Genomic DNA, 72,089 nt, shown 5'->3' with positions numbered 1-72,089 from the left:
TACATTATTTGTTTGATTATCTTTCAAGTCATTTTAGTTTGTAAAATTTGTAACGTTATTCACCCTCCTCTAGTGTCGAGTCGATCCCATAATTTAGTATCAGAGTGGGATTAGCTGACACTAACTAGGAAAATTTAGTTAGGTACATATCTAGGTTAGGTAAGGAGTACCCTACCTGGTGCATCTAGTTAAGTGGAACTAGCAGAAGATAACTCACCTCACTCTAAATTAGTTAGACTAAGGTATTGTATTAAAGTTGATTTAGTAATAGATTCTTAAATTAGCTTTATCTTAGGAAGTGATCGTTATTCCGATCAAGAATCCCCTTGTGCCTCATAATTACCAAGAAGCTAATTTAGGAAACTCCTGCTCAATTAGCCTAAAGCAAAACCTGAATCTAACATAGGGCAAAACTTGTACTTTAAGTTGGATCAAACAATTAAAATTGATTAACAAAATCCGAGCCTAGCTTGAATCCAATCTAAACCCTAATTATAGTCATACCAAACTCAAACCAAATCCAATATTCTATCCTAGACCTTAATTACAAATTAAATAAATTTGTATGATATATTATTGTACAACTAACTCAAGATGTGCAAGAATCTTAGAAAAATATCTTTGTAGGAAGGTCCAGCTCAATCCGTCCTCTTCTGTTTGATGGAAAAAATTTTGCAAAGTGGAGAAGAAGGTTAGAAGAGATGCTTAAGACTAACTCAAAATGCTAGAAAAGTATCCAAAATGGAACCAACTTGCCAAGAGACACAAAAGGTGGACTGTGTCAACTGAACTCATGGACAAACAACATGAAGCAAACAACTAATGCAAATGCAAAGGAAACAACTATAATTCTTGGTGGTCTCAACCTCAAGTTGAGAAAGTTAGACCATTTAAAGATGCGAAAGAGCTCTGGGAAAAGCTAGTTGTCAAAAATGAAGAAGTTGAGTCAGAGCAAATATGTTACACCACACTTATCACCAAGTCATACTCAGAGAACTTGACAAGTCAAATCCAACACGAATGGATGCTGGACAGCGGATGCTTTAAACATATGATCAGGAACCAAAAAATGTTTACTTCACTCAAGCTCAAAGAAATGAGAACAGTGTGCTTTGGAAACAATGGAAAGCTAAAGGTACTCGAGTAAGGTAATATAGTATTAAATTCAAAGTTATTCATTAAGAAAGTTTTATTTGTGGAAAACCTAAGTTTTAGTTTACTTATCATAAGTCAGCTTTGTGACACTGGATATAAAGTAAAATTCTTATCTAACAGATGTATTGTTAAATCTACTAAAGAACCTAAATTGACTTTGTTAAGAACCAGGAAACATAACATTCATACCATAAGTTTACCCTCTTCCTTGAATATATATTTTATTTCACAATAAGAGGAAACTAGACTATGACATATGAGACTAGCACATACTAATGCTAGACATTTATTGAAAATAAGCATAAATGAGTTAGTTAGAGGTTTACCAACTTTAATCAAATTAGATGACTTAAATTGTGATGCATATAAAAAGAGCAAACAAACTAACCCATAAGTTAGCTAGCTCAAATCAAACAACCCGTATTCTAGAAAGAATTCACATGGATTTATTTGAGAATAACAAAATTAAATCATTAAATGAAAGTCAATATTGTCTAATAATTATTAATAATTTTTCAAAATTTACTTAGACTCACTTTTTGAAGCATAAAGATGAAATCTTAAATAACTAACCCGGTTTATTAAGAAAATAGAAAATGAAATGAATACTAAAATTAAAAAAAATAGAAGTGATCGTGGAGGGAAATTCTATAATTAACTATTTAAAAAAATTCTATCTAGATAATGGTTACAAACATGAATTCTCATGTCCTAGGACCCAGCAACAAAATAATTTAGTTAAAATAAAAAATCAAACCCTAATAGAAGCAACTAGAACAATGTTAAATTAATTTAATTTACCAAGCTATTTCTAGGCAGAAGTAGTTGACACATGTTGCTATATTTAAAATCGATTCAAATTAATAAAACTCAACAAAAAAACACTCTATGAAGTATTCTTTAATAAAACACCCTCAATTAAATACTTTAAAAATTTTGGATTCAAGGCTTATATCTTAAACACTAGAAGATAACCTACCAAAATTTACAAGTAAAATTGATGAAGAAATCTTTATAGGCTATACAAAAACTAATAGATGATATAAAATTTATAATAAGAATATTCTTGAAATTGAATAAACCTCAAATGTAACCTTTAATGAAACAACTCAACTAAAATAGACCAATCTATTTAATTAGAAATTGATAAAGCAATTAATAATAACTTAAGAAAAATTAGGCATGAGTCAAATGAAAATCAACCTTGAAATCAAGTTGAAGATCATACTATAAGGACATCTAGAACCAACACTAATCATCCAGTTGAACAAATTATAGAAGATCCAAACTTAGGAGTCTGAATCAAATCTATCCACTAAAATTTAAGTTAGATAACTTTAATATCCAAAATAGAACCAAAGAATATAGATGAAGCTCTACTTGACCTAGATTGAATCATAGCTACGCAAAAAGAATTAATCCAGTTTGATCAAAACCAAGTTTGGGACTTAGTATAGAAACCAAGTGATAAAACTATTGTAGGAACACGATGGATATTTAGAAATAAACTAAAAGAGAAAGGAGAAATTACCAGGAATAAAACTTGTTTTGTAGCTCAAGGTTTTAGTAAAGTAGAAGGATTAAACTACAACGAGATCTATGCTCCAGCAGCCAAACTTGAGTTAATTAGGATGTTGTTAGCATTCACCACTAAAAAAAATACTTTATGGAATAAAAAAAGCTTCTAGAGTCTGATATGAAAGATTATCTACTTACTCATCTCTAAGGGATTTTAGCAAGGTAATGTTGATCCAATTCTGTTTATTAAAACTCATGCTAAGGATATTTTTATTGCTCAGATATTATTTTTGGATCTATGAACAGTTCATTTATAAAGGATTTTAAGCTCACTATAGAAAGTTGTAGGCCCCTTGGCAGCCGGCTAGAGGAGGTGAATAGCCTTGCAAAGAAAAGCGAACCTTCCTCGAACTTTATAGCTTTATTAAACTAGCACTTGCATAAAATAAGTTTAAGAAGTAAACTAAGAGTAGAGGCACGAAGGGGTTACTTGGTTACAACCGGAGAGGTTGTTAATCCAAGGAAGTTGAAAGCTCAGTAAACAATCTCCTTCAGGCGGAGAAGCCTTTTACAACGTTGATGGCTCACAAATAATTAATAGAACAAACTAGTGTAGGATCGAAAATAATTTAGATATCTCTACAATAGTATGATATTGTTCACTTTGAGCCTAAGTCCTCATGGTTTTGCTCTTGGGCTCTACCCAAAAGGGCTCATGCCAATGGAGATATCTTTTTCTTATAAACCTATGATATTTCCCATGTATATTCAATGTGAGACTATGTTTGTAACCTTACAACCCCAACAATCCCCTCTCAAGTATCGGGTCACTCTTGACTTGCTCAAGGCCTCCCCTTGAGCATCGGGTCACCTTGACCTACTTAGGGCCTCCCCTACTTTGTTCAAGATTTTCACCCACATGGTTCGATCTTGGATCATGGCTCTAGCTCGTGCTTCTTCCGGCGGTTAGTTCGGTGAAGAATGACCTCTCTCTGATATCAATTATAGGATCGAAAAGAATTTAGATATCTCTATAATGGTATGATATTGTCCACTTTGGACCTAAGCCCCTATGATTTTGCTCTTGAACTCTACCCAAAATGTCTCATGCCAATGGAGATATCTTTTTCTTATAAATCTTTCTCATGTGTATTCAATGTGGGACTATGTTTGCAACCTTGCAACCTCAACAACTAGAAGCGTTTACAAGTGTTGCTTTGAACCATTGGGACCAGGGCTGTATTTATAGCCCTGGTCGGGGCGCCTGAAAGGATTCTAGGCGCCTCTTGTAACTGTTGGTTGCTACTCGGAAAACCTAGAGGTTCCACTGTACAAAAATTTTGTACAAAGGTCTGAACCTTTTCCTAGCTACCATGTGTTCTTTTAAATTAAATTTTGGATCGCCTGCGGAACTTAACACGTTTGATCCAAAACTTAATCTATTTGTTCTTTAAGGTTTAGACTTGGATCTCCTGCGGAACTTAACACGTTTGATCCAAATCACCTAAGTTATTAATTCCATTAAATATTAATTTCCATAATTGGTTCCCAGTACTGACGTGGCGAGGCACATGGCCTTCTTGGATATGGGAACAACCACCACCGACTAGACAAAACCTTTTATGGAAAGCTAATATTTAATTTCCTAAAATAACTTTAGGTCAACCAAAAAAAACAATCAAATCACAAGGAAAAGAAAAATAAAAGAACACAACTTCGAAAAACATATTCGAAATACTAGAATCGTAAGCCTCTTGTATTTGGTATTATTTCCATAAATAACTAGCATGATGCGGAAAGGAAAAATTACTAGTTATACCTTCTAAAAAGACCTCTTGATCTTCTACCGTATTCCTCTTCTAACCTCGGACGTTGTGTGGGCAACGATCGTCCGAGATGAGAACCACCAAGCACCTTCTTCTTCCTTGCAAGTTTCGGCCACCACAATTCTCCAAGAGAAGTAGAGGTCCGGCCACCACCACCAAGCTCCAAGGGATGCAAGAAACAAAACCACCTTTCTCTCCTTCTTCTCCTAGCTAGAACCGGCCACCATCAAGAGCTCCAAGAGAGGTTGCCGCCGGCCATAAGAAGAAGAGAAGAGGAAGAAGCTAGGGCCGGCCGCCAAGGAGGAAAAGAGAGGAGAAGAATAATAGAGTTGATCACCCGTGAAGGCACCTCTACCCCCTCTTTTATAATCCTTGGTCTTGACAAATAAGGAAATTTTAATAAAAAATTCCTTAATTCTTTTGTCATAAAAAATAAAAATTATTTTAATTAAAAAACAATTTTCTTCTTTTAATAATAATGGCCGGCCACTTCTAATTACCCAAAACAAGGAAAATTTAATTCACACAAGAATTAAAACTTCCTAATTTGTTTCTATAAATTTATAAAAATTTCTCCAATAATTTGTAATCCCTTCATGATTGGTTAATAAAAAGAAATTTTATAAATTAAAATCTTTCTTTTAAACATGTGGATAATTTCCAAAAAGGAAAGTTATCTCTAAAAATTAAAATCTCCTTTCAATCTACAAATAAGGAAAGATATTAAATCTTTTCTTAATCTTTTGTAGAAACTAATAAAAGAGAATTTTTAATTTTTAAACTTTCTTTTAAATCATGAATATAATTAAAAGGAAAGTTTTTACCAAAATTAAAATCAACCTTTTAATCTACAAATAAGGAAAGAGATTTTAACTCTTCTCTTAAATCTTAAAAAGGAAGGATTTAAATTTTTAAACTCTCTTTTAAATTATATTATCCACATAAGAAAAATTTTAAAATTAAAATTCCTTTTTATTTAATAGGGCCGGCCACATGAATTCACCCATGAACATACCCATGGCCGGCCCTAGCTTGGTCTCCAAGCTAGCTTGGCCGGCCCCTATAGGATGGGTAAGAAGGTGGGTATACGGTGGGTATAAATCTCTATATACTAGAGGCTACGATAGGGACCGAGAGGAGGAATTGGTTTTGGTCTCCTGATAAAATTAAGCATCCCGTGTTCGCCCCGAACACACAACTTAATTTTATCAATAATAATTCATTCCACTAAAGAACTATTATTGAACTACCGCACCAATCCCAAATTACATTTTGGGCTCCTTCTTATTATGAGTGTGTTAGTCTCCCTATGTTTAAGATAACAAATGTCCACTAATTAAGTAAGTTACTGACAACTCGCTTAATTAATATCTAGCTCCAAGAGTAGTACCACTCAACTTCATCGTCATGTCGGACTAAGTCCACCTGCAGGGTTTAACATGACAATCCTTTTGAGCTCCTCTTGGGGACATTCTCAACCTAGTATCTCTAGGACACAGTTTCCTTCTATAATCAACAACACACACTATAAGTGATATCATTTCCCAACTTATCGGGCTTATTGATTCATCGAACTAAATCTCACCCATTGATAAATTAAAGAAATAAATATCAAATATATGTGCTTGTTATTATATTAGGATTAAGAGCACACACTTCCATAATAATCGAGGTCTTTGTTTCTTTATAAAGTCAGTATAAAAGAAACGACCTCTAATGGTCCTACTCAATACACTCTAAGTGTACTAGTGTAATTATATAGTTAAGATAAACTAATACCTAATTACACTACGACCTTCAAATGGTTTGTTCCTTTCCATCTTGGTCGTGAGCTACTGTTTATAATTTATAAGGTACTGATAACATGATCCTCTGTGTGTGACACCACACACCATGTTATCTACAATATAAATTAATTGAACAACTGCATTTATCACAAATGTAGACATTTGACCAATGTGATTCTTATTTCTAGATAAATGTTTATACCAAAAGCTAGGCTTTTAGTATACACTCTAACAATCTCCCACTTATACTAAAAGACTAAGCTGCCATATCTGCTGCCATACATCTGATTCCCAACCCTTCAACATGTCCATCAAAAGCTTTCGCCTTAAGGACCTTAGTGAAAAGATCTGTAGGTCATCATCTGATGCAATCTAGACAGCAACAACTTCTCCTCGTTTATACGATTTCTCGTATTGGGTGGTACTTGCGCTCTATTGTGTTTACTTGCCTTTATAGACTTATGGTTTCTTCGAGTTTGCTACTGCACCAATATTATTACAATAAATTGTAATAATATTTGGACAAATCAGAAATCATATCTAAGTCTATCTTGAGATTATTGAGTCATTCAGCTTTTATAGCTACCTCTTAGGCTTGCCATATACTAAGCTTCTATGGTGGAGTCCAGAAAAACACCTATGCTTATCAATCTTCCATAGTTATGACTTTACCTCCTAAAGTAAATACAAAACCCCGAGGTTGACTTATTATTGTCCCTATCTGATTGGAAGTCAAAATCCATGCAGCTCACAAGGACCAAATTAACTGCCTTGTAAGCTAGCATATAATCTCTAGTGCCTCTAAGGTACTTAAATATATGATTTACTGCAGTCCACTGTCCTTGTCCAGAGTTATTTTGATATCTGCCAACTATGCCCTTGGCAAAACAGATTTCTTATCTCGTGTATAGCATTCATTAGGCTTCCGACAGCCGAAGCATAAAGAACCGCCTTTATTTCCTTTATCTCCTTTGATGTCTACAGAGACATATCTTTAGATAAAGTTACTCCATCCTGAAAAGGTAAGAAACCTTTCTTGGAGTTTTGCATGCTTTAAAACGAGCAAGGATTTTTCCGATGTATGAAGCTTGGGATAAGTAAAATATTCTTTTCTTGCGATCCCTTATTACTTTGATCTCAAGAATATATTCATTCTCCCAAGTCCTTTATATCAAATTGTTTGGACAACCATACCCTTACTTCTGACAATATTTTGATATTGTTTCCAACTACCAAAAATGTTATCTACGTATAGTACAAGAAATACCACCACGCTTCCATCACACCTTTTGTATACACAAGACTTACCCGGTTACTAAATAAATCCATAGGTCTGAATTACTTTGATAAACCGGATGTTCCAAGACCTTGAAGCTTTTCCTCAGTCCATAGACTGATTGATCTTTACACAAGATGCTCTTAGCCCTTTGCAATGAACCCTTCTGGTTGCTTTATATGGATGCTTTCTTCAAGACTTGCATTAAGAATGCTGTCTTGACATCCACTTGCCAAATAGATAAAAGAATCCGGATAGACTTAAGCATGGATACCAGTGAAAAAAGTTTCTTTTTCATCAAGCCTTGCTTTGAAGGTTTCTACCTTCCTGTCTATCCCTCTTTTCCTATTATAGACCTTTTTATACCCAAAGGCTTTTACACCTTTTGGTGGTTCTACAAGCTTCCAGATTTTATTAGAATACATATATTCTAATTCTGTTATTCATTACTCTTTGCCAAGATATTGCATCTTTATCTTGAAGTGCTTCGTTATATGTCCGGAGATCAGGTTCATGTCCTCCAGGGATCGAGTCCAAAAACTCTCCCAAAACATGAATCTTTTTAGGTTGCCAAACAACCCTCCCACTATGACAAGGCACTTTCTGCAATTGTGTATCATTTGTGATACGTGTTGCAGTTTTCTTGTGGTATCTCATCTTGTACAGTTGGTACTAGGTTAGACATGTCTTTTATTATTTCCTTAAGAACAAATTTACTTATGAGCACGTGGTTCATAGTCCTTTTCTAAAAATCAGTCATTGATGCTAACAATGACCTTCTGATTTTTAAGACTATAAACCTACTTTTGTTTATCTAGGATAACTTACAAACAAGTGAACTCCTATCCAACTTATCATTGTCTCTATAAAACATGATTTCCTGAATCCGAATATGCTTCAAAATAGGTTTTCACCTATTCAGCAATTCTATATGAGTAGAGAGTTCTAACTTGGAAGGCTTAGTGTTCACTTTCGTTTTCAGAGTTTATCCTTAAAACAAATTTGGTAATTTTCTGAATAACTCATCATCTATCTAATTATTCCATAAGAGTCCTTTACCTTCTTTCTACTACACCATTCTGTTGGGGTGTACCAGATGCAGTTAGTTGGGATTGAAATCCAACTACTGATAAGTGACTCCTAAAATCTCTCAAGAGGTACCTGCCACTACGATCTTCCATAGTGACTTTTTACTTTAACATTTCTCCGCATCAACCTTGTACTCTTTGAAGTAATCAAAGTACTTAGTCTTGCGGTACATTAAGTAAATTTATTTGTATCTTGAATAGTTGTCTATAAAATAGACAAAATATTCAATACTACCTCTTGTCTGGATAGTCATAGGATCACACAAATCAGAATGAACCGTTTTCAACATATCTTTGACTCCATACCCCTTGGACTTAAAAGCTTCTTGGTTATTTTCCTTCCAAGTAAGACTCGCAGGTTGGAAAGATTTCCACTACTAATGAACCCAAAAGTTCATCAGCTACCAATGAATCCTACTCAAGTATAACCTAGCTTTAGATGCCAAAGATATAATTGGTTCATTTCCAAAAGGTTGCTTTCTCTTAAAATTAGAAGATGTGTTACTAATTTCCATTTGTTGCATCGTGAGAGTTATTGGATTATAAATTGTCAACCATCATACCAGAATAGATAACTTCCCTATTTTTCTTGATAACAACTTTGTTATCAAAATAGACACAATATCTATAATAGTTTAGAAACTGAAACGAGTTCTTTCTAAACTTGGTACATAAAGACAATTACTTAAAATCCATATTTTATTCTTATCAAAAGATAAACATCTCCCACGCAATAGCTACCACTTTTACAATATTGCCCATGTGGACGGTGATTCACCTTTCATTTAGTTGTCGGGTTTCTGGAACCCTGCAAGAATTGCAGACATGATTAATGGCATCTTGTATCTACACTCCAGTTCCGTAGATAACACCACTAGACATGTTTCAACTAATGAATTAAATACACCTAAATTATTCTTAGTTCTAAGAAGACAGTCTACCTTAATGTCCAAGTCCTATTTCCAATCATTACAATTGGGACTACTAAGTCTTTTTCTATAGTATGACTACTAGGGATTGACAAACATCCTAAGAATCACAAAAATATTTGGTCAAGATCAACTCCTTAAAATCTCCATGAATTTTGTGTATACAAAATCGAAGAGGAGATTTTATTAATTAATTTTATTATCTTGTCATCTTTACTTTATGACGAATAAAATTAATAGTTGATCGGTCTTTAATCAAATATTTGGTCAAAACTCTTTGAATTTAAAATAACATTGATTCCTCAAACAATATTATTTAAATTCACCAACACCTCAAACATCGTGAATTTTGCATGCCACGTTAGTGTGGACGTATACAAATTCATTATTTGTAAGAGGAGGGTTTTACCCATTGACTATCTTGTCAATATAACTTTTTGACAAATAAAATTACCTCAAACACCATGAATCTTGTATGCCACGTTAGTGTGGACGTATACAAATTCAAACATTTGTAAGAGGGGTTTATTAATTTTATTATATTGCCAATCTAGTTTTATGACAAATCAATAGTTGGTTTCCCTTTGGTCACACAAGTGATAGTAGTGACTCCGTTGGGGAGGATACTATTAAATGTGTCTAAGTGTATACCATTACTTGACACTAAGTCCATTAATAAGATTATGCCCCTTCCGTTGGGGAAGATCACACGCTCTTAATTAACTTCCTATAGTCATCCAAAAATGGAAGTCTGTTCTAGTGATCCACAAACAAGCTCATCCGTTATGGAGGAAGGCACTCAGAGCCAACGCGCAAGCTTGTTTGCATCACTTACAAACCAGTAATGGAGACCATGGGATTTACTTAAAATCCCTCTCCCACTTAGTTATTTATAAATGAGGAATTTTAACTATGCTAGCCTACTAAACTTGTAAACTAACATGCACACACAGCACAACATAAAAGCAATAAATAGAAAATCTAATTTTCAACTATTATGGCTTTTATCTCTAGTTGTCCTCCGTGTGTTGTCATCCCAAGCTGCTGCCATATTTGGCCACCGCCACCGGGTCTAGCTGTCGCATCCATCTTGCTCCTAGTTCCGCTGTGCCTCTGGTCCTTAGAAGGTTCCACGTTTTGCAAGATTCGATCCGCGACATAAATAGAATTTTACATTTTTGATCCTATATTCCTCGAAGGAATGTACATGTATCTAGATAAAAAAATAATAAAATCCTAATAAAACTAAATACAGCTCCTGCTGTATTTTATAATACAATCATGCACACACAATAAAATGCCCTTGACATGTCCAAGGGTCCAATCACACACATAATAACTATAAGTCATAATAGTTGGATCCTGCATCCACAAAGTTAGCACATCCTACTATTATCCTGCCTAAATTATGTATGACATGTGCATAATTAAACTAATACCAAATACACAGAGGCAAAACCCTAGCTCTGATACCAATTGTTGTTTGCTACTCGGAAAACCTAGAGGTTCCACTGTACAAAAATTTTGTACAAAGGTCTGAACCTTTTCCTAGCTACCATGTGTTCTTTTAAATTAAATTTTGGATCGCTTCTGAACTTAACACGTTTGATCCAAAACTTAATCTATTTGTTCTTTAAGGTTTAGACTTGGATCTCCTGCGGAACTTAACACGTTTGATCCAAATCACCTAAGTTATTAATTCTATTAAATATTAATTTCCATAATTGGTTCCCAGTACTGACGTGGCGAGGCACATGGCCTTCTTGGATATGGGAACAACCACCACCGACTAGACAAAACCTTTTATGGAAAGCTAATATTTAATTTCCTAAAATAACTTTAGGTCAACCAAAAAGAACAATCAAATCACAAGGAAAAGAAAAATAAAAGAACACAACTTCGAAAAACATATTCGAAATACTAGAATCGTAAGCCTCTTGTATTTGGTATTATTTCCATAAATAACTAGCATGATGCGGAAAGGAAAAATTACTAGTTATACCTTCTAAAAAGACCTCTTGATCTTCTACCGTATTCCTCTTCTAACCTCAGACGTTGTGTGGGCAACGATCGTCCGAGATGAGAACCACCAAGCACCTTCTTCTTCCTTGCAAGTTTCGGCCACCATAATTCTCCAAGAGAAGTAGAGGTCCGGCCACCACCACCAAGCTCCAAGGGATGCAAGAAACAAAACCACCTTTCTCTCCTTCTTCTCCTAGCTAGAACCGGCCACCATCAAGAGCTCCAAGAGAGGTTGCCGCCGGCCATAAGAAGAAGAGAAGAGGAAGAAGCTAGGGCCGGCTACCAAGGAGGAAAAGAGAGGAGAAGAATAATAGAGTTGATCACCCGTGAAGGCACCTCTACCCCCTCTTTTATAATCCTTGGTCTTGACAAATAAGGAAATTTTAATAAAAAATTTCTTAATTCTTTTGTCATAAAAAAGAAAAATTATTTTAATTAAAAAACAATTTTCTTCTTTTAATAATAATGGCCGGCCACTTCTAATTCCCCAAAACAAGGAAAATTTAATTCACACAAGAATTAAAACTTCCTAATTTGTTTCTATAAATTTATAAAAATTTCTCCAATAATTTTTAATCCCTTCATGATTGGTTAATAAAAAGAAATTTTATAAATTAAAATCTTTCTTTTAAACATGTGGATAATTTCCAAAAAGGAAAGTTATCTCTAAAAATTAAAATCTCCTTTCAATCTACAAATAAGGAAAGATATTAAATCTTTTCTTAATCTTTTGTAGAAACTAATAAAAGAGAATTTTTAATTTTTAAACTTTCTTTTAAATCATGAATATAATTAAAAGGAAAGTTTTTACCAAAATTAAAATCAACCTTTTAATCTACAAATAAGGAAAGATATTTTAACTCTTCTCTTAAATCTTAAAAAGGAAGGATTTAAATTTTTAAACTCTCTTTTAAATTATATTATCCACATAAGAAAAATTTTAAAATTAAAATTCCTTTTTATTTAATAGGGCCGGCCACATGAATTCACCCATGAACATACCCATGGCTGGCCCTAGCTTGGTCTCCAAGCTAGCTTGGCCGGCCCCTATAGGATGGGTAAGAAGGTGGGTATGCGGTGGGTATAAATCTCTATATACTAGAGGCTACGATAGGGACCGAGAGGAGGAATTGATTTTGGTCTCTTGATAAAATTAAGCATCTCGTGTTCGCCCCGAACACACAACTTAATTTTATCAATAATAATTCATTCCACTAAAGAACTATTATTGAACTACCGCACCAATCCCAAATTACATTTTGGGCTCCTTCTTATTATGAGTGTGTTAGTCTCCCTATGTTTAAGATAACAAATGTCCACTAATTAAGTAAGTTACTGACAACTCGCTTAATTAATATCTAGCTCCAAGAGTAGTACCACTCAACTTCATCGTCATGTCGGACTAAGCCCACCTGCAGGGTTTAACATGACAATCCTTTTGAGCTCCTCTTGGGGACATTCTCAACCTAGTATCTCTAGGACACAGTTTCCTTCTATAATCAACAACACACACTATAAGTGATATCATTTCCCAACTTATCGGGCTTATTGATTCATCGAACTAAATCTCACCCATTGACAAATTAAAGAAATAAATATCAAATATATGTGCTTGTTATTATATTAGGATTAAGAGCACACACTTCCATAATAACTGAGGTCTTTGTTTCTTTATAAAGTCAGTATAAAAGAAACGACCTCTAATGGTCCTACTCAATACACTCTAAGTGTACTAGTGTAATTATATAGTTAAGATAAACTAATACCTAATTACACTACGACCTTCAAATGGTTTGTTCCTTTCCATCTTGGTCGTGAGCTACTGTTTATAATTTATAAGTGCTGATAAGATCCTCTTCGTGTGACACCACACACCATGTTATCTACAATATAAATTAATTGAACAACTGCATTTATCACAAATGTAGACATTTGACCAATGTGATTCTTATTTCTAGATAAATGTTTATACCAAAAGCTAGGCTTTTAGTATACACTCTAACAATCTCCCACTTATACTAAAAGACTAAGCTGCCATATCTGCTGCCATACATCTGATTCCCAACCCTTCAACATGTCCATCAAAAGCTTTCGCCTTAAGGACCTTAGTGAAAAGATCTGTAGGTCATCATCTGATGCAATCTAGACAGCAACAACTTCTCCTCGTTTATACGATTTCTCGAATTGGGTGGTACTTGCGCTCTATTGTGTTTACTTGCCTTTATAGACTTATGGTTTCTTCGAGTTTGCTACTGCACCAATATTATTACAATAAATTGTAATAATATTTGGACAAATCAGAAATCATATCTAAGTCTATCTTGAGATTATTGAGTCATTCAGCTTTTATAGCTACCTCTTAGGCTTGCCATATACTAAGCTTCTATGGTGGAGTCCAGAAAAACACCTATGCTTATCAATCTTCCATAGAAAGATAAAGAAAAGAAAGAAGAAGGCCAAGGCCTTAAGTAGATCCCAAAGTCAAGACTTTAGGGATTTTGGCACACAAGGTGCTAAAGAAAATGCCGAGGCATTATATAGAAGTATTAAAAGATAACAAGTATTTTACTTTTATCAGTGGCACTGTGTTGGACTCTCTGTCCTTGGGCTGGGCTCCCATAGTCGTCCCTAGGTTTAGATAACCTAGTAGTAACGGCTCGGCCGACGGTCGACGACCATAGGGTCGCCAAATGGGTCGTCGCGCATAAAAAGGTACAATGCCTGAGCCCAAGAAGAAGTTGATTATTATTTTGAAGTATTATAAGTATAAGTTTTGAACAAGTAAAGCAAGTTTTACATAAGTATAAAGTATTTAAAGAATAAGTCTTTAAACAAGTGAAATAAGATTCAGAAGGTGTTTAAAATTCAGTAAGCTTAGTTCTTTATGCAAGCATGATAGTATAGACTTGCCTTATATGTTTAGCCTTTCAGTATGTTTCTTTACTAATAGAAGAGCATGAGTTAGTTTACTGTTCTTTGCTATTTATGAGCATGATTAGCTATACATGTTTAGTATTTCAGTTAGTATGATTCCTTTGCTATGTATGAGCATGAGTAGCTTTACATGTTAGCATTCAGTTTTAGCATGTTTTTATTTATATACATGCATATCGAGATTTTGTGAGTTAGATAGCGCTTACTAAGCAAATTTTGCTTATAGACTACACTTCCTCTTACTGCAGATACAGGAAAGAAAAAGATATAGAAAGGAAGGCGACAAGGAGGTGTTCGAAGGATGTGTGATGCCAGGACTATGGAAGCCTTGGGACTAGGAAAGTAGTTTTAGTTTAGTTTTTATTGTCTTTTGCTATGTTAGGAGTATTTGAGATAGTATTTGTTATTTTGATATGATTAGGACGTAGTAGAAGAATTGTAATATTGTGTGATGATTTCTTGTGTTGTTTTCTTTATTTGGATTTATTATACTGCGTGGTTGATTGATATGTGTTCCAGCCGCTTGTGGCTGAGTATATATTGCATGTATTGTTGAATAAGGTCACCGGTACAGGGGAGACTCTGTCGAAATTTTTCGGTAGGGTTTCCATGTGATTTTTAATCATACCGGTTAAGTAGAGTTAGTAGTTAAGTAACGGTCATCCTTAGAGAGTAGTAGTAGTAAGAAGGGTGGTTGGTATCAGAGCAGTTCCCATTCTCCAGCATCACACATCAGCACCATCCTTGCCGTCTTCAAGTAAGAAAGTATTTAATTTTCTTTTATGCTTTCTTTATTAATTGCATTATGGAGTAATTGCTTATATAAGCATTAGTAAGATAGAAGTTTTGTTTCTTGTATATTCATATACATAAGTATGTTTAGAAAGGATAGAGAAGATAACAAGTCTTCCAAAGACCACTAATGGGTACGATGCGAAATGAATACTAGAGGACCGAGAAGTTAAGAGATTAAGAAACAAAGAAGTACCACTAGTAAAGGATAGTATAAGACAGAAATGTCCAGAATTAGTCTAAGTTCGAGGACGAACTTTTTATAAGGTATGGGGGATTGTAACGACCCAATTTTCCCCATTAGGAGTTCTAAAAGTTCTTAAAAATATTTAGAAACGCTATAAAAAAATTCTAGAGATTTTTAGAAATTTTTAGAGTATTTTTATGCAATTTTTGGAGGTCGTTTGATATTTTTACCAAAAGAAAGAAGTTTCGACAAAAAAATGTCCAAGCTGAGGCTTGAACTGGCAACCCCTGACCTGAGCAAAACCCGGCTAACCAACTGGGCTAGTAGTTATTAATTAATCTAATAAAGGAAGAATTTTATTTAAGTAATAGAAGTTAATAGCGAGAAATAATAGGAAGAAAATAAGTTGCAACCGGGATTCGAACCCACGAGCTTCGCCTTAAGCCGAACACAACCAACCAACTGATCCAGCGATCGTTTCTTATTTAAGGAGGAGAAGAATTCCATTTAAGCAGAAGTTGGGACATTTAAAATAAATTGGAAAAAAAAAGTGCGCGGCTGAGGGATTCGAAACCCAGACATGTGATTTGGTCAAAACCTGGCTGACCAACTGTTCCAGTGGATGGTTCTGTTTAGAATTGGTAGCAAAATTATTTAAAGAAGTTAACAGAATATTAAGGTTATAAGAGGAGAACTTAGGGCTTGATTATTTCCCCATGACCTAGCTTTTCCCTTCGCCTTCCTCGCGTGCGACGGCGGCGATTCTGCCCGAGCGAAGACAAAACGCAGCTGGAAGTTAGCATCTCTCCGGTGGCCGGCCAAAGGGATTCCGCGAGTTCTTCTCAGATTTGAGCTTCCCTCGTCAAGAGGGAACTGTTAGCACGAAGAAGGGCCGGAGATCTCAAACCTTCCGAACCCTAAAACCTTCCTTTCTTCTCGGTTTGAATCCAAGAATGCAAGGTAAGTTGCTACTCACCTGCAGTAGGATAGTTCCGGATTCGTATTCCTTCTTGTTTCTGAATTTTCTGTGAAGATTGGGAATTCATGTTTGCTGCCGTGAATTCTTTCTTTCGGTTTCGTGTTTGATTAGGGGTTTAAGAAGAGTTCAAGGAAATTCTTTCTGCTTGAATTTCTACCGCAGCATGTTTTGCCCTAAGGTTTTTTCTGTTGCCTTATGAAGGGTTCGATTATGAACATGTTTACATGGAACTTTAATCTCAGCAGGTTATAGTTTTGTTGTGCTAAGAATTGGAGATGAAATAAGCCTTATAGGGGTAAGATTCCAGCAGGTTTCAATTATGTTGTTGAGTTTAGCATAAGATAGGCAGCAATGGTTTTCTTTTCTTATGTGTGCTTGCTACCGTGGATTTTAAAAGAGAACATGAATTCAAATTGGTTCTGTTTTAAGTGTTGGCTTTAGATATTGACTATTTCCTTTTAGACAGATAGCAAGTTACTGTTTTGTTTTGAGATGCACTGGATTTGAACAAGTTCTATATAGGTTTGGAATTAGTTGTTAGAGATAAGAGTAGTTTCAAGATTTTACCCTCTTCATTACATTACTGCTGAAACATGCTTGAGGATTCTATTGCTCTATATAAGTATGAGATTTCAGTTTCAGATTTAGTTTCTTATGCTTCCTTAATTAGTTAGAACAACTCATTCCTCTTGTGCTATATGATGAACAAGAACAGCCCATTAATCCTATACTAGCTTCAGAGCTTGCTTTGCAGATTTTTGATTTATTCTAGTATGTTGTTTAGACCTTCCTATTTGTTGTTAGTTAAGCATGTGTAGTTTTCTTTACTACTAGATATACATGAGCAGTTTCTTTAGTTTTCATTTGTTATTGATTATAGAATGAGCAGTATTGAGTTAATTCCTAGTTTTGTTTGCTATATGTTGAGCATGATCAGTTTCCTTTGCCACGAGATATGCATGGGTATACTTTCTAGTTTTCCTATGCTATTAGATTAACTTGAGCAGTTATATATATGTTGTTTATTTCAGGATTTCAGAATTTGTTTTCCTTTGTATTAAACCTGTTGTAGCATGTTTGAAGAAGTTAGATATGCTTTCTTTTGATTTGTCTCTGATATAGCATGCTTATAGAAGTCAGATTTTCTTTCCTTTGATTTAATCCTGTTGTAGCATGCCTATATTCTTTTAAGAGTTTAAGAAAAATATAAGAAAGATAAAGAAAAGAAAGAAGAAGGTCAAGGCCTTAAGTAGATCCCAAAGTCAAGACTTTAGGGATTTTGGCACACAAGGTGCTAAAGAAAATGCCGAGGCATTATATAGAAGTATTAAAAGATAACAAGTATTTTACTTTTATCAGTGGCACTGTGTTGGACTCTCTGTCCTTGGGTTGGGTAGTAGTAACGGCTCGGCCGACGGTCGACGGTCGACGATCATAGGGTCGCCAAATGGGCCGCCAAATGGGCCGCCGAATGGGTCGGATCGTTACAAAAGTAAAAGCACAGTTGCCGGGCCCAAGAAGAAGTTGATTATTATTTCGAAATATTATAAGTATAAGTTTTGAACAAGTAAAGCAAGTTTTACATAAGTATAAAGTATTTAAAGAATAAGTCTTTAAACAAGTGAAATAAGATTCAGAAGGTGTTTAAAATTCAGTAAGCTTAGTTCTTTATGCAAGCATAATAGTATAGACTTGCCTTACATGTTTAGCCTTTCAGTATGTTTCTTTCTAATAGAAGAGCATGAGTTAGTTTACTGTTCTTTGCTATTTATGAGCATGATTAGCTATACATGTTTAGTATTTCAGTTAGTATGATTCCTTTGCTATGTATGAGCATGAGTAGCTTTACATGTTAGCATTCAGTTTTAGCATGTTTTTATTTATATACATGCATATCGAGATTTTGTGAGTTAGATAGCGCTTACTAAGCAAATTTTGCTTATAGACTACACTTCCTCTTACTGCAGATACAGGAAAGGAAAAGATATAGAAAGGAAGGCGACAAGGAGGTGTTCGAAGGATGTGTGATGCCAGGACTATGGAAGCCTTGGGACTAGGAAAGTAGTTTTAGTTTAGTTTTTATTGTCTTTTGCTATGTTAGGAGTATTTGAGATAGTATTTGTTATTTTGATATGATTAGGACGTAGTAGAAGAATTGTAATATTGTGTGATGATTTCTTGTGTTGTTTTCTTTATTTGGATTTATTATACTGCGTGGTTGATTGATATGTGTTCCAGCCGCTTGTGGCTGAGTATATATTGTATGTATTGTTGAATAAGGTCACCGGTACAGGGGAGACTCTGTCGAAATTTTTCGGTAGGGTTTCCATGTGATTTTTAATCATACCGGTTAAGTAGAGTTAGTAGTTAAGTAACGGTCATCCTTAGAGAGTAGTAGTAGTAAGAAGGGTGGTCGTTACAAGTTTCATCTCCGAACCTCGTTACATCGCTGCGTCTAAGGTTTGATCTTCTCGTTCTCGTTCCTATTATATTATTTCCGCTGCGCTAACCTAATTCGTAGGAAGAAACGAGAAATTTGGATCAGCTATTCACACCCCCCCCCTCTCTAGCCGCTATCCGAAGGCCCTAACAAATACTTCTAATAAAAGAATGATTCTTTAAAAACTGAAATGTTTAAACAAAAATCTGCATATAAGCTTAATCAAAATCTGCATTCAAGCTTATTAAAAATCTGCATTATAATCTTAATAAAATCTGCACTTGTAAGCTTAATAAAATTCTGCACACTAATGCTTAACAAAAATCTGCACTATAAGCTTAAATAAAAATCTGCACTATAAGCTTAATTAAAATCTGCACTATAAGCTTAATTAAAATCTGCACTATAAGCTTTCATAAAAATCTACATTATAAGCTTAATTAAAATCTGCATTATAAGCCTACATAAAAATCTGCACTACAAGCTTAATTAAAATCTGCACTATAGGCTTAATTAAAAATCTACACTACAAGCTTAATTAAAATCTGCACTATAAGCCTACATAAAAATCTGCACTATATGCTTAATTAAAATCTGCACTATAGGTTTAATTAAAAATCTGCACTATAGCTTAATTAAACTCTACACGATAGACTTAATTAAAAATCTGCACTATAAGCGCTTCTCATGCTTCGAATTCAAGAAGAACAAAGGTCCAAAACTACTACTGCAGGTGAGAAGCACTTACCTTGATTCTTGGACTCACAACCGAACAAAAAGGGCTTCTAGGACCTTGGCCGGCCGCTGGAGATGATGCCCTAACTCCCTTTCATTTTCTGCTCGAGCTCCGCCATCGTACGCAGAAGAGAAGGAGAGAATGGTTTAAGTCACAGAAAAACAGAGCATCAACTTATCCCTTTTTATAACTTAATATTTCTGTTAACTCCTTAAATAAATTCGCTATATTTTCTAAACAGACAAATCCAACATCAACTTATCCCTTTTATAATTCAATATTCTGTTAATTATCTTAAATAAATTCGCTACTTTTTCTAAACAAACAAATCCAACATCAACTTATCCCTTTTATAATATTCTGTTAACTATCTTAAATAAATTCGCTACCTTTTCTAAACAGACAAATTCAATATCAACTTATCCCTTTTATAATCCAATATTCTGTTAACTATCTTAAATAAATTCGCTACCTTTTCTAAACAGAAAAATCCGTTTGCTCACCTGGTCAGTTGGGTTTTGACCAAGTCAAAGGTCGTGGGTTCAATTCTCGGCTTGGACATATTTTTTGTCGAAACTTCCTTTGTTTAGTAAAAATACCAAACGACCTCCAAAAATTACATAAAAATACTCTAAAAATTTCTAAAAATCTCTAGAATATTTCTAAAATATTTCTAAATATTTTTAAGAACTTTTAGAACTCCTAATGAGGAAAATTGGGTCGTTACACCTCTATAGGGATAAAACTTTATCCCCACATTTTGGATAAATTTTGATTTTGGGCGCCTTGGACAGGTCTAGACACCTCGGACTAGCTCGTGGCACCGAAAATTCAACATTTTGTTGACTTTTGGTCCCTGTCTTCTGCTCCGATTCTGCTCGTATTGGTTTGGATCTTCCGCTCCGGCTCAGCTCACTTGGGTGATTTCGGCCATTCAAAATAGGGCTCACCCAAATCCAACTTCTGGCCTTCAAGCAATCTTCCACTCTGGCTTCTAGTCCCTTGGAAGCGTCACACACCTCCTTCTCATCCTCTCGCATACTCTTCCGCAACATCTCATCCCTCGGACGCACCGAGTCCGTCGGCTCTCTCCCGCATCATCCTTTTCGCTAGCTGCGTCTTTCGCTCGACTTCCTATACTCCTAAGTTCCTGCACACTTAGAGAAAGGGATTAAACACTAACATGACCTAACCTGACTTGGTTGATCATATCAAAACTATCTTGGGATATTAACAAAAGTGAATTTCAAATGAACCTTGTAGGTGAACTTAACTATTTTCTAAGGTTACAAGTCAAACAAACCAAGGAAGGTATTTATGTTTATTAGACTAAGTATGCTAATGAACTAATTAAAAGATTTGGAATAGAAAATTCTAAAGACTTAGCAACTCCAATGACCTTATATGTCAAATTAGATAATGACCAAAGTGGAAAAAGTGTAGATGTCAAATACTATAGAAGTGCTATAGGTGGGCTTTTGTACCTAATTGCTAGTTGATCATATAAACTTGTTTTAGTAGGCATGTGTGCAAGATTTCAATCTTGTACTAAAGAGTCACTCTTAGCAACAGTTAAAAGAATTTTAAGATATATAAAAGGTACTCAAAATATAGGACTATGGTATCCAAGACTAAGTAATTTTGACTTAGTAGGATTTACTAATTTAGATTATGTTGGATGTAAGTTAGATAAAAAAAGTACTAGTGAAAGTTATCAATTTCTAAGGTAATCATTAATTAGTTAGAGTAGTAGAAAACAATATTGTATGACCTTATCCACCACTGAAGGTGAGTATGTTTCTATAGGTGGATGTGTAGCTCAATTATTATGGTTAATGAACACACTTAAAGATTATGAACTTAATTATAAAAAAGTTCAAGTTATGATTGATAACATTAGCTCCATTAATCTAACTAAAAATCTTGTACATCATTAAAACCAAACATATAGAAGTAAAATATCATTTTGTTAGAGAACACATATCAAATGGTGACATTGAACTTAAATATGTTGAATCCAAATCTAACATAGCACACATCTTCATAAAACCCTTAGTAAAAGCTAAGTTTAGTACACTTAGAAGAAGACTTAGATTATATAAGATAGACTAGACTTATTTGTAGTTGACTTTAATTTTATTTCCTTTTGAATTATAGTTGACTCATTTTCATTTTGACTTTATGTTGACTTATTACGACATGGAAGTATGACTTATATTATTAGTGTTACTTATCTTATCTTTGCTTATGTTGACTTGATCACATACTTAATCTTGGGTTATTTACATTTGACTATATACTTTGATTTAAGTTTTTATTATCTTTTCTTTACAATTTAACCCATTGTGGCAAAAGGCGAAACACTCGCCCCCAGCGCCCCCGCCGTACCCGACCTAAGGAGGAGAGAGAGAGAGAGAGAGAGAGAGAGAGAGAGAGAAGGGTTAAAGGGGTTTATTTAAAGTTAAATTTTCTAAATTGTTTGTTTATAAATTTTCCAATTTAAATAAACTTGATATGATTAAGGAGGAGTTATGTCATAAATTAATATATTCATGTATGATTGCACTAATTATATTTTTATCATATATTGAATATAAATTCTAAACTTATTTTTTATTATTATTGTTTACTAATTTTAACTAAGTTTTCATACTATCAAAAAGGGGAAGAATATTAGTACTGGGAATACAATTTTGAATCAAAAGTTTTGATGCATGACTAAGATTAAAATTAGGTTTGTTGAAATTTAACAAGTTATGTCAAGTGTGTAAGAGCAAATTACTTGACAAATGATGAAATCCTAATTGGGAGCCAAGCAATGGTTAAGTCCTAGTAAATCTAGGCAGTTGAAATCCTAGTTAGGACAAGACACTGACTAAGTTCTAGTGGAGCCAAGTAACTGAAGACCTAGTTAGAAGTTAGGTAGAAACTAAGTCTTGGTTGGAAGCCAAGCAAGAAAGTCCTAACTGAGAGTTAAGTGAATCAAATTCAAGTGGAACCAGTTAGGAGTTGCAGGCTTGACAAATAAGTCTAAGTGAAGTAAGCTGAAACTTGAAGCTTAGCAGACAAGTCCAAATGGAGTAAGCTGAGAGCTGAAATTTGACAGGCAAGTCCAAATGGTATTAACTAGGAGTTGTAGCTTGGTACGTCAGTCTAGATGGTTTAGCTTTGAGTTGAGTATCTAGACTTAAAGTAAGTGTGAGTAACTTTACATTTTCCGTCATACTCATTATATGTAACAATTGCAGGAAGTAAAGTTCAAAAGTTCCAAGCGACAGGAGGGAGTTTGGATGACTGGCTAGTGATAACTCTTGATGAGGGAAATTGGAGGGTCCAGGTGACCATATCTAGGTCGTGGCAACTAGAGCATATGGGGGAGTGGGGGCAACTTCCAGGCGACTAGGAGATGATGTTATCCAGCGATACGAGCGAGTCGGGTCAAGATTAGATTGACATCTCTCTAGGCGACCGAAGGGCCATCGGGTGATTAGAGAACATAGTTAACGTAATTTATCATATAAATGTTGCAGCCACGTCAATAGCTTCCAGACGATTGGGGAGGCTCTAGTCAACTTGGGTTTGCTACGTCAATAATAGAGAAGGACTATATAAAGGGACTCGAGGCAGAACTTTCAAAACACTCATTCACTTGATCCAATTAATTCATGTGCTCGTGCTCTAGTGCTCTTTTGCTCTCTATGCTACTATATGTTGCAAGTTTGTGCTTCAATTTTGATCAACAACACCTAGGGTAATTTTTTATTATTTCTTATGTTGTCATATCTGTTTATTTGAACTTAATTTTCTTTAAAGTTTTTCCACTTTCTAGAGGATTTTTAGGAAGGAAAAATTAAGAAATAAGAATGACTTTATTTTAATTGATAAACTGCTGAGTCATTCTTACATGTTTGTGCTGTATTATTTTATTTGATTAAATTTGTGCTAGTTAAATTATTTCCACCGTATTACTCTATTTTTTTTATTGTCTTTTAAGTTATTTCAATTTGTCAAATTTGTAATATTGTTCATCCCCTCTAGCGTCGTGTTTGATCTTATACAAAAGATACTATTGAGTCCTTTGAGCATATCTATGATAATTAGGAATTTTAGGTATCCTTGGATAATAAAAACTTTTGTTTAATAGATATTCCTGACTCCATGAAATAGAGAGTATTTGTTCTTAGTACACTGACTAAAATAGTAAAGGACAGATATACATTTATAAAGATAAAAACACCTTCAAAAGAAAACCTAAAAAACGAAACTCTCGTATAAGAGCAAGAAAACTCAATAGATATCAGCTACTATGTTGCAGTAGACAAAGACGACCTACCAATATTGTCGAAAGAGCTCCAATGATTGTTGGTGTCTTTGGAGAAAAAGAAGTTTTATAGTTACTATGTCATCGAAACAAGAGTTTGAGCTACAACTCTGGTGCGAAAAATGAAAATATTCTAGAATGACAACAGAGGAGATAGCTCGTGACTCAAAATTGATTGAGCATGGAGTAGGGGTGCAAACTAATCAACTCCTAAGTTTTTTTAAGCTAAATTAAAAAATATTTGATTTATATTCTAAATTATCAAATTCGAGTCAAACACAAATATATTTGATAATTTGTAAGTTAAATTTGAATGTATTTTATTTTGTTCGATTGTTTATAAGTTAATTACCTACTTTTATTTAATATTATTATTAATTTTTATTACATAACAGATATATTTTTAAATATAACATTCTCACTTTACCCCCACATGTATAAGTTCACTAACTTTAATATTTTGTAGTTTAAATATTCTCAAATTAAAATTTGAATAACTAAAACCAAACTTTGAATTTGAGTAATTTTGAGTTACAATTTGATTTTTCTCAAACCAAGATTCAAACAACTCAAAACTAAACTCGAACTTAAATATCAATATTTTATACTATTTAACTTAATTTGATTTGCTTGCACCTTGGAATTGGGAGTATAGAATACGGACAAAATGATATACTATAAAATGGATACATATTTTGGTAAAATTCAAACGTTCAATTTGGGTATTTGCATGATTTAACAAATTGTCCTTCCGTATTAGTCCTGGGACGGATTAACGGGGACATTGAGAGCGAGCGTATTCATTTTTTTGCCATCATAATTTAATAAATTACCTTAAAAATTAGTACAATATTCACAAATTGAGTTAAAAATTATCTTCGTGGCCTTAAAACTTTTTCAATCACCTATTTTTGGTCATCTAATTTTTTTTCTGAATAAATCAGTTATTCAACTTTTTTTAATAGATCACTTATAATCCATTCGTCAAATTTTTCTAGAAAGATTGATGAAAACTACGAAGCATACCTCCTATGTGCCTTTTTAGAGGGGTAAAAGACGTCCATCACTCGCACGATGTTCGACCAAAATCCCATAGCTATGTTCGTAATTTCCAAGGTGTTGCTTCCTAGAAAGATCTTCATTAGAGAGGTTATTACTGGCATGCCGCAGCTGCATTCCGCCAATTTACCACTAGGGAGGTTGTCATCATCGCCGGGCACCAAAGAGGAGGTAGCGATAGTAGGGGTGATATCCTTCTACGATAGTTCTTGTTAATCTTTCTAAAAAATTTTGACGGAAAAATATAAGTGACCAATTAAAAAAAATTGAAAGGTCAAAAATAGACGTTTGAAAAATTTAAGAGTTAGGGAGGTAATTTACCCTCATAATTAATATTTCTGTTCATTTACTATAAAGTAGTTGATACCATATTCACGTGATATTATGCCAATTTAATAAATACATGTGCTTAGATATTCTTTTAACTTAAGATCGAAAGTTTCTAAATATTAGTGTGAACAATAGCAACATTATGAAATTTCAATAGCCATTATACTGAATTTGAAGAAAATAAATTTAAAAATATTGAAAGGTTATTATAAATTTATATATTAACCTGCAATAAATTAATATAAAAATAATTTTTGAGGAAACATGTGATATCAAACTTGTAGTTTTGGTTATCTTTATTATTTACATGAATATCTTTATAGTTTTCGAGAAAGCAGGTAAATTTCATCCACTAAATTTGATAAAAACTATAAATATTAATTATTAAAATAAAAAATGTACATAAATAATCTTAATATTAATTTTATTTTTAATCTACTTTTATAAATTAATCTTCAAAATATACTTTGTGCATTATAAATCTTGGAAAAAAAATAATAAAAACAAGACCTCTTAAATTATGTAAATTTTTAAAAGGGCATCCATATTTTTTAGAGTCAAAAGGTGTCTCATGATGTATTATCTCGAGAATACTATTACTTTTAATAATATTATTATAGCAGTTAATCGTATTTATTTTAACGTATAACAATTATTTGTAGCTCATATAATATTATTTCTTACTTTTAATATTATTACAGCTATAACTAACTGCTACAATTTATAACACATATTATTATTCTTGTAGTATTGTAATAGTTATTTAGTAGTTAATATAATTATGTAACTGGTACAATTATTTTAAAATGATTTTAATAAAATTTAGATAGTTTTAATAAGTCGGTAAAAAGTATTTTGATATAATAGTATTAAGGATTTATGATTTAAGATTTTAAAATTTAACTATAACTATATAGCTGCTAAACTTAAAGTGATTTTAAAAAGTTTAAGTAATTTTAATTAATAAAATGGTAAAGAATATTTAATATAATAGTTTTTTTATTTATAGTAACGGATGGAATAATAGTTATTTTGGGTAAAAAAAATATTTGATGGAATGTTTTGTTAAAGATATTATTTAGACGATTTACACATAATTTGTAATGCTATTTTGTTTTTTATCCATAAATATGCCTTAATTGCTTTTTAATTCCATCCACTAAAGGGCATCCACTAGATGCCATTCTATCCCTTCCTACCCTATCCATCTATACTAATCACTAATTATTTAGTATTTTTAATTGTCATAATGCATGATTTTCAGGCTCCAATATTTTTGCCTTATTCAGAGCGGGGGAAAATGACAATTTGATTCTTACTATAAATATATTTATTATTATTATATTAAAAAAATTTGATTAATCGATAAAGAAAGGGGGCTCTTTCAGTTTTAACGCTTTCCGCGATGGTTCTCCGGCCTCCGCCTTCCCCACCTGGTAGCGCCTAACCCAGTTCCGAGTCGCCAGTTGAGACTTGAGATGTGAGGTCCACCGACGGCGGAGATGGCGCGGGAGGAGTTGGTGCCGGCGGCGGAGGTGCAGGCCTCTCTAAAGAAGAAGACAGCGGCGGCAAGGAGCTGGATTCTGTTCGATTCCCATGGGGAAGGCACGATCTTGGACGTCGACAAGTATGCGATCATGCACCGAGTTCAGATCCACGCGCGGGACCTTAGGATTCTTGATCCTCTCCTCTCGTACCCTTCTACGATTCTGGGACGGGAGAGGGCCATCGTTCTCAACCTGGAAGTGAGTTAGTTGTCTTGTCTTTGAGTTGAGTGGCTTTGCAGTTCATTCTGTCTAATTCTGTCTTTTCTCCTTGTCTCTTTTTTTTTCTTCTCGGGAGCAGCATATAAAAGCGATCATCACCGCGGAAGAGGTAATGAAATAAAGCTTTTTTTGGTTGTAGAATTTCTTGTTCTGGTCATTATTAATTCATGGTTCGAGAATTCATCATGAAACATCACTGCTTTGTGATAAAAGGGATCACCACCGTTGGTCGGTTATGAAACAATGTCAGGACTCGTTGTTCTGATCCAGATAACTTCTTTTTCTTGAATATTAGAGTTTACTCACTGATAATCCATAAGTGGACAAGTGAACCTCCTCTAAGTTACAATATGCATAACACGAAGGCTCAACTTGTTTCCCGTTTTAGATAGTTCTTTGTTTGCTTATCAGGTAAATTTGAAGTAATTGTTGTCATGGTTTTCGAGTGGAACAAGGTAATTATGGATTTGAAAGAGTTTACTTTTCTTGGAGTCAGCTTCTGAAATTTAGTGAACTTAATTTATACAAGCTTAATTCGTCCATGATCACTAGTTTTGCACTTAGAAAATGGATTTTCCTATTGTTTGCTAATGGTGAAATATACCTTGGAGCTAGGTTTTGCTTAGGGATCCCTTTGAAGAAAATGTTATTCCGATCGTGGAAGAGCTTCGTCGACAATTACCATCAGCAAATTCTATCAACCAAGCACGAGTTGAAGGGATGGAAAACGGTGGATTTAGTGGTCCACATGATATAGAGGCCATGGAAGAAGATGGTATGTTATGCTGACTTTTATTTATACACGGTGGATTTTATTGTGATATTTTGTAGTGTATCATAATTTAATGCTAATTTAGTCCCCCATCGTGAAAAGGAAATTCATTTCCCTTCTTTGTTTCTTTTGATGGTGTTAACTCTATCAATTGCAAAGAAGTTACTCAGATGGTCAAATCTAATACAAATTCAGCTCTTTATTGAGTTCTTCCTCAAGTCCTTCGAAAATGACTCTATTTGTTTGATGGAAAATAAAGGGCAGCCCGGTGCACAAAACTCCTACCATGCGGGGTTCCTAGGAAGGATCCATTATACACAGTTTTATCCTATTTTTTGCAAGAGGCTGTTTTCAGGATTCGAACCCGTGATCTTTTGGTCACAAAGTAACAAAAGTTTGGTCAAAGGAAAATTTTGTTTTGGTTAATGAAAAATGAAGAAAATTGCATTAACTCAAAACTTTTCAAATACATGGGATCCTAACTAAGGTTTAAAATTTTGATCCGTGTCGAGGTTTCGATCTCAGACCGGAATGATATGGTTTTGGTATCGTATCGTGCCGTGTCGATATAGTTTCAGTATTTTTTTTATTTATATATAGTAATTATAAGATAAATATGTTTATGGTGTGTATAAAAATAAGTTGTATATTGATTTTGTATAAGTTCTTAATTATTGTAGAAAAAAAAATTAAATATAATTTTTACTAAATAAAATTGATTTATCTATACTAATAAGTATATAAATTAATACAAAGATATATAATAATTATATAAATTAACTATTTATTCATTTAATTAATTATTAATTAAATAATATATATTTTAAATAGTAAAAAAATATCAAGCAAAAAAAAATAATAATAAAAAATTATCGGAATATAAATCTAAGTTATTAGAATTTTTAATTTTTTTTTAGAATTTTTAAAGAATTTTCTAAATGAAATTTAGTTTTTTATATATTTTATTAGGATAATTTAATTTGAGTTTATAAAAGTCTGTTCGAAATATCACACTTACCTTAGGAATTGTTTAAATTAATTAAATAAATAAAAATGAAAAAAGAACCCGATGCGAGGCGAGATGCAACAGATCACGGGGGAGGACAGGATGCGTCCGGCGTAGTCGGAAGTGTGGCCGGACGCGCCCGGCGGCACGGGAGGAGTCTCCGGATGCTTTCGCCGGTGCTGAAGGAGTCCGGCGATGCCTTCGGCGCTGAGAAGCATCCCGTAACTCCTTTAGTGCCATCTGTGACGGCGTTGAGACGGGGATGCTTCTGGTGCCGGTTTCGGCTGCCAGGCGGAACGGTAAAAACCGTCCGTGCCGGGCGGCACGGAACGACATTTCATTCCTTGATCCTAACTATTTTTTTGATAACATTACTTATTTTTCATAAAATAATAAAAACCCTAATTATTCAATAAAAACTCTAACAAATTTTCTGAAAAAGTAAACAACCTTTTACAAAAACTAGCTATACTATCATATCCTATAATTTGTAGAATCACGATCTAATGATTTATTATAAAAGTTTAGTCTAATTTAAGGAAATACGTGATTACAAAATCATGATTTCTCACACTCCCCCTCAAGATAATGACAAGCGTTTATTATTTCCATTTTGGGTACAATATTGAAAAATCCCGAACTACTTAACCCTTCTGTAAGTATATCTACAAGTTGCTCATGTGTAGATACATAAGGAGTAAAAGTCAACTTGCTCTCTAGGTTCTCCTTGATGTACTATCTCTCAATGTCAATGTGCTTTATGTTGGACTTGATTATGAGCTATGTGAATCGCAAATTTATTATAACAATAAAGTTTAATTGGGTCATACCACTTGATTTTCAAGTCTTCTAAGATAGTCTTCATACACAAATTTTGAGCCATTGCTTGGAATTTTGCCTCTGCACTAAATCACACTACTACATGCTGGTTCTTTCTCCTCCACATCATGAGGTTACCACCAAGAAATGTGCAATATTTGATGGTTGGTTTCCTATCAACCATTGATCTAAAGCATAATCAACATCCATATATGCATCTAGCATTGGATCTCCATTTCTTTTAAATAGAATATCCTTTCTTCATGTTCTTTTAAGATATTGTAATATTTGGTGGGCTTCTTGCTGATGAGTTTCTTTTGGATTATGTATGAATTGACTAATCAAATGTACTGTGAGCAGATGAGACTGATAAAAATGTACTATGCACATATATTATTTACTATGCATGTCTTATCTAAGACAGATAAATAAGTTTTAAAAGAACATACAAAATAAACAAGCTTGAATACTAGTAAGCTTGGTTCATCAACGCTGATGAACAATTTATGAATAAAGTTATTTATTAATTTAAAGAAAAATTAATTGTAAATTTTATCTCTTAATTTTTTATTCAAATATATAAAATTTATGATTTTTTATAATATAATTTTTTCTATAATATATTAAAAATAAGGAAATAATCTAAGTTTCATAATTAGATAATTGTTTAACTAATTATAAGGACAACAACATTGTTGTTGAGTTTGATAAGCTTGAGTTGGGATCGAGCTTGATAAATTTTTTAATAAATAAGTTTGAACAAGCTTGATAAGTAAATAAACAAGCTTGAACACAAGTAAGCTTGGCTCGACTTATTTACACCCCTACTTGTTGATTTGCATGCTGGCTTGCTTTTTTTTAATGAGATTTGAAACATATTTCTGATGGGAAATAAAAATGCCTTAAAGTGAGCCACCCCAATCTCTAGAAGGTATTTCTTATAAGTTGTCTCTTTTTATTATCATTTCTTGTAACTATTATATGACCATCATTATCCATGCCCGTGATGATTGTTAATGTCCATCTAGGGCTTTCTTCAATTTACATACAGGATGAGCATCTAAATTATTTTCTTATCGATCAAATCTTTATATACATTTCTTCCTTTAGTTCTCCATGCAAAAATGCATTCTTGACATCAAATTGTGACAACCCCCAACCAAATCAAATAATATTCATTTTTTTAGATGGAGCAAATGTCTCTAAATAGTCAATCCCATCGATTTGAGTATAGCCCTTAGCTACCAACCTTACCTTATATCTCTCTATTGATCCATTTACTCTATATTTCTCTATGTAAATCCATGTACACTCTATAGCTTCCTTTCCTACTTCAATTTCACCGATTCCCATGTTTTGTTCTTCTTTGGTGCCCTCATTTCTTTATTTATCGTTTGTTTCCATTTCTCATTTGATAATGTCATTGATAAAGTGGTAGGTATGACAAAGACATTTAGGTTAACTAAAAAGATTTTATGTGATGGTAAATAATGTTTAAAAGGTAGGAAATTTACAAGAGGGTATATGATCATCTTTGCTTGATAATCTCCGTCCTTATCTTACAACATGCAATTCTCTCCCTGAAGACAAGGTATAGTGAAGGAAGATGCATGTTCATTGAAAGTAATATCCACTGACGCATCCAACTTCTTTGATGGGGGATGATGACATTTGTATCCTTTCTGAGCTGAGGAATAATTACAAATACACATTTTAACGCTCTTGGGTCTAGCTTCCCTTATGTTGATTATGCATATGAACAAATAACACACACCTAAATATCTCAGGGACAAGATTATTTATAGTGTTTATATTTGAATAAAATGTAGAGAATGTTTTTATTGGACTCTTGAACCTTAAGATTTTGGAAAACAAATGATTTATAAGATGAACCATTGTATGATTTGCTTTCTAAGAAAGATTTAGGCACATTTTTCCTAAATAAAAGAGCTCTTGTTGATTGATGGAGATTACTATGTTTCCTTTTTGCATTTCCATTTTGTTGTGGTGTATTGATACAAGATGATTTATGTATTATTGTTCTAAAAAAAAGAGGGCAGCCCGGTGCACGAAGCTCCCGCTATGCGGTGTCCTGGGGAAGGATCCATTGTACGCAACCTTACCATGTTTTTTTTTTTGCAAGTGGCTGTTTCCAGGATTCGAATCCGTGACCTTTTGGTCACAAAGCAACGACTTTACCGTTGCACCAAGGCTCCCCTTCTTATGTATTATTGTTCTAAACCTTTTAATACCGATCACCCTCAGGTTTAGTCGGCGTAAGCTGGATACAGGTGCTAACTAAAAAAAAATTGCAAACATGTTATTAACATCATATTTGTATTTAAATACAAATTCCAAGTAACACAAGTACAATCATTGATGATCAAACCATTTTGTTCCAGAGCATTAGGAGTAGTAGAAGGTTTGTAAATATCATTGTGAATGAGATAAAATAGAAAAGAGCTTCTTTTCTTACTTAATGAAAACACACATTTGTTTTTAGTAAGTTCACACACTTTGTAATGGAAACTCTTAACATCTATACTTTAGAATCAAGATGGAAACAAATGGATGGATCTCCAAGTTGGTGGTGGTGAAACAAAATCTTATCATTGTTAGATGAATAAAATTCTAAATCTAAAGTGGATGGTAGCTTGTCTTTCGTAATGTTTGATTGGCCTTATGTGACAGAAACTTGTTGCTAATGAAGGATCCTGAGATGGATGGCAATGATGTAGAGGTCGATGGTGATGTGAAGGCTGGCAGGTGCGATGGTGACTAAGGTGGGAGTTGCCTACTAAGCCCAAGAGGTCCAACTTATGCACACTCAAAAAAGCGTTAGAGGCCGCCAAAGTTGTCGACAAAGTCACTTGCGATGCTTAAGTCACTAAAGAGTGGAAGTAAAGAGAATGTAGAAAAATAATAAAGTGAGAGAGATTTTGAACCCTCTTTTCCTATGGACATACCTAGGTATTTATAGGTGTAGGTAGGTGGGAGGCTATGCCCAAGTATGACCTATTATTATAGGGGGCCATGCTATAATTGTAGGGATCATATTCAAGTATGGCCTGTGACTGCAGGGTAGGTGGCATAGGGGGTCATGTCTATGCCCAAGTTGAATGTTACATATAAATGACATCACTTTTATAAACTCAAATTCAAATAAATTATAAAATAAATACTATAAATAAAAACACAATTATCTCACTAAACTCCTAGACAAAGAAAGGTACCAATTAAAGTATGACCAAATTTAAAGATACACTAAAAAAGACATGATCCCAAATTGAATAGTTGCCAAAGATTTAATTTAAAATTCAAAATCCATTTGATTCTTTTTCTATTTGCATTATTCTTCCCTAACGAGGAGAACTCAACTCAATTCCTTTTTCTACATCCACTCGTCCACCATTTTTGTACCTATGCCATTTTTTTTTTTAAAATTTGCTCACAAATTTATCTACCCAATCACCAAAAAAGATAATTTTATTATTGTTACTACACTTGGAAAAAAATAGGTGAGAAGGAAAAAACAAACAAACGAAACTCTAGGTATCAATATCATCTTCATCTATAAATGCTGTGCATTGCAGACCACAACCCATTGCAAGCTTCTTCTTCAATATTAGTGAACTGGCCTTTTACATAGACCTTGTCTAGCGATTACTCTTGATACTAACTCTTGAGCTTACCACACATCTCTTCTTTAGTTGTACCAGACAGTGGTAACCTCTAGATTTAGTCACTTCCACATCCTAATGTCGTAGTCTTGTGGGTGGTGTTCTTGTTGGTGCCTTGTATCGATGTCCACACCACCTTCCTCATTTTGACTACTTGTTACCACTATTTCCAACACCACGGGCAACCTTAGTTGTCTGTGACCTTAACCTAATATATCCATCTATCTGCACTCATTTGTTGTCTCCCACCTACACTTAACCTTCCTTGTGATTGTTGCAATTCGTCTATAGTTTGCCTAACGCGCATGATTCTGGTAGCCCTACCTCTTCTGCAGGTGACATTGACCTCTCATCAATTTTCTCAATACAAACCATGTAGGAGGCACCCACTTTTATTCCTCCTTTTCTAAGAAGCAACCTATATCAACCCCTTCCTTTCTCTTTTTCAAATACAACAAAGTTGGCAATCAACTTGAGATCTTTGTTGACACTCTAGTTTGTCAGCTCTAAATTGATAGCAAGGGTTCCACCTCTCTCATATTTGTGAGACTTGACATAGATGATCCTTCCTTTGCCTCCGACAACATAGTGACTAAGCCAACCTAGAGTTGTCTATCTGCAAAGCCATGGTCTCATGGAACCCCTTGCTCCAGCATTGCCTTCCTCATATATCCTCCCTCATCGGCAATAACCTGCCCAATTACCTCTACAAACATTGCCTTCTCATCAACATGAAGTAGCAATTGGACCTGCCTTTTGTCTAGTTTCTACCAAAGATGGAGATCATGGAAATTCACTTTTGAATACTTTCCAAATTAATTCACTAATTTAGGAAATTCAAGATTAATCTTCTGCTCTCTAGAAAAAAAAAGGCTATCATAAAATCTGTTTGCATAAATAAAAGAAGAAGCAAATCAATTACATGTTTCCTATATTTGAACTTTCCTTGCCAGGATTCCAGGCAAGTATTTGGGTTTTATTCAAGATCTAATTGCAACATCTGATTACAACTATTGACCAAAATATTTTTAACTTGATCAAGCTTGAACCTTGCAAAAATTTTAATATAGACAAAGCTCGCATTATTTCGATATAAAAACATTTTCCTTTTTTTGATTTTTTTTTTTGTTTATTTAATTGGTAATTTTAAACTACTAACATTCAATTAGTTTTCCAAACAATTTTCTACATATCATTATATATTTTCTTGTAAAATCCCCCTAAAAATACTATAATATTATTCCTATTTAGTTTGACCATCATGAACACAAAAAGTCTTTCTTAAATGAGCTATACAAAGATAACACCTTAAGACCCTAGTTCTCTTACAATCAATAAACTTTTAGTTGAAATAGTAGACTCAAATAAATCACTTGATAACTCGACCTTAGAAAAGTCCTAAGATGACATTTTAGAAAAGCTTCTTGATGACACATTAGATGAATCCTTTGAAGATGCAACCTTAGAAGAAATCTATAATAACATTTTAGAAGAATCCTTCAAAGACATCTTTGATAAATTCCCAATGCTCTCTTTGCCCCCCAAGATGGATAAGGGAAGAAGGATTCAACGAGAGTTGAGGCAGTTGCTCATGTTACTTGATGCAAAATTAGGGAATAAATGAATTTGAAATCGGTTCACTTATCAAATTTGGGCTAATTTTTTATCCACCCGAAATCATGTGGAATGAAGTTTTCTTTCCTCTTGAGCAAAGTTCTCTGATGAACCCGAGAACTATTGATGACCTTGCACCATGATCTTGTGGCGAGCTAGTGGTCGTGAGCTTGTAATATCAGCGTGGCTGTGTTCTCGCGACAAGCTTGTGGCTGGAAACTCGCATTGAGGACCATGACACCGGTTCCCTCTTTCCTTTTCCTCCCTTCTTCTCGTCCCCTCTTTTCCTCTTTCGTTCCTTTCTTTTCCACGATGGATCTTTTTCTATGGGTAATCATTTTTCCCCTTCTATCCACCCTCAGGGATAACAAAGTATAAATGACCTATTGATTTGATCACCATGACCCCTACTATGACCACAACTTAGGTTCTTATATTATAACTCATTCATGTTATTCAATGAATCCATAAAAGGAAACTAGTAATGTAAAATATCAACTTTAAAATTTATAAATGAATTGACATGATTCGTTATATATTACTTGGCACGATTCCTTACATATTTACTTGTTACTTCTTTAATGATTGTTAAGAAGCTGAGTTAGCTTCTTTATTTGTGTCTATCTACCAAATTAAGAGCTTTGCTTTTTATGCAAGCAATATATTTGCTGATAGGAAAAATGAAATTGTATTAATTAATGATTATTATAAAATACTTAGTGAGGGAAATTTTTTATGAATGCAAATTTCCTCATCACATCTATTTTAGATACATCCTTATTTTTTGTATTTTTTATTTGACCATATTAACTTATCCTTTATAATATTTGTTTATTTAACTTGTTAACTTATTCAAACACTATAATTTTTAAATTGGGGATATGCTAATTTGTTGGAAGAAATTTGAGAATTCATTTTCACATGTTGACTTTATCACAATTTAATGTGAATTCATTCTCACCATTACCACCTTCACTCCCTATATTTAAATGAAGAATTGAACAATTATAACAAATTCAAATATTTTCTTATTCATTGGTAGTGTTCTAATGACATTGTAAGCAGCCGCCTAGGCTGGAGGCGGAGCTCAACCGCCCCGCTTTTGTTGGAGGCGACTTTAAAAGACAGGATAAAATACGTAGGTTAAAAAAACCTTGCATTTCCTTCCCCTTCCGCCTCCTTCCACTTGTTGTGTTGTCGCTCCGCAGTTGTGGTCGCCTGTCGTCGCCGCTACTATTATTAGGTAAGGTTTTCCAAAACCTAATTTCGATTTCGATGTTTCTCCGTACTTCATTCGGAGGCTTGCGTGAAGGACGCCTCACTGGACCCATCGTGTGGGCATAGACGTGTCGCTCGAGCCCTGCAATACGTTGGCAGACCCGATAAGGCGTTCGTGCACGCGAGACGGGTCCAACGAATGTCGAGCCTCCGACAAAAGCAGGAACGTAATTTAGGTTTTTTTTTTTTAATTTTGTTTTAAAACTTAAGATTTAATCGAATACTTACGATTAAAAATTTTAATTAAATCCCAACTATGATTGAGATAATTTAAATAGACCTAATTAAAGCTTAACTTACGTCGCAAACCCCGTCCACACCTAAAAAATATTTTCGGTTTGAAAATTTTTGTGTGCTTAATACTATAACTTAATCTCTAAATCTTGAAGACAAAACCCTAAATGGTTTACCCGCAAAAAAAATTAAAAAAAAAAGTCTGTGTATATAATATATATATATATATATTTTAATATTTAGTTTAAATTGTTGTTCTAACTTTTAATTTTTAATCTTTTATTTGATTCTTGAAGAATAATCGTGGAAAATGATAAATAATCAGAGGTGGAATTGAAGCTGAAGTCTAGTGATATTGTTTGGGATTATGGGGTATTGTATTGCAAAGAAAAAAGAGATTGAATCACATGCAAATTATGTAAGAGGCTTATTAAGGGAGGAGTTTATTAGATGAAACATCATATTATTTGTATTGTAGGACAAGTTGAAGCATGTCCTAAAGCATCTGATGAAGACAAAAAAAAGAAGAGTAAGAGCTTATCTTGAAAATAACAAGAATAAGAAGCGAGAAAGAGTGGAAGAACTAAAAGAAGAGGGTGGAAGTAAATAAAGGTGTTGATGTAGAGTATGAAGATTGTCAAATGGAGGGAGATTCTTCTAAAAAAAAGTCAAAGCACCTCGGGCCTATTGATAAGTGGACATCTGCAATCGATCCAACAAAGGCCAAACAACAAAACATAAATGATGTATTAAATTTAAAGTTTACAAATGATGTGCATGGGTACCTTGCAAGATGGATTTACGAGGGGGGGATTCCTTTTTATGCAATTGACAATCAAGGCTTTAGACAATTTATAGAGGCGGTTGGTTAATTCGATCCGGGGTACACACCTCCAAGTCAATATCTTCTAAAAGAGCTATTTTTGAACAAGAAGTCGAGAGAACCAAATTATCTCTAAAAAAGTATGAAGAAGAGTGGATGAAAAATGGATGTTTAATTATGCCTTGTTGACGTGAATCCGATTTTTTACTTCAAAGATCGAAGCAAACAAAATGATATCAATGTTATGAATGAGTTCTTAAATTGTGTTTTGAGAATTTTTCCCACCGACGAGGACATACAATCTATGATTTGAATTGTTGAAGTATAAGAGTAAATTTAGAAATTTTAGAAGAAAAATGATGGTCATCACATATGAGAAGGTGGATGTGTATCATGACTTTGATCCGGGTACATCTCTTTCCTTTATTTATATTCCCTAATATGTATGTCTCTTTTACTGATTTTTGGATTTATTATTTTTTTGCTTCTTTACTTTTTAAAGTTGGATGGTGGTCCAATTATGGTGGTGACACTTCAAACTTACAAAAAAAAAAAATGGTAATGCGATTTCTCTCTTTAACAAGTAGTCATGAGTAAAAGAAATTAGAGCCAATTTGCAGGAGTAAGTAGTTATTCATAAATTATGTTATCTATTCTTTTTTTTATTATTTTGATAATTTTCTAATTGTTTAGATGCATATTAAGAAGAGGAATAGGCTTGAAACATCAAGATTGAATGATCTTGTATATGTCAAATTCAATGCCAATCTTATGAAGAAAAATACTAAAAGCGAAATGGACGGAGATTTGCTTCTATCCTCTCAAGTTAGTGAAGCTCAAGGTTGGCTTGTTGATGGTGATGATGAAGATGAGGTTGAGCCAAGTTCAAGACTTACTTAGAGAATGGTTGCGGAGGCCTCTGGAGCGGATGAAATGCTACAACTAAAGAGCGCAAGAAACATCCCATTAGAGAATTTGATGAGGATTTATATACCTTAGAGGAAGAGAATGAAGAAGATGTTGATTTTGAGTCCGATGATGAGAGGACTATAGATGTAATTGATGGTGCATGTGTAGATAATTTAGAAGATTAGTTTTGTTTAATCTAGTCCTTGTTGACTTGTTCCATGTTGAATTGAAACTTTGAATTTTAAACTTAGACTTTTGGTATAAGTAGTCATATTACCTTTTTATTATTAATATGGTGATGATTTTTTATTAATTATCTTGTTAGTTACATTTATATATTTATTTATATCTTATATAAACTCTGCCCATGACGAACTAGTCATGACCAGTCCTAAGTTCGAAGGAGGAGGGTTGTGTTAGGTTGCCAACCAACGTTAAAATTATGATAAATGCTCATTGAATAAATCCATTAAACTATTGTGCTAATGCTAGGTTGTTCCCCGGAAAGAAAACACGTTGCAGGTCCGACTGTAATATCTCAACACGGATCGCTACATCTCTAGAATTCGGGTGTAGTGCTAAATATGCAAGAGTTTACGTTGCAAGGTCCGACTGATCGGTAAAGATTGCTACATCTCCATGAGAACTTGGTTGTAGTGTTCAATAAGCAAGAGTTCTCACACCATAGATTCGATAAAAACAAATATGATAGGAAAACTAATAGTCTAAAATTTGGAACATGAAACATAGGAACCCTCACTTGTAAATCAAAAGAGGTAGTAGATACGATAATTAGGAGAAGAATTAGTATTTTGTATGTACAAGAGATAAAATGAGCATGCGAGAAGACAAAGATGATAGAGAACTCGAGTTTTAAGTTATGATATACAGGAAAGAGTAAAGCAAGAAATGGAGTGGATATTGTTGTAGAAAGTTCGTTAAAGGATGAAGTTGTAGTAGTAGTTAGAAAAGGGGATAAAATTATAACCTTTAAGATAATAGTAGCGAAAGAAACTATGAATATAATTAGCGTATATGCACCGTAAGTAAGATTAGATGAAGCTACCTAATCAAGGTTTTGGGATGACTTAAATGAAGTATTACAAAATATTTTGCCAAATGAAATAATTTTAATAGGAGGTAATCTAAATGGATATGTCAGAGTGAAAAATGAGGAATATGAGAGGGTACGGAGTTATGAGTTTGGAATGAGAAATAAAGAAGGAAAAACTATATTAGATTTTGTGATAAAATATGACCTTATATTAGCTAATACATTTTTTAAGAAAAGAGAAGAATACTTTATCACGTTCAAAAGTGGGAATAATAAATCACAAATTGATTTTCTTATGGTTAGGAAGAATGATAGAAAGATTTATAAAAATTGCAAGGTCATCCCTGGATAAACCTTTACTACCCAACATAGATTAGTAGTGTTTGATATACGCCTCAAGCATAGTATCAATAGAAAAAAAAATATATACGACTCTAAAATTAAGTGGTGGAAGTTAACGGATGGGAAACAAAATATATTTAAAGAGACGGTAGAAATACAAGCATTAGGTGAAATATACAATGACTCCAATACGACATGGGATAAAATAGTATCAAAGTTGAAAATAGTAACTAGGAGTGTACTCGGTGAGGACATGCACCACTAAGTAAGGAATCTTGGTGGTGGAATGAGAAAGTATAAGAGAAAGTGAAGGAAAAAACGAACAACTTATAAACAATTATATATTTATAAGAATGAGGAAACTTAAAAAAATATATAATAACCAATAAAGATGCCAAGAAAATAGTGAATGAAACAAAGAATGAAACTTTTGAACGATTATATCAAAAATTGGATACAAAAGAAGAGAAAAGAAATATTTACAGAATAACTAGAGTGAGAGAAAGGAAGACAAGAGATCTTATCCAAATAAAATGTATTAAAGATGAATGTAATAAAGTACTAGTAAACGATGGAGAAATAAAGAGCGGTGGAAGAATTATTTTTATCAACTTTTTTAATAAAGGTTTAGGTGACCAACTTAACTTAGGTAATTTAAGTAAGTCAAATGAGCATGGAAATTTACATTTTTATCGTAGAATTCAAATTTTAGAAGTAGAACAAGCTTTAAATGAGATGCATAATGGAAAAACCGTTGGACCAGATGATATTCTGATAGAGGTATGGAAGTGCCTAGGGAAACAAGGTATTGAATGACTTATAAAATTATTTAACATGATATTGAAAACGAAAAAATGTCTGTTCAATGGAGGATAAGCACTCTAGTTCTCTTATATAAGAACGAGGGAGACGTACAAAATTGTACAAACTGTTGGGGTATTATACTAATAAGTCACACCATAAGACTTTGGGAAAAAGTAATAGAAAAATAATTAAGGAGACGACTGACAATGATCGAAAATCAATTCGGGTTAATGTCTGGAAGGTCGACAATAGAAATTATACATTTTTTCATACAACTAATTGAAAAATATTTGGAGAAAAACAAGATCTAACATGATATTCATTGACTTAGAAAAAGCTTATGATAGAGTTCCAAGAGAAATTATATGGAGAATTCTAGAAAAAAGAGGTATTAACATAACATATATTGAACTAATTAAGGATATATACGAGGATATAACAATTAAAGTAAAAAACTTCAAACGGAGTTACTGAAGCATTTCTAATAAAGATAGAGCTACATCAAGGATCAACTCTACACTAATCATAGACGAACTCACTGCACACATTCAAGACACAGTATCGTGGTGCATGTTGTTTGTAGATGATATTATTTTGGTAGATGAAACACATGAAGGAGTAAATGTTAAATTAGAATCTTGACGAGAAACACTAGAAGGGAAATGTTTTAGGTCTAGTAGAATAAAGATAGAATATATGAAATTTAAGTTTAGCAATATTAGACATAATAATATAATTATTAAAATAGGAGATGACGAGTTGCCCAGAACTGAGAGGTTTAAATATTTAGGATCATTTTTGCAAAACGATGGACGGATTGAGAGATGTCTTACATAGAATACAAGCAGAATGGTTGAAATAGAGGAGAGCGTCGGGTGCCTTATGTGACCGTAAAGTATCTTTAAAACTTAAAGGAAAGTTTACAAAATCGCAATTAGACCTGCTATGTTAAATGGAGCTGTTGGGCTATGACTCGAGCACATGAGTGGAAGAGGAGAGTTGATGAGGATGTTAAAGTAGATGTATGGACATACGAAAATGGACAAAATAAAAAATGAGAGCATTAGAGAGAAAGTCGGAGTTGCATCTATTGAGGAAAAACTCTAAGAGAGACGTTTAAGATGGTATGGACATGTACTTAGATGATCAATAAATGTTCCAGTTAGGTGATGTGAAATTATGACAAACACGCATATCAAATGAGGAAGAGGAAGACTAAAAAAGACTTGGTTAGCAACAATAAAATAAGATAAAATTTATTGAAGTATAGACGCTGATATAATAGGAGATAAAACTCAATGGCGTAAAAGAATCTATATACCCGACTCCATCTAGCGGGATAAAACTTTGTTGTTGTTGTATTTATATCTTATATAAATTGTATTTTATTGTAGGAACTTATTTATGCATAAACATCATAATAAATGACTATGTAGGAAGCTTTTTATCGTAGGAACCCTAAAAAAATTCAACCACTTGGCACCACCTAGGTGGCTGAGACGGTAGGCAGTTACTAACCATCCTGCTACTTACTAACCATCCTGCCTACTGCCTTTTGCAACACTGTTCATTGGAAAAGGCAATAAAAAAGGAATACCACAACTTTAAAGTACAAAAAGAGAAAAAAGTGCATCAATTTCTTGCTCATTTGAAGGGATGCCTAAAGGAGAAGAAAAATGGAAAAACATTGCTAAACATACTTAGTGAAGCAATTGTGACATGTTTAAACAATTTAAGAGGGCGATGACGACTTTCTCCCTCCTATGTATAGGAGTTCTTTGAATCAAGTTTGGACAAAAGGGCAGCCTAAATTGTTCAAGTTTTTCAAAGTCCTCTCTCAATTTGACCAAGTTTTAATTTTTATCCATTTTGACTCTCTATTTGATCAAATTTTAATGAATTCCATCAATTTTATAATATAATTTAATTAATTTATAGTTAACTCCTTTGAATTTCTTGTCTTTTTGTAAACTTATCTTTAATTTTTATAATATGCTGATTTCTCTAAAAAATATATGACCAACCATTGATGATATGGATCTAACTTGGGTGGTCCTTATCAGCATCAACCAATTTTGTCAATTATGATGCCAACTAACTAGGTTTTTGGATAATATCTTCATTTAATATGACAATCTTTATAATGGTCAGTTTTGTCTACTCATATGCATTGCCTTTACATATTCTCTTGTTATAATAATACTTTGTCTCAAATCTTTTCAGAATCTCCGTTTGAGTTTCGAGCTCTAGAAGTTGCTTTAGAAGCTATTTGTAGCTACCTTGATGCGCGCACTTCTGACCTAGAGACTGCTGCTTACCCAGCTTTAGATGAACTCACTTCCAAGGTGACAACTGACTTTCTCTTTATTCATTCCTTTGCTGCATTGTTTCGCAGCAGGTGTCTTTTTATCTCATGCTAATCAATACAATTTCTCTATGCCAATTATAGTGATCACTCATATCTGTTTGAAGATACACGTAAATCGTGGCTGATGTAAACCAGTAAAATAGGGGATATTGGCAGTTTCAGTTTATTTGTCAAACATACACTAGCTTTTGGAACCTTAATATCAAACATCATTAAAATAATTAATTAGTTTAGTTGTTCATAATAAGTTCCTCTTCATTTGACAGCATTGCAATGAGCAAGACCCCTTTTTTGGATTTATGATCAAATTGATTTAAGATGTCATCTGAGTAGTAGAGTATTATGTAACTTTAAAAGCAAAGAGACTTTTGGTTATGCCTTTCAGAGACCTAATATCAGAGCCCTTGAATATTAAGCTATGACAACCATGTAAAAAAATTTAAAGTGCTGCTTATTGTGCTTGGGTTTTGGATGTACTCTAGTCATCTTTCTTTCATTTCTCAGTAACTGTACACATTCTTTCATGTTCTTACATTGTTTGACAGTTGTGATTATAACTGCAGATTAGCAGCCGTAATTTGGATCGTGTGCGCAAGTTAAAGAGTGCCATGACTAGGTTGACTGCTCGGGTTCAAAAGGTGTGATTTACAGCGAGCAGCTTCTTGTTGAACTTAGAAATAAATCATGAAGATATATTTTCCATAAGTTTCATTAAAACATGAAGCTAATCAATGCGTAAAAGAGATGATTTCACAACTTACCTTATTCTATATGTTATGTAAGATGGGAGTAGTAATGCATGATCAAATAACTAAAAGTATGATTCCATGTTATCACCAAATCAGAATTTACAACTAAGAACTATTACCCTAGTATCAAAATCAGACTTCGAACCTTGTTAATATACATTAATACTAATACAACATTTTCACTCTCAACTTGGTAGAGGGGAGGGATCTCTTCTATGGTTCAGTTTTTGTTCTTTAATCTCTGTAGGGTTGGGGATGTTGTGAGTCAATGAGATCATGCAGCCTGCCCTTCATGGTTATAAAACCCTAATTCTATTTTCTTTCTTATCCATTAATCCTCCACCCCACAATAGCAAATTTGTTATGATCTCTCATTCCTCGGATCTCTCTCTCATAAAAATTGGATTGTGACCTCTAAACTAGCAGAAGATGCTAATTCTCATCCTTTGTATTGCTCATCATGAAATCCAGAAAGCACAACTTCCCTGAGAAAGATTGTGACTCCTCAACATGAACGAGACCACATAAAGAGATCTTCCCTTCTGAAGACAAGATCTTTGATTCTGTTGTTGTAGACATTGTCGTTCCCTGTTGTTGCTTCATAGTTCTTCCATTTTGATGTTGCAGAGAATTTTTTGTTGTTGGATTCAGAGTTTATTTCTAATCTAGGTGTTGTTGATGCATAAAAATGAGAGACTGCCTTTCTACGATAACTTCCTCTTGTTTATTTACAAGTTTGATGGGGGGACACTTTTTTTTGCCATTGGTTAGAGCTCCCTTGATCCTTAATTTTAGTTCCTTTACTATTGTCATTGTGAAGTGTTCCCTCCTTTGCTGTTGATGGAGCTAATTTTATTCCATCATTGCTAAAAACATCACACTTCGTCACAGAATAATCGAAAGGAGAATCTAAAGAAGAAGACATAGCCCCCAAGGTTAGATAGAAACCAACCTCCTGATATCCACAAGCAATTATCTTCCTTACCATAAGAATCTAATCCCTAGCCGCACTTAAAATTCCAAGAACATCAATTTTAATAAAAAAAACTCCATTTTCTATGCCAAAACTTTGTCAGATTGATAGATTTAGTGCATTTATTTTCCCTTAAAGCTTTCCTCTTCCTTTCTTATCTAAGAGCATCCACATCAGTTATCTAATCCAAAGATTTTACCTTAAATTTTGGATAGAGTAGTTAAAAACCTTTGCATCTGCTACCCTATCCATTCTCTAAATTTAGCATTTATAAATAGTACTTCTTTAAATTTAAGGAATTGATTTCATTCCCTAAATATTATAGAGGAGAGATAAAAAATAGGGAAGTTGATATATGGTATAGTGAAAAGTGGATATCTAAATTTAATAAAGTAACTTTTTTACCCTAACTTATAGATCAAAGGACAGATGGAGGAGAAAGAAATCAGTAGTGGAAAGGAAAAATATCAGCAAATCAGTCCTATTGGAAGGAAAGCTGAAGGAAAAAAAAACAAGAAAAGGAAAGAAAATTAGTAGAAAAAAAATTCACCGAGAAGGACTGCAGTGGATACCGCGACCAACCTCGTTGGTCACCTTTCCACCGTAAGGCCGTGGCCAAGCCTTGAGGCCACGAAGCCATTTCGCCACAGCTAGGCCTCCTAAGGCTGCTGCAGCCATGAGGACTCCACCTAATGGGATAAGGCTTGGTTGTTGTTGTTGGATGATTTAAGATGAGATTGTTTGTATCTTCCAACATCTCTCTTCTCTTGGAGTTGGTGACATTTTTTACTCAGTCTCTCTTTGTACCTCCATCCCTTGTAGTAAAACCATCAACAAAAGAACCCTAATCTTACTTTTTTCTGCAATAATTTTACATAGTTGCAACTCGCGACACCATAAACATAGATTAGTTTTTTTTTCTTCAATTCTCTTCTTTCTCTTGGGTGGATATTAGAACTTTAATTAGTCTCCTGTCTCACTTTTGTTTGCAGCAATTTTGTCATTGGTAGTTGAAATGTGTAAAGATTGACTAATTTTTTCCCTCTTCCTGGGTAGATATCAGAGCTTTACTTAGTCTTCTCTTTGAAATCATCGTTTCTTGGAGTAATATTGAACATTACTCATTGTCATTTTGTCTATCGCTTTCACTATGTAATCTTTTTATTAATTGTCACTTCATCTTTATAAACTCCTAAAATATGGAGAGTCAAGAAACAATATATCAAATTTTTTAAAAGATGGTTATCAACTCAGTCTAACCAGCTAACAAGTCCTCTGTTGATCAGTATTGACCATTGCACTATTTGGTTTCTCAACTATTAACTAGAATTATGTTTACATCTCTGTCATGAGTTCTTTCCTTTTTATTCTTATGTTTTAGGTAATAAATTGCAATAGACATCAATGCTTCAGTCTGAGGCAGTGATAGAGTTATTAGGTATCAAGTAATATATATGTTATGATATGAATTTAATCCCAGACGGGGAATTTAGTTATAGGATGTTCTATTTAAATTCTATAGATATTTTGCAATAATCTTTTTTCTAAATAATACCAATATACATTTTCACCCTATAATAGCTTTGGCCTATAGTTATTTCCTACATTGTGTTATTAATGAGAGTTTTTTGTTGGAATTTTTCAAAACAAATGAGTTTCAAAATGTGTTCCCCAAAAGCTAGAGTAGGAAGAAGAAAAGAGCTCTTAGAATACATTGGTAACTTTGGACCAACATGAATTTAAGTAAGAGTGAAACATTTAAAATATAGATTCATACATAAAGTTATACAAAACGCCTGACTTGCATGTGCTTGCACAAGGTGGAGTCATATACAAAACACATGAGGGTCCTAGTTAGGTGCAATGAACATGAATGCTGAGGTGCACAAATGGACAGTATTGCTATGCTTAGGGCCCACTATCACACACGCATGTCTTAGATGTGACGTGGCACATTGATACACATGACAAATGAAGCATGATACTTTGTTGACACACTTTGCACTTGGCACTTGTGCATAGTTGTGAATTGCATTAAGTCACACATTTAATTTGTTGCAACATCGGAAGTCACCCTCCACCTAAGACAACACGTTGACCAGACTGCTAATTGGGTATGGCCTTGTGTGCAAATGGCTCAAATTCAAACAAAATGGTGTGACCTCATTGATCAAGGTGAACGAATGCAATAATTGCTAGATTTTGATCATCCGAATGATCCAAAGGCTTATATCAACCAAGGGCTGTATATTGGTTTGTATATGGTCCATGAATGGATTAGGTAAATCACTTCAAATTAATTCAACAAATCTTCTCACTCTCTTTCTTGAGCCACAATTTTCTTCCTGTAAATGAAGTTTCAACCAAGAATTTGTGCACTCTGGCTTTGGATTTGATGATCTTTTTTTTGATCCAAGTGGACCACAATCTCCTCCTCGACAATGCAATTTATAGAAGTGCAAATGCTAACTGGATACCATTGGTAGAGGCAAATCAAAACCTTAATGCATGTGAATATGTGGTTCTAGATCATTGATTGCTATTAGTTAATTTTATGTTAAGATGGGTCTGAATCCCACTATCTTAATTCCCTAAATGATGAAGCCTTAACGTGCTTCATGAGAATTTTATGATATAGAGTGCAGTGAGTTCAAGGATTCTAGGGATTAATCCAAAATGCTCATGAAAGCATATGGACACCCACCTAACTATAATAGTGTTAGGTAACATTTTGGCACCTTATTTAGATGAACGAACGCCCTTTGTAATTTATTTGGGTGCGTGCCTATAATAGTGTCAGGTGGTAGTTTAGGCACCTAATTTGGACGAGCATCCGCTATGTAATTTAAGCATGATAGATAGATTAGTGCTCCTTTAATATGTAATTTCATCTAACATTAATATGACTTCTAAAACATAGATTTAAGTGACAAGACATCTATGCCTATAGATGAGATCACTGGATGTCTAAAAATATTTTTTTATTTTTTTTTAAATGATGGGGGATTTTTAGAATGTTTTAAATAAAAGATATTCCAAAAGTGCTTTTGAAACCATGGGGACAAAGGAACAAGTATAAAGCTCCTATGGCTAATGGGGGAACTTTGGTTCCACATTTAGCATTTGGAGGGTGATTAAGTAATTAAAATATAGATTTTTGCATAGATTTGTCTTGGAAAAGGTTGAGTTAGTAAAGAAGTTATATGTTTATATAATGTCGAGTCATGGGCAAGGCATAAAAATGTCCGTGTCATTATGTTCTATGCACATGAGTGGCACAATGCACACCTACTGTGCATCACATGCATGTGTGTGTTGGGAGCAATGAGCTTTGATATGTCACTCAAATGACACACACAAAAATACATAGAAAATGAAGCTTGGTGCATATGCAGTTTGTTGTCACACTTTGTACTCCGCAGATACATTTCATTGTGAGTTGCATAGAGGTACATATTTAATTTGTCACATAAAATTCACTCTATTCAGCATCCACCCAAGCTGACACTCGAGGTGGTCAAAACTAATGATTTGATTTGCAGCTAGTGGATTGAATCCTACCAAAGTGGTGTGGCCCATAGGCCTTGGCAAACTAGTGCATAATCATCAAACTAGGATAGTGTAAGCGATCCAAGGCCTAGATCAACTCCAAGTGGGAGCAAGCCAACCAAAGTTTATAACTAGTCTATACAAGGGTTAGTGGTGATTGGAAGAATAACTTTACATTCAATATATAATTTTAATCTGGCAATCACCTTTTCCTATAGAACAACAGCTTTCTTCCTCCCTACTGATGAAGCTCTAACCACAGGATTTGTGCACTTTAATAGGAAAATTCAGACCTTATTTTAGAGTCGGATAGATTGTGGACACTTTCTTGACAATACAAGTTACAGAGGACTATCTTCTTGTATCTTAGAGGATATTCATTGGATCTTTAGGTGCACACCCTTGGTGGCAGCAAATTAATCCTTAAGGAAAGTGACTACATGCTTTGGGTCTGTGCAATCAAAAACAAAATGAACTAAAAATTTTAACAGATTCAATCAAGAAGATTCAAAGAATCACATCTATCGTCAAGTAGTTTTTTTTCCCCGCTCAAAGTCAGGCAACATTTCAAACTACAATTTTAATGTTTAACTTGAAATTGGTGAATAAGATTCTGACTATCATGAAATTTGTTGCAGGAATTTATCTTTCCTACTAGACATGACTTCAATAGTAAAATTTGATGTGCTCTGTTCTCAAATTTTAATGCTTTTCAGTTGTCTTTCAATATTTATTGACATTGGTTCGATACTGGATAATGTGGTCTGGTATACTAGCAGCTTACTAGTCTGAAAAGTTGAGGGTTGAGTCATATTTATTGTGTGAACTGGAGGGGGATTTCCAGGAGGAAATATATTTAAGAAAAAAATGCACAAGAATATTCAGAGCAAGAAGATAATGATTTACAAGTATAAAATAGGGTTTTATTTTGCTATTCAAAATATTCTTTAGGGAATCTAGTTAATGACCTTAGTTTGAATTTACCATCTTTTATTGTCCACCATATTTACCAGAAACTAAATTGTGTGGTCACCAGGTAAGGGACGAACTTGAGCAGCTATTAGATGATGATGATGATATGGCCGATCTTTACTTGTCAAGAAAATTGGCTGGACCATCTTCCCCTAGCAGTGGTTCTGGTGTTCCTAATTGGTTTCCTACTTCACCAACCATTGCTTCTAAGATATCTAGAGCAGCAAGTAGGGCAAGTGCAGCTACTATCCATGGAAATGATAATGACGTTGAGGAACTGGAAATGCTACTTGAGGTCATAATGCAGTATTTTTTTTGTCCAATTTTTAGGAAACAATCTATGTCAGAATCTGTTTTTGATACTTCAAAAAATTTGTGGACGTTTCTGGAATCATGCAGGCATATTTCATGCAAATTGATGGCACATTCAATAAGTTGACTACAGTAAGTCAGTTCACTTCATCTTGGAATTCTTTTTCACAAACAAGAAGTATTATGGCATGGCTAAAATAAAACTGCTATTTATATAATATGAGTAATCTAGCAATGTTAAAAGTGCCATATTCTAACCGAAAATTGGTATGGTGAATTTATAGTTGGTACTCCTGATAGAGAGATATTCACACTACTTAAGCTACCCGTCACAAAAATATGAAGTTTTAAAAAAATTTCAAGGAAAAAAGCTATTGATAATTTCAACTACATAATCATAGAACTCTCTTATTTCAAAAGATATTAGGTGTTGCTTTATTAATAATCATGTAATTAATCCACTAGCTATGAAAGTAAACCATGCTCGATAAAGTTAAAAGTTGCGTTCAGAATCTTGTGGAGTTTTATTTCCTCCCAAATTTAGGTTTCACTTGATTGTGTTGTAAATGCTAAGGATGCGGTGCATGCAAAGCACAACTTAAGTACATCTTCTCATCTTAGAGTGATGCTCGGGTGATCCCATAAACTTGTCTAAGACTCATTAAATGATAAAGTGAAACTTTTCATTCATTCAAATTGGATGATTGTTTCATTACCAGAAACAACCATTAATCTAACAAAACTCATGAGAAAATTTTTTGATTCCCAAGATATATATAGATCACACATGATTGGATGAACTCTTAGATTGTATGTGTTTGTCATTATTAAAAACAAAACCATGGTATGAACTATGAAATATCGAGTCATGTCTATTGGAAGTATGAATTTTCCATCCCGTTCGTCAATCAACACAACACTGGATTCAACACATCAAAATAGAGAAGAAGAGATTGAAGAAGAGAAGGGATTAGAGGGAGGGAGGGTCAGGGGGTGGGGGTCGCCTGTGGATGGATTATAGTGTGCAATGATGAGTGGATGGTCAACAATCGTTGTAGGAGAGAAATGCGAAAATTCAGATCGAGGGAAAAGTGAAGAGAGGGGGGGGGAGAAGGATGACTAGATGGAGGAGCGGTGGACGAGTGCTAATGGACGGGTGATGGTGACGAGTGGGCAGCAAGTGGGTGTTATCCACTTGTCCCACCAATCTAATTTCCAACCTTTTAAAAAGTGTCACTAATCTAATTAATATGATTGTCCTTGTTATTGTATATGTAAATTTGGTTAAATTTTAAATTACCAAAATAAATGCAAAATGAGACCGATTTGAACCTACTTGATCTTAATCACCATGTCTACTTGATGAATTTAACTCTAAAATTTGAAATATTAGTTCAACCTAGTTTAATTAGTATCTAAAATATTTTTAGAAATTAATTTAACAACAACAACCAAACCTTATCCCACTAAGTGAGGTCGACTATATGGATCATTTTACGCGATTAAGCTCTATCTTCTATTATATTATCATTTATACTTAAATAAATTTGATCTTGTTTTATTGTTTATAATCAAGTCTTTTTTTTTGGTTTTTCTCTTTCTCGTTTGATATGCGTATTTGTCATATTTCTCATCACCTAACTGGGAGTATTTATTGGTTATCTAAGTACATGCCCGTACAATCTTAAACGTGTCTCTCGGAGTTTTCCCTCAATAGATACAACTCTGACTTTATTTCTAATGCTCTCATTTCTTATTCTGTCTATTTTCATATGTCTACCTTAACATTCTCATCTCTGCAATTCTCATCTTCTGTTCATGTGCTCGAGTTATAGTCCAGCATTCAATTTCATATAACATAGTAGGTCTAACTGCGGTTTTGTAGAATTTTCCTTTAAATTTTAGAGGTACTTTATGGTCACATAAAACATCCGACGCTTTCCTCCATTTCAACCATCCTATCTGTATGCTATGGAAGATATTTCTCTCAATCCCTTTATTTAAAGCTCTCGGTTATGAGCAACTTGTCATTTCCTATCTTAACAATTGTCTCATTATGTCTAATATTGCTAAACTTAAATGCCATATATTCTGTCTTTATTCTATTAAGCCTAAAACCTTTTTCTTTTAATGTTTTCCGCCAAGATTTTAGTTTAGCATTTACTCCTTCACGTGCTTCATCTACCAAAACTATATCATTTGTAAATAACATGCACTATGGTATCGTGTCTTGAATGTGTGCAGTGAGTTCGTCTATAATTAGTGTAAAAAGATAGGAACTTAGAGCTGCTCCTTGATGTAACCCTATTTATTGGAAATGCTTCAGTTACTCCGTATGAAGCATTTACTCTAGTTATTACATCCTTGTACATATCCTTAATTAGTTCAATATATGTTACGCTAACACCTCAGAATTCTCCATATGATTTCTTTGGGACTCTATCATAAGTTTTTCTTAAGTCAATAAATATCATGTGTAGATTTTATTTTTACTCCCGATATTTTTCAATTAATTGTCAAGAGAGTATTGACCCAAATTGATGTTCGGCCACGTGGTCTCCTTAATATCTTTTTTATTACTTTTTTCCCAAAGTTTCATGATATGACTCATTAGTATAATACCCTTATAGTTTTCACAATTTTATGCGTCTCCCTTGTTCTTATATAACGGAACAAGAGTACTTATCCTATATTAATAAGGCATTTTTTTCGTTTTCAATATCATGTTAAATAATTTTATAAGCCATTCAATACCTTATTTTCCTAGGCACTTTCATACCTCTATCGAAATATTATCTTGTTTAACGACATTTCCATTGTGCATTCCATTTAAAGCTTATTCTACTTTTGAAATTTGAATTCTACGATGAAAATTTAAATTTGTATACTCATTTGACCCACTTAAATTACCTAAGTTAAGTTAGTCACCTAAACCTCATTAAAAAGTTGATAAAAATATCTAATTCCACCACTCTTTTATTTCTCCATGGTACTAATACCCTATTATATTTAACTTTAATACATTTTATTTGGATAAGATCTCTAGTTTTTCTTTCTCTCACTTTAGTTATTCTATAAATAGTTCTTTCCCCTTCTTTTGTGTATAATTTGATATAATCGTTTAAAAGTTTATTCTTTGTTTCATTCTCTACTCTCTTAGTTTCTTTCTTGGCTATTGTATATTTTTTAAAGTTTTTCTTGTTCTTCTAAATATATAATTTTTTATAAGCTATTTGTTTTTCCTTCACTTTCTCTTGTACTTTCTCATTCCACCACCAAGATTCCTTACTTAGTGGTGCATATCTCTTTGACTCACTGAGTATATTCTTGGCTACTATTTTCAATTTTGATATCATCTTATCCCATGTCATATTAGAATCACTGTATATTTCACCTAATGCTTGTATTTCTACCTTCTCCTTAATATATTTTGCTTTCCATCCTTTAACTTCCATCACTTAATTCTAGGAGTCGTATATATTTTCTTTCTATTAATACTTTGAGGCGTGTATCCAACACTACTAACCTATGTTGGGTAGTTAAGCTTTATGTTAGGTAGTTAAGCTTTATCTAGGGATGACCTTGCATTTTTTACAAATCTTTCTATCCTTCTTTCTAACTATAAGAAAGTCAATTTGCGATTTATTTTTCCTACGTTTGAACGTGACTAAGTGTTCTTTTCTTTTTTTTTTTAAAAAAAAGCAGATTAGCTAATATAAGGTCATATGTTATCGCAAAATCTAATATAGTTTTTCCTACCTCATTTCTTGTTCCAAACCCATAGCCCCCATGTACCCTCTCATATTCCTCATTTTTCACTCCAACATGTTTATTTAGATCACTTTCTATTAAAATCATTTTATTTGGTGAATATTTTGTATTTTAGAAACTAATTTAAAATATAAAAAAAAATTAAATATGATAAAATTTAGTATATTTTTTCTTGTTCTGACTTTGATGACATCAATATATTGTGTATTCAAGCAATTTGAAAATTAGGGTTTGGTAGGATCATGCCAAACTTTTTCTCATCCTATCTATCTTCTATTAGCTTTGCTTTGAGAATCAAGAAACAACTACATATTGACATGACACTTTAATTAAATATTTTTTTATGTGATTAAGTTAAAAAAAATTATTTTTTTAATTTATTGTATTGAAATATTATTTGAATACATGATTGCCAATAGGTGTGCCCTATATATCAAATTATTTTCTTTAAAAAAAACTTTATTTATTTTAATTAAAGGTATAAAAAATTATTAACAACAACCAAATATTATTCCACCATGTGGTCAACTATATGGATCCTTTGATGAGGCTCTGTCTCTTACTATATCATCATCTATATTTAAATAAATTTTATCTTATTTGATTGCTAATAAGCTTTTTCGTTTTGCTTTTCCTCGTTTGATATACATAATTGTCATAGTTTCACATCGCTTAACTGGAGTATTTTTTGATTGTCTAAGTACATGTTTGTATCATCTTAAACGTGTCTCCTATAATTTTTCCTCAATAGATACAACTCGACTCTCTCTAATATTATTTCTTATCTTGTCCATCCTCATATGTTTTAACCGTCGTTTTATAGATTTTTTTAAAAAAGTTTTTGTTGTACTTTATGATCACAAAGAACACACTCTCCTCCATCTCAATTATCTTTCATGTATTATATGTAAGACATCTCTTTTAATCCTTCCATCCCTTTGCAAAATAATCATAAATATTTAAAACTCTAACTCATTATCTCATATCTTAACAATTGTTTTATTACGCCTAATATTATTAAATTTAAATTCTATATATTCTATCTTTAAGTCTAAATCTTTTACTTCCGGCGTTTCCCTCTAAGATTTGAGTTTAGCATTTACTTTTTCATGCGTCTCATCTACCAAACATTATTATTTGCAAATAACATGCACAGGACTATGTATTGGATGTGTTGAGTGAGTTCGTCCATGATTAATGTTAAAAGATAGGGACTTAGTTTATCCTTGATGTAACCCTATTTTATTTAAAATGCTTCGGTTGATCTGCCTGGAGCTCACCTATTTTTTCTAGAATTCTCCATATAATTTTACTTAAAACTCTATCATAAACCTTTTTTAGTCGACAAATATCATGTGTAAGACTTGTTTCTATTTCGGATATTTTTTAATTAATTGTTTGAGAAGATGTATGCCTTTTAGCATCAACCTTCCAAGTATGAATAAAGTCTTTTTCTAAGACTCTTTCTTTCATGGTAATTCATTAATTTAATTTAATACTTCTGTAGTTTGTATAATTTTGTATATCTCCTTTATTCTTATACAAGGGAACTAAGGACTTACCTTTATATTTTTTTTCTTTTTCAATTTCAGGTTGAATAACTTTGGAAGCTATTCAATACCTTGTTTCCCTAGGCACTTCCATATCTCCATCAGAATGTCATCTAGTCCAACTACTTTTCAATTTTGTATCCCTTTTTTCAATAAAGCTTGTTCTACTTATAAATTTTGAATTCTATGATAAAATTTTAAATTTCTATACTCCTTTGGTCTACTTAAATTAACTAAGTTAAGTTGATCACCTAAATTTTCATTAAAAATTGATGAAAGTACTCTTCCATCGCTCTTTTATTTTCTCATTATTCAATAGTAGCTTATCACATTTATCTTTAATACATCTTATTTGGATAATATCTCTTATCTTTCTTGCTCGCTTTAACTATTCTATAAATATTCTTTTCCCCTTCTTTTGAGTCCAATTGTTGATATAAGCATTCAAAAGTTTCATTCTTACCTTCATTCACTGTTTTCTTGACATCTTTCTTGTGTACTTTATAGTTTTTAAAGTTTTCTTTATTTTACAGGTTGTTCGTTTTTCTTTTATTTTCTTTTGTACTTTCTCATTTCACTTCCAAGATTCTTTACTTAGTGGTGTACATCGCTCTGACTCACTACACTTTTGATTGTCATTTTCAACTTGAATGTCATCTTATTCCATGTCGTATTCGAGTCACCATGTATTTCTCCTAATACCTGCACTCGTATTTTCTTCTTAAATATGTTTTGCTTTCTATGTTTTAACGTCACCACTTAATTCTAAGAGTCGTGCACATTTTCCTTTACACTATGCTTGAGACACATATCCAACATGATTAACTTATATAGGGTAGTTAAGTTTTCTCCAGATTATCTTATAATCTTTACAAATCTTTATATCCTTCTTAATTATAAGATAGTCAATTTGTGATATTATTTCCACTTTTGAAAGTGATCAAGTGTTTTCCTTTCTTGAAAAACATATTAGCTAATATAAGATATGATATCGCAAAATTTAATATAGTTTTTTCCTTCTTTATTTCTTGTTCCAAACCCATAATCCCATGCACCTGTCATATTCCTGATTTTTCACTTTTACATATCCATTTAAGTCTTTTATTGAAATTATTTTGTTTGACGAAATATTTTATAATAACTCATCTATGTCGTCCCAAAACCTAGATTGTTTTCATCTAATTCTACTTGAGGTGCATATATGCTAAATACATTAATAGTTTCTTTCACCATCACTATTTTGAGAGTTATAATTCTATCTTCCTTTTTAACTACTTCTACTAATTCATCCTTTAGCGAACTATCTATAAAAATATCTATTCTATTTCTTGTTATACTCCATTTGTACTATAATTTAAAACCCGAATCTTCTAGCATCTTTATACCTCTCCTATCTTTTTTTTTTTGCTTTGTACATATAAAATATTCATTTTTGCTCTTGAACATCCTATATACTACCACTATTAAGCATTCTTATATTTTATATTCCAAGTTTAATTAATTTTTTTTATAATATTTGTTATCTAACTTCTGGTGTGAGAATTTTTGTTAATTTAATGTCACATCCAAGTTGTTATAAATATATAACGGTCTTTGTCGACACGTTATACTCAGACTCATTCATTAAACATATGTTTGAAATTCAATGGCTAGCAACTTAATGCAATTGTCATCCTTTTTCATCCGAGCGTTGGACCGGCAATGACGGATTTATATAAAAAAAATGATTAAATTTGAATTTAATTTTATCAAAAAAAAATTACGAATCCAATTTTCAAATTTGATTGAGGCAAACCCAATCTTATTTATATTATATATTTTTAAAAAATTTATATTTATAAAATTAAATAAATTTAATTATAAAAATTGAAAATCTAATTTAAGTTTAAAATATGATATACTACCTCTCAAAATTAAAGAAAAACTTCTATCTCTTAATTATAGTTACATGATGCAAAATTAAATTAAAATCAAATGACAATTTTGAATTATTTATTTAAATTTTATCAAATAAAATTCAAGAAACAAAGCGATTAAATGCTCAAAAAATTTTATGAATATATTTTAAACATACATAAAGCCATAAAAATATACTTCCATTTCCAAATTTAAAATTGTTATAGAATTATAGAATTCAAAAACTAAACATTCCCGAGTTTGTATTAAAGAAGGTTTCATCTTCTCATCACTCATTCTAGTATTTCACGTGAAGAAATAAATAGATTATTAGGGGGCGTTTGGTTAAATGATGGGAATGACTATGAGTATGGGTTTAATAGTAAGGTGTAATGGGAATGGGAATGGAAATGAAACCCACCTAGTTATATGGGTTTGGTTGATTCCCATAAATCTAGAAATCATTCCCAAATTGTCATTCCCAAACCCACAATCCAAACACCATCTTTTACTATCATTCCATTCCCTCATTCCCAAACCCATCAACCAAACACCCCCTTAGTGTAAATCATTATGAAATAAAAAAGTATATAGTATAAAAGTGACTAAAGTTAAAAGTTCAATTTAATTGGTTGCAAGGATTTCTTTGCTTTAAAAAGTGTGGTGATTAAATTAATCCACAAATATAAACAAAAGAACAAACATGTATTAACTATCTAATTAATTATTAAGCAAACAATTAATTTTAATAAAAAATAATCAAAAGATATAACATAAGTTATAAACAATTAAGTGACATTACGCCTCGACAAGGACCGCTATAAGTTATAAACAATTAAGTTGTTATAAATAATCAAAAGTGAGGTGTTGTAGGGTCTGACTGTAACGTATCGATAAAGATCGCTACATCTTCATGAGAATTTAGGTGTAGTGTTAAATAGTCAAGAGTTTTCACACCATAAGTTGGATAAAAACAAATGTGATAGGAAAACTAATAGTCTAAGATTTGGAACACGGAAGAACCTCACTGGCAAATCAATGGAGGTAATAGATACTATGATTATGAGAAGAATTAGTATTTTGTGTATACAAGAAACAAAATGGGTAGGCGAGAAGGCAAAGATGATAGAGAACTCGGGTTTTAAGTTATGTTATACAGGAAAGAGCAAATCAAGAAATGGAGTGGGTATTATTGTAGATAGTTCGTTAAAGGATGAAGTTGTAAGATTAGTTAGAAAAGGTGATTTGCTCCAACATTATGTTCCTAATAATTTTACAAGTATAGGATTAGATGCACCGTAAGTAGGATTAGATGAAGCTACAAAATCAATATGTTCATAGTTTCTTTCGTCACTATTAGGGTATATGCACCGTAAGTAGGATTAGATAAAGCTACAAAATCAAGATTTTGGGACGACTTAGATGAAGTATTATAAAATATTCCACCAAATGAAATGATTTTAATAGGAGATGATCTAAATGGGCATGTCAGAGTGAAAAATGAGGAATATGAGAGGGAACATAGGGGCTATGAGTTTGGAGCGAGAAATGAAGAAGGAAAAACTATATTAGATTTTGCGATAACATATGACCTTATATTAATTAATACATTTTTTAAGAAAAAAGAACACTTACTCACATTAAAAGTGGGAATAATAAATCGTAAATTGACTTTCTTATGGTTAGGATGAATGATAGTAAGATTTGTAAAAATTGCAAGGTCATCCCTGGAGAAAGCTTAACTACCCAACATCAATATAGGTTAGTAGTGTTGCATATACGCCTCAAACATAGTATCAATAGAAAGAAAATATATACGACTCTTAGAATTAAGTGGTGGAAGTTAAAGGGCGGGAAGTAAAATATATTTAAGGAGAATTTAGGAGTACAAGTATTAGGTAAAATATATGGTGACTCTAATATGACATGGGATAAGCTGATATCAAAGTTGAAAATAGTAGCTAAAAGTGTATTCGGTGAGTCGAAGGGACATACACCATTAAATAAGGAATCTTGGTGGTGGAATGAGAAAATACAAGAGAAAGTGAAAAAAAATGAATTGCTTATTAGGAATTATATACTTGTAAAACGAGGAAAACTTAAAAAATTATACAATAGCCAAGAAAAAGGCTAAGAAAGTAGTGAATGAAGTAAAGAATAAAATTCTTGAATAATTATATCAAAAATTGGATATAAAAGAAGGGGAAAGAGATATTTATTGAACAGTAAAGTGAAAGAAAGGAAGACAAGAGAGCTTATCTAAATAAAATGTATTAAAGATGAATGTAATATTGTATTAGTAAACGACAGAGAAATAAAAGAATGTTGGAATAGATATTTTCATTAACTTTTTTAATGAAAATTTAGGTGACCAACTTAACTTAGGTAATTTAAGTAGGTCAAATGAGTTTACAAATTTAAATTTTCATTGTAGAATTCAAATTTCAGAAGTAGAATAAGCTTTAAATGGGATGCACAATGGACAAGCCGTTGGACAAGATAATATTTCGATTGAGGAATGGAAGTGCCTAGGAAAACAAGCTATTGAATGACTTACAAAATTATTTAACATGATATTAAAAACGAAAAAATGTCTGATAGGGTAAGTACTCTAGTTCCCTTATATAAGAATAAGAGAGACATACAAAATTATACAAACTATAAAGGTATTAAATTAAGGAGTCATACCATAAAGCTTTGGAAAAAAGTAATAATAAAAAAGATTAGGAGACCACGATGATTAAAAATCAATTTGGGCAATGCTCTTGACAATTAATTGAAAAATATCGGGAGCAAAAATAAAATCTACACATAGTATTTATTGACTTAGAAAAAACTTATGATAGAGCCCTGAAGAAATTATATGGAGAAATCTAGAAAAGAGAGGTGTTAGCGTAACATATATTGAACTAATTAAGGATATGTACGAGAATATAATGACCAGAGTAAAGACTTCATACGGAGAGCACTGTGATTGAAAATCAATTTGGGTTTATGCTGGAAGGTTGACAATAAAAGTTATACATCTTCTTAGACAATTAATTGAAAAATATCGGGAGGAAAAATAAGTTCTACATATAGTATTCATTGATTTAAAAAGAAACTTATGATAAAATTTCAACCAAAATATAAAAAAAAATTTAAAAGAAAAAAATGTGCCCATGGAGGTCAATGTGGACCTCCACGGGTTGCGGAGGTCTTCGCCAGGGACCTCCACGAGGTCGTGGGGGTGTCGCGATCCGTAGAGATCGCCGCATGACACCTCTGCAACCCCTTAGAGAGCATTATGATCTTGGACAGCTGACGGTCTCAGTGCCGAGCGGCGGACGAAACGGTAAATGTCATATGTTTTGCTCGGCACGGTATGAAATTTGATGTACCACAATTATCTTTTTTTTTTGTTGTGAAGAGCTAAAATTTTGATGAAAACAAACATTCTCATAGCCATGGATATTCATTCCAAAGCCAACCCTATTGATTGCTTCTCTCATCAAAATTAATTATTCATTTATCAAGCATGTTCTGGAGTAACTGAAAATCTTTCAAGTTTAAAATTTAAATATCCCACGTGCTTGTGTTACAAAATGTACAGTCGAATGTAGTCAAGAGTGGATATTCCAACTTGTTGATTGACCTTTAACTTTCATCCAGCTACGGGAATATATTGATGACACTGAGGACTATATCAATATTCAGGTACCCCTCCTCACTTTCAATGGGTCAATTTATACTAATGATTAAGAGTTTCAATCACTATATTTTTGTTTGGCAGCTTGACAACCACCGAAATCAACTTATTCAGGTATTACCATGCAAATTTACTCAACTGAGAGATTCTTTTCTGATGCCACTAGCAAGCTACATTATTTTAAGGGAAATACTTTGGCCCACAATCTGTTTTTGTAAAACTTGTTTCTGACTTTCAAAGACGTCAGTTTATCATGGTGGCTTTGCAAACTCTTTTGAAAGATGTCACCTATCTTGGTGGCTTTGCATACTCTTTCAATTTGCAAGCATATTTATCTTTGTTAGATCAACTAACTACCAAGTTTATGTGACTTTTAATGATCGTGCTTTGAATTTAATATTAATGAAGTCAAGAAATTGCAAACTAGAACTTTTATAGTCTAGTTAAATTGATATTTTTAAAGTCTAGATAGCATTTTGCAAAAACTCATTAGGTATCACATTTAAGCCAATTTTCCATTATTTAACCATAAAACATCATAGTTGTATGGTAGTTTGTTGATTGCTTACCCTTTGTACTCCAGCTAGAGTTGTTCTTGAGTTCTGGCACGGTGTGTCTCTCACTATATGCATTGGTTGCTGGCGTATTTGGAATGAACATTCCATATTCATGGAATGATGGCCATGGATATGTATACAAATGGGTAAGCTGATCATTGAATAAAGTGCTTTATTTACAACGTGCATCTACATGGACACCTGGCTTAAATAATATGATTGCTTCACAGGTTGTCATTATCTCTGGACTTGTATGTAGTTTTGTGTTTATTTTCATTATTGCTTATGCTCGCTACAAAGGACTTGTTGGGTCTTGATCCACATTAGTGTACAAACCTCAGGAGCTACACATCTCAAAATAAACATTCAGGTTGTCTTCCTAGTTTTTCTGTAGAATCCTCCATCTTAAACCATGCAAAATGTGGGTGGTGTTTTCTAAATTTTTTTCCCTTCTTGTTTGCTTGAATCTGGCAGTTACAGGAAATTGTTTTTGAAGCTGGGGAAGACAAACCACATGAGGATCATCATTGGTTTAGTGAATCAAAGATCTTGTCTATATTCCCGTACGAATGTCCGAAGAAGCATAGGAAAAATAATTTTCTTTGAGTTTGTTAGATTGAGCTATCAGGCTGAAGTCATGAGCATCATTGTTGTCTACGATATTGGTACAACATGAAAATTGTACGGTCAATACTCAATACCTATAAATGTTTAATCAGCATATATTATATTTAATGTGCCTTGGTTACATTGACTTCTCCTTTGATCTGACAATATAGGTTTGTTGTTTTTTTATTCAATTTTGAAGAAAGAATTGTTTTTGAAAATAGACCTGAACTTAGAGAACCGATGATCAATACATGGTGTGATGGGTCTGGAGATCGCAGAGTTTAGCTGTCTAATAATCTCATCGGCCAAAGGGAGGTTTCCAGGGCTGATGAGGAGCTTTATAAGTTTGATCTAGGCTGCAATGTGAGCTGAATTCTCCAATGGAGGAATCTTTGGGAGGTAAGGGTGGGTCAATTTGGTTTTTCTCTTATATCTCTGAAAAGAGTGCTGGAAATGCTGATGTGGCAGATGATGATCTTGGAATGAATGGACCATATGGTAAATTCTTCTGAGGAACATTATCATTGTATTTGGTTAGGTTAACAATGTAAGAATTTGAAAGTTAACAAATGGCCTGAAGGGTGATGGAGTTTGTTGTGGGTTTTACTTTATTGGCATTCTGGTTTGTAAATATAGAGGATTGCATAGGTGTTTTGTGTATTCGATCTTGGTTTTTGAATGGTAGAGGTCTTGATTCACAAGAGGCCTTATTTTTGGCCCCTTGGGGAGAAGGTTAACGACACACTTGTGTGGTTGCAATTCTATAGGTAGCCATTGGATCTTATTCATGCTGATACCCTTCCCTTGTTGGCGGCGGTGCTAGGGAACATTGTTAAGATTCCTCAGGTGCTTTGTCTGGTGATCTCCAAATTTGCAAGGGGTTGTATGCCAGATGATCTTGGTAAGCTTTTATATCAAGGGTTATTGATAGTGGTTCGTGTTAGGAGTTTTTCAGTGAACAAGTCTATGACAATATTCCATGTTTCTATTACTCGTATGCCAAGATTGGTTATAGGAGTTCTGATCCCAATAGCCATGAGGGAAGGACTAGAGTGAATATAGAGGCTTCCTCTTCTGATGCTGGTGTGATTGAGGATGGTTGTTGATGTTTATAAGCCCTTGAACCAAGTGCGGGAGGAGGAATTTAAAGAACTTCAGCGAAACTGGCATTTGATGGTAGGCGTGCTAATTCTTTTATTGTGTTGAATAAGAATGTTGGATAAAATCTACAGCAATTGATTCAACTGGTTTGAATCCAATTTGTCATCGTATAGACAACTGTAGACAAGTTGATAGTTGTCATCTTTAAATCTTTGACACTCTTTCAGTTGTTGTGGATTGACTCACAGCTTTAGTATGATCTTCATTAGTGACTTTGTCATCAATTGTTCATATACTTCTTTGGATTTGACAGAAGTATAGCTTTGAGTATTGTTGTCAGTAACAATATCGTCGATTGTCTAGACACCCCTTCAGATGTTGACTCACTCTTATGAGGTAGACTTATCCCTTCAGATAAAGTTTGTTTTGTTGGGATATGGGTTGGACCTCTTCTCTTTAAGAGGATATTGTCCCTCTCAAGTGCTTTTGGTTTATTGACAATTGTTTATCAAGATATATTGACCTTCAATTCGAAAAAAGAGTACTTTATGTTTGTGTACTCATGGCAGAGCACGTGTGTATGTGATTTTGATATTGTTCTAGTTAGACATTGTTATGTATCTCATATATATGTCACAAGTTTACTCCATCGATTTACCTCGTTGAAGAAACAAAAAAGGTAACATGCAAGGCTCAATCATGAGCCACAATCGACTACTCAGCCGAAAAAGGTTGATTTCGGGGAGAGAGAAAGAAGCTGGGATTTTGGCTATAAAAATGGACCAAACTAGTTCAAGAAAGGAAGAGGGATACTGAAAGTCTTTCTCCTAATTGCTCAAAAGTTCTGAACTCTTTCTCTTATTGTTCTTTTGCTTAACTTTCTCATCGTGTAAGGGAGCAAATTATAAGGGTTTCTCCATCCTTAGTTTCTTCTAGGAAGAAGACATTTCATATATCAATGTTTTCTGCCATGACTAATTTTTATTTTATAGAAATTCAATTGAGTATTCAACCCCTTTGCTCTCTCTTTAATTTTACAAGTGGTATAAGAACTAGATCGCTTTCAAAGGACTAACCTATTAGTGTCAACCCTAAGAGTCAATCATAAGATGATTCATATATGATTTTTGTATCATATTTTTAATAATAGATAATGTTTTATATATGTGCCAATTTGAATAAATATAATAATATCCTATAATGATAGATTTTTTTTCTATAGCATATCAATTATTTGAATTGATTATGAGAGACTATAGATATATATAAAATAATACTCTTAATTATTCCTATTGGGCCGCACAGAGAGCGCATCGATAATCTTTATATAAATTGATGACTTAATCACATAAGTCATGGATATAAGATATCAAGTTAGTATATTGGTATATATTAGAAAATATGTACAGAATTAACTCACCATGAGAATATTTCATGGATTATTATATGAGTATCATAAACATTCTTATAATGACTATTAGTATAAATAATCTTTTGACCTGAAGTTACTATGATTCCCTACATAAGGAGTTGTGTACTTTAGTATTGACAAACGCCATCTGTAACAAGGTCAATTATAAAGTCGTTCATTGGGTATGTAATGAGTTATGCAGAAGGATGTAAGTGATGTAGATCGAATTTGTCTCTTCCATATAACAAAAGTGATATCTATAGACCTCTTGATTATCAAATAAGTCAGTATGAGATATTGAACTTATTTAGTTAAGTAAATTTACTTAAAGATTAAGAAACACATAAATTGATGAGAGGATGACACTATTGATGCCTCGTAAATCAATCTAGATGTCATGGACAAAAGTACTAGATGACACTAGGGTTGCTACCCCTAAGGCCTAAGCATAAGTCATATGTCCATCCTTCTCTTCAATAAAGTGTCGAAGGCGGAGAAACCACTTACATAGTATGAGTACAAGATATTAGATAAGAAATAAAATAGAACAATTTGAATGTAGCTTTGGTTGTAGCGGCATGGTCTCTTGAACACAAACTCCTCACCTCCTTTTATAACTCTGGTCAAGTGCTAACGTGGCATGTTCAATCGATCGGATAACCTTGCTCGGTAAATTAAAAACTGTTGACATAGCAGGTTAATCTCATCCATAAAGAGATCTCAGCTCATCGTTGTTGTTGATGGGGCATCCTTTTGGTCATCTGAAATACTTTCCAATTGACTGGAACCCGATCAACTTGGATCTCTGAAATGGATCGCATCTCACGTGATATACAATTACCTGATCCTACTCATCAATCACTCAATCCTGCTTACATTAGATCTACACTACTAGATCAATCTCCAAGTGGCTTTCAATTGCTTGACTTTGATATTCAATTGCTTGATCCAAATTGTGATAGCCTATCCAAATGGATAATAGATAATATTATGCATAGGCCGATCAAACTTGCTAGTTCAGTTGACCAGAAGATCCGTCAACCGAAAGCTTTATTTCGATTGCTCGAACCCCCTGACTTAATCGACTATGCTTAAGTCCGCCTATGGTTAAGTCTACCCATGTCCCGAGTATAGGTCACTCAACTCATCTCACTAGCTTACCTCCTTCTAGCTTCTCATTCCTCGGATACAATAAGTGTTGTTGACTTTACGACCGGCTAGAAGGGGGGTTGGATAGACGGCACCCACAATAAGTCGCTTCCTATGTATTTGTTACTGCGCAAGTGGAAATACAATAATACAAACACAAATACGAAAGATAAAGACAAAGAAGAAATGCAAACCAATACATGTCGATGTAACGTGGTTCGGAGATTAGGGCTTCTACTCCATGGCTGTCCGTAAGGTGGGTGATCCCTATCCGTCGGTGGATTAGCTCTCGGTAAACTCCGTCTATCTCAAGCCTCCTTGTGGGTGGAGAACCTCACCACAAAACTCATTAAGACCTCTTGGATTACACAAGCACTTGAGAACTCTTGTAACTACTAATTAGGCTTTAACCAAGTCTAATTTCGTCACCTTGGTCGGCCATCCCAAGCTCCTTCTTATAGAGCTTAGAAGAAAATAACCCTGCCGTTTTACCGTTACTAGTCGACTGGTGTATGCAACAGTCGACTAGTGCTTGGCCAATGATTCTCTACCAGTCGACTGCTACAGTAACTGCTATAGTTCCGTTAACTGCTATAGTACACGTTGCTTGCTACAGTGCTCCCCCAGGATTTTTCCCTGAGTACAATCTCTCATGCACTCGTACACTCATGACTCACTTGACTCTTCTTTGCAGTCTTGACCTCTTACCTTCAAGCCTACTTCCTTTGGCTCTCGTCCCTCGGATGCATCCAAGCCCGCGGCTCGTCCCCAATGTCATCATTTGCGTATGCCTCGAAGAAGCTTCCCTCAACCCTTGTCCTTGCTGCCTTGTCCATAGTCTCTCGGATGTTCCATCATTCACTGGACCTAAAGCCATCAAGCTGAGTCATATGTGTATCCTGTAAACCTGCACACTCACATACACATATCAAATAACAAGGAAAAACCTAATTTAAACCCTTTGCCCAAACGTCAAAATACATGGTCACATGGGACCATTGGGATTGCTCCAACAATCTCCCCCCTTTTATGTTTGGCAATATGTTTAACTTAGGGAAAATAAATAGCAAATAACAATGCTAATAACAAATGGACTTACGTTGCCAAGACTACACCCTTGGACTTACACCACTGAATGGACTTACATTGCCAAGGCTACACACTTGGATTTACACTGCCGAATGGACTTACGTTGCCAAGGCTACACACTTGGACTTACACCGCCGAATGGACTTACGTTGCCAAGGCTACACACTTGGATTTATACTGCTGAATGAAAAAAAAAATACAAACATGCATTAGAACATATCCCAAGGCTCCCCCTACACCTAAGCTCCTCAATGAGCTAGGATTTTTCCACATGGATTTTTAAGAACCTATCATAAGGGTCCCCCTACGCAAAGACACTTAAAGTTTTCCCAACTAAATTTTACTTCTCCTCCTTTGCCTAACATCCAAAAAGCTTTTCAACAATATCCCAATTATCGAAAACTTGATCATCAAACTGACCCTAAATTCTTGTATTTATTTCCCATGGATCTCATACATCTAAACGAGTTGACCTGGTTAAGAAAAGCACTAAAAAACACTTTCAGGCTGGTATCAGTGGACTGCCCACAAGTACCAGTCGACTGATCCCTTCGACACAACCTTACAGAAGCATTCTATGGTCGAAAAATAATGTTACCAGTCGACTGGTATCGACACCAATCGACTGCTCTCATCAAATTGAGTTTACAGAGATATTATGTGCTCAAAAATACTATTATCAGTCGACTGGTATCTGCACAAGTCGACTGGTATCCTATTTCTGTAAAAATTAACCTTTTCTGACCAACTTTAGAAATGTACCAAAAATTTCACAGACCTCTAAAAATTTCCAAATTTTGTGAAGAGGTCTGTTTTACCCTTGTCTACTTGGAAAAAATACCTTACAAAATATATCTATCACCAATCCCAAGATTGATACAAAATTCAAAACTAGATAAATGATTCAATTGAACCTTGACCTAAAGTCCTAATTTTAACTTCCTCTTGATGTATTTTCTCATACTAACCCACAATGCATCTCTAGCATTGGTTTATATGACATCTATACATCTAAAATCAATTATCATATAATATGAGCCCAATGTCATATTTCCTTGTATGAAACACAATCCAATATGTGCCAATTCCCTAGGTTTGAGACTTAAGTCCTTCTCCAAACCATTTGGCACACTCCATGACTCCTCTAGACTCCCAAGTAAAATTTACTTGAGATCCATTGACTATGGGTCCCAAATTGACTCTTTGAGCTCCCCCTAGAGCTCTTAACCTTGGTCACCTCCCTAGGTGACTCATCCACAATTGTTAAGCCGCATCGGTGCACCTTCAGTGACACGTGGCTTACAATCCTAACTTTTTTAACTTTGAACACCTTGTCCTTGGTTAATTTCTCCTTATCTTTAAATAACTTTCCCTTGCCATTTATTGACTTCTCCTTGCTATAGTCATATGCAACCCTAGCATAAGACTTTCCCTTAGCTTTGAAGACACTAGATCGGTATCCTAAACCCGATCTATCATTGTTGGGCCTTTGACTACCCAACACCATACTCAACCCTCTAGATCCAACCATGAATCTAGATAGGGTTTCTCCAATTTATCAAGCTTTACCTTCAAAGCTTGATTTTCCCTTTCTAGGTTCCTAAACCTAGAATCAACATGTCCACCATGGACATTCCTAGACCTACCCTTCCTAGGCATGTGTCTCCTCTTCTTGGGATTAATGCCTTGGTTTTCCTTAGGTCTACCGTTTCTAGATTTATCATGCATAAGTCTCCTAGGGTTATCTCTAACATTTACCCTATTCCTATCATGATATCTAAATTCGAAATTTTACATGGGCATACTATGATTAACAAAATCATTTCTCCTAGCATGCATGGGAGAATGAAAATTCGAATTATGTTTCAAGTTAGGGTATACCTCTGTTATCTTTGAAGTTCCCCCTTGACTTGAGCTCCTCTTCTTCTTCTCCTATTTCTTCGAATCTCCAACTTCTTCAGCTCTCTCTTCTTTGGGCATCTTGTGTGGTAGTGTACCATCTCACCACATGTAAAGCATCTAATGTGCATTCTCCTCCTTTTGGTCTTCTTCTTTCCTACAACTCAAATTAGATTATAAAGGAATTGAATTGAGTTTAGGAGTTACCTGTTTCTTACCCAATGGACACCTACTCTTGTAGTGCCCCTTCTCATTGCACTCGAAACAAATGATGTAGTCCTTTGACTTGACTTCAGTGGAGACGCTCACTAAGTTGACCTCCAAGACCTCTTCTTCATCCGTCTTGAATTCTTCTTCAACCCTTGAGGATGTTGATGATGCTTCCTCATTCTCCTTCTCCTCCTCGGATGTTGAGCATAACTCAACTTCCGGTTGCTCCACCTCCTCTCCTTGAGCAATTGAACTCATCTCCTTGGGCTCTTCTTCTTCTTGTGTATGCATAGGTTCTTCCCATTGAACCTTCTTTATCTTTCTCTACAAATCATGAGCATTCTCGTATTCACCTACGTGACTCATCACATCATTAGGTAAAATATCAATCAAAATAGATATTACCTTTGAATTTACCTTTGATCGTGTGGTTTGCTTCTCCGTCCAATATCGTGGTCGGAGCTTCTTTCCTTTCTTATCTCTTGGGACTTCAAATGGCTCCTTGACCACCATCATGATGTCCCAATCCGTATTGAAGAAGACGTCCATCTTCATCATCCAATACGTGATGTCCCATAAGCCTCCTCCTTCAAACTTTGGAGGTGCTATCAAGTCGGCCATCTTCTTGCTTCCTTGGTGATTAGTCCGAAAGAGAGCGTCCTCTCTCTGATACCAATTGTTGTTGACCTTGCGGCCGGCTAGAAGGAGGGTTGGATGGACGGCGCTCCCAATAAGTCGCTTCCTACGTATTTGTTAATGCGTAAGCGTAAATACAATAATATAACCACAAATACGAAAGCTAAAGACAAAGAAGAAATGCAAACCAATACACGTCAATGTAACGTGGTTCGAAGATTAGGGCTCCTACTCCACGACTACCCGTAAGGTGGACGATCCCTATCCTTCGGTGGATTAGCCCCCGGCAAACTCAGGCTATCTCAAGCCTCCTTGTGGGTGGAGAAACCTCACCACAAAACTCACCAAGACCTCTTGGATTACACAAGCACTTGAGAACTCTTGTGACTACTAATTTGGCTTTAACCAAGTCTATTTTCATCACCTTGATCGACCATCCCAAACTCCTTCTTATAGAGCTTGGAAAAAAATAGCCCTGCTATTTTACCGTTACTAGTCGACTAGTGTATGCAACAGTCGATTGGTGCCTGACCAACGACTCTCTAAATGGCTCTCTACCAGTTGACTATTACAGTGCACTACTCGACTGCTATAGTGCACCAGTCGACTGCTACAGTAACTGCTATAATGCTGTTGACTGCTACAGTACCCCCATTGACTGCTACAGTACCCTCCCAAGATTTTTCCCTGGGTACAATTTCTCATGCACTCATACCCTCACGACTCTCTTGACTCTTTTTTGCAGCCTTGACCTCTTGCCTTCAAGCCTACTTCCTTTAGCTCTTGTCCCTCAGATGCATCCAAGCCTGCGACCCATCCCCAATGTCATCCTTCACGTATGCCTCGAAGTCACTTCCCTTAGCCCTTGTCTTTACTACCTTGTCCACAGTCCTTCGGATGCTCCGTCCTTCACCGGACCCGAAGTCATCAAGCTGAGTCATATGTGTATTCTGTAAACCTGCATACTCACATACACATATCAAATAACAAGGATAAACCTAACTTAAACCCTTTGCCCAAACATCAAAATACATGGTCACACTGGACCATTGGGATTGCTCCAACACTAAGTCCATCTGGCTTACTTCTCGTGTCTTCTTCTTACTCCACTAGAGTACTATTTTGTTGCTCTTTGTTTTTTAGATGCACAAAGTTCGTCAGCTCTCTTCCTATGTCATCCTTCTTGCTTGCTTGTTTTTTTTTTTTTTTGCTAAGGTTTCACTATCTATGATGCTCCTTGTCCTTTTCGATCCCTGTGTCCCATACCACCCTTCATCATACTCTATTAGATCCTGAGTTATCGAGTACCTATGTTTTTTTAAGTTCCTACACACTTAAATACACATATTAATAATAACAGTAAAACCTAACTTAAACAAATTTGACAACACATAAAAATAACCATGGTTCAAACCACTTAGGTTCTAGAGTTCTCTCCCTCAACCACTTGAGGTATTAACACAAGGCCTATACACTTATGGTCCGCTACTTTTCTCCTCTTTAGTAAATTACTAGAAGGGGGAAAACTTCTTACAATCAACAAAAGAAATACAATAAAAATAAAGAGCAATGAAAGCTTAAAGAGATAGAGTTTGAGCATGACTTTTCTTACTAAGAATTATTTTTCTCACAGCCCCTTGAGTCTCTTTTATAGCCTTCAACTCAAATCTACCTAATAATTGATCTGGCAACCCTAAGTCGACTATGTGCCATACACTAGTTGACTAATCTTCAAATTATATTCGTATCGTTGATCTTTTAATCTCTTAATCCATTTCAAACTGTTGTAACCATAATCGAATTTAATGACTCGTTAATCAACTGCTCTATATCCAATCAATTGCTTTTCAAATCTTTGTGCTACTTCTCAATCGACTGTGTTGGTCAACTACAAATCTTTCTATCTCACAAATCTAGTATCAATAGTCGATTAATCTTTACCATCAATCGACCGTCACAAACTTAATATTTTAAACAAATGAACTTAGGGTATTTAGATTACCGATTGACTAGAACTCACCTATCAATCGATTGAAATAACCATAATACCCTAACCCGACCAAACTCGGGCTATGGACTACTAATTGATTGAATATGACCCCTTAGTGATGATATCCTACTTCGACCAATTCTAAGGTTGAGTCCACCTAAGACACTTATCTACCTTCGGCCCAAGAGTACAGTTCACTCCACTAATCTAACTTAGAGAATCTTCCATTAGATCGAAAAGAAGGGGTGAATCTCATTTTTAAAACTTTTCTTGTCAGCTTTTTAAAATCTTTTTGAGAATCGAGTACATAGCAGAAAATAAAAACTATGAATTGCACAAAATCAGCTTTTTAAAATCTTTTTGAGAATCGAGTACATAGCAGAAAATAAAAACTATGAACTGCACAAAAGAGAAAGACACTTTTTGTTTTTTACTTAGTTCATAGTCCTGCGACTATTACTCCAAGACCCATGATTTCTTAGGTTGCTTTGATTGGGCAATCCATTAAAATCTCCCCTTAGAAACTTTCGAGTAGAGAGGTCAAATACACAAATGAGGAATGTGTAACATCCTACACTTTCCTATGTAAGTAATAAATAAGAAAGCAACACTTAAATTTTATCGACACTTGTAATAGTTGAAGATCATAGCTTGAGGTCAGTATCATAGAGTCGCAGCATAGCAATTGCATAGAGATGATGCAACAGAATCAATTTGGAAGCTTGTAGAAAAGTTATATACAATGTTGTAGCTGAAACCTCCTCTTAAAGGGTATTGGGGGTGCCTCGGTTCATCGAGGGTGCGTTAGGTGAAGCTCATCCAATCCATGGACATCGACTTATATCTACTCTAGGGCTCATCTAGTAGAACTAAGGCGCCTCTAATGTGTCGAGTTGGGGTGCCTCCATATAATCGAGGCACCTTCAATGCTGAAATTTCATCCTCAAAATTTATCTGTTCTAAAGTACCTCTAATCATCTGAGGCACCTTGAACATTGTTCATCCCAGCTTGATTTTTTTTTACTTCAAGCTCCTACAAAATAGATTTAGTCCATATAACAAAATTACCTATAAAATAGAGTTAACACATATAATAAAATTATCAATTAGATCCTGTCTAACATGACCAA

At 33.9% G+C, this 72,089-nt stretch overlaps 1 protein-coding gene across 1 annotated transcript; it reads left to right on the top strand.

The window, feature by feature from the left end:
• The first annotated feature begins 26,733 nt into the window (after nt 1-26,733).
• LOC122041959 (magnesium transporter MRS2-I-like) lies at nt 26,734-61,615 on the top strand. Its single transcript, XM_042601860.1, has 12 exons — nt 26,734-27,124; nt 27,225-27,254; nt 27,761-27,920; nt 42,704-42,825; nt 43,412-43,486; nt 49,156-49,386; nt 49,491-49,535; nt 60,272-60,316; nt 60,393-60,422; nt 60,892-61,011; nt 61,096-61,235; nt 61,340-61,615. The coding sequence occupies exons 1-11, from the start codon at nt 26,882-26,884 to the stop codon at nt 61,180-61,182; spliced, it is 1,188 nt and encodes a 395-aa protein (XP_042457794.1). The 5' UTR covers nt 26,734-26,881; the 3' UTR covers nt 61,183-61,235; nt 61,340-61,615.
• The last annotated feature ends 10,474 nt before the right edge of the window (nt 61,616-72,089 follow it).

Source organism: Zingiber officinale, chromosome 2A (assembly GCF_018446385.1).
Source record: "Zingiber officinale cultivar Zhangliang chromosome 2A, Zo_v1.1, whole genome shotgun sequence".
In the NCBI taxonomy this organism is placed as follows: Eukaryota; Viridiplantae; Streptophyta; class Magnoliopsida; order Zingiberales; family Zingiberaceae; genus Zingiber; species Zingiber officinale.
Note: the sequence above shows the minus strand (reverse complement) of the source record. Positions and strands in the feature narration are given on the sequence as shown.

What these genes read in the sequence shown, in the direction of transcription:
- LOC122041959 (XM_042601860.1), top strand. Translation starts at nt 26,882, where the DNA reads ATGGCGCGGGAGGAGTTGGTGCCGGCGGCGGAGGTGCAGGCCTCTCTA. An exon ending in AGGACTATATCAATATTCAG is followed by an intron (nt 60,317 to 60,392) that starts GTACCCCTCCTC and finishes TTTGTTTGGCAG; the next exon opens with CTTGACAACCACCGAAATCA. An exon ending in ACCGAAATCAACTTATTCAG is followed by an intron (nt 60,423 to 60,891) that starts GTATTACCATGC and finishes TTTGTACTCCAG; the next exon opens with CTAGAGTTGTTCTTGAGTTC.